Source organism: Aegilops tauschii, chromosome 5 (assembly GCF_002575655.3).
Source record: "Aegilops tauschii subsp. strangulata cultivar AL8/78 chromosome 5, Aet v6.0, whole genome shotgun sequence".
NCBI lineage: Eukaryota > Viridiplantae > Streptophyta > Magnoliopsida > Poales > Poaceae > Aegilops > Aegilops tauschii.
This window is the reverse complement of record NC_053039.3, coordinates 561,098,855-561,161,857: the sequence shown is the minus strand read 5'-3', so window position 1 is coordinate 561,161,857 and position 63,003 is coordinate 561,098,855. Positions and strand designations below refer to the sequence as shown.

The following is a 63,003-nucleotide window of genomic DNA, read 5'->3' as shown; positions in this document are numbered from 1 at the left end:
CTTTGTAAGGGGCTGATTTGGATCCATATGTTTCATGCTATGGTTAGGTTTACCTTAATACTTCTTCTGTAGTTGCGGATGCTTGCAATAGGGGTTAATCATAAGTGGGATGCTTGTCCAAGTAAGGACAGCACCCAAGCACCGGTCCACCCACATATCAAATTATCAAAGTACCGAACACGAATCATATGAACGTGATGAAAACTAGCTTGACGATAATTCCCATGTGTCCTCGGGAGCGCTTTTCTCTATATAAGAGTTTGTCCAGGCTTGTCCTTTGCTACAAAAGGATTGGGCCACCTTGCTGCACTTTATTTACCTTTGTTACTTGTTACCCGTTACAAATTACCTTATCACAAAACTATCTGTTACCGATAATTTCAGTGCTTGCAGAGAATACCTTGCTGCAAACCGCTTATCATTTCCTTCTGCTCCTCGTTGGGTTCGACACTCTTACTTATAGAAAGGACTACGATAGATCCCCTATACTTGTGGGTCATCAGGCTGGCAAGTTAAATGTTGAGAACAAGGAAAAGGGATCACAAAGCGAGGACGAAGACGAAGAGCCCTGGCAGCCGAACACTGGGGGGCAGAAGAAATTTCCCCCTCAAGTCAAAACGGTGAACATGATATACGCTACACACATCCCCAAAAGGGAGCGCAAGCGAGCACTCAGGGACGTCTACGCGGTAGAGCCAGTCGCCCCAAAATTCAACCCGTGGTCGTCATTCCTGATCACCTTCGATCGTCGAGATCATCCAACTAGTATCCGCCATGGCGGTTCGGCCGCACTGGTCCTCGACCCAATCATCGACGGATTACACCTAACATGAGTCCTAATGGACGGTTTAGCAGCCTCAACCTGCTCTATCAGGATACAGTGCGTAAAATGGGCATTAATCCCTCACGAATCAAGCCCACAAAGACTACCTTTAAAGGAGTCATACCAGGCATAGAGGCCCGTTGTACGGTTTCAATCACGCTGGAAGTAGTCTTCGGTTCTCCGGACAACTTCCGAAGCGAAGAGTTAATCTTCGATATCGTCCCCTTCCGCAGTGGCTACCACACACTGCTTGGACGAACTGCGTTTGCTAGATTCAACGCAGTGCCACACTATGCTTATCTCAAGCTCAAGATGCCCGGTCCACGCGGCGTCATAACAGTCAATGGATACACTGAACGCTCCCTCCGAACAGAGGAGCACACAGCCGCCCTAGCAGCAGAGGTACAGAGCGGCCTTCTCAAGCAGAACCGTAATCCGGCTGCCGAGCCCTGGACATCACTAAGAGAGTCCGGACCACACTGCAGCAGGACGGTTCGGCTCGTCAAGAGCTCGATTATCAATTCGGCCTCCGTCCCAGTCCCGATGAGGTAGCGGCATCCGCACCACGCATACATAATTACGCACTCAAAATCCCATGGGCATCGACGGAGGCACAGTTAGCTTGTAGTTTGGCTACACCAATGCCAGACTCACTGGTACCCTTACTATTTTGTCTTTTTTTCCTTTTTTCAGGTACCTTTCATACAGGCCCCCTTCGACGGCCTGATTATCAGTCCTGTCAGAGGACAAGTACACCAGATTGGCGCAGAGCATAGGCATACAGGGGAAGCCCTAGAGGACAATCCAACAACTACTCTACCTGTCTTTCAGTACCCAAATGCAGCTCTCCTCTGGTTATGGCATGTTAAATAGCCGGTTTCTTATCGCATTATTTGTATGAATGCGCTTTGACGCATTAACCCAACCATAATGGAAGCAGTTTACGACCCAAGTCAAGGGGCCCCAGATACTACCTCTGCTCTTTTTCTGTTTCCCGTTGCTATTAATTACTTATATCCTCGCACCTGTGCACTTTGGCACGTTTCATATTCGTCAGGGGCTCCCTATCGCCCCATAATACGGCAACAAAGCCCGAACACTTCTTATAGTTAAGTTCGGCACCCCGAATTTAGCATTATATGCATTGGCTCCGAATCATATCTTTGGTCAATAGTTGGGTTGCCCGGCTCCTGTGCTTGCAACCCTACGTTCCGCTACATCGGCTAGGGTAGTAAAGGGAGAACTACTGCGATTGTGCCCTGATCTAAACCGGATGAGCACCTCAGTAGAGAAAGCCGAAAACTGACAGTCATGATGCGGCGAGAGCCGGTCAGATGCTCGGATGTCACAAATCGTTGGAGATTTTTTTTCCGCATTTCGCGAAGGATCGGTACTTCCCGATCAGACGCTGACAGCACTCTGGTTCATATACCAGGGGCTGCGCCTATGTTTTATTATAAAACTCCTATGGCTAAGTGAGGGTGTTTAAGCCGCATAGCCTGAATGCCTGGTTCGTTGCGCTAAACAACTCCTTCAAGGACCATATAATTGGATCAAGATTGTTTTGATTCCATCCCAAACACCTCCGTACTACCTACGTGAGGGCAGAAGACGACGACTGGTCAACCCTCAGATTCCATACAACACGTCCGCACAGGAGGAAACATTCAAAACATAACAAACATTATATTACAAACCGGATTTGTTTCCATCATACAAGGCAAAAAAATGAATGTCTTCATTCGAAAATAATATCCTGCCCGCACTGCGCTGCTGCAAGTCGAGACCCCTCCAGGACATCCGCAAAATATTGCTCGGGTGTGCGGTGCTCCTTGCCCTCCGACGGCCCCTTGGCCACCTCGACGGCGTCCATCTTCGCCCACCACATTTTGCAACGAGCGAAGGCCATGCGGGCACCTTCGATGCAGACTGATCGCTCGACGATATCTAGCCGCGGACAAGCTTCCATCACCCGCTTCACGAGGCCAAAATAACTGCTAGGTATAGCTTCGGCTGGCCAAAGCCGGATTATTAAATCCTTCATGGCCAGTTCGGCCATCCTATGCAGCTCGACCAACTGTTTCAGCTGATCGGCAATGGGCACCGGATGTTCTGGCACAACATACTGCGACCAGAACAGCTTCTCCATGGAATTCCCTTCTCCGGCTCGGAAGAACTCCGCAGCATCGGACACGCTGCATGGCAGATCCGCAAAGGCCCCTGGGCAACTCCGAACCCGGGTTAGTAAAAGGTACTTCTTCTCCGCATACTTGCTTTGCATGTTAAAAGCCTTACCCGCTGCGATCTTCTTGGCCTCCTGGATCTCCTAGAGAGCGCCCCGGGCTTCATTCTGTGCGGCCTCCGCGCTCTGGCGAGATTTGGCAAGTTCGGTCTCTCGAACTGACGCTTCGCGCTCCAAAGCCTCGCACTTCTTCACCGCGTCTTGGAGCTCCTGCTGGATCTCGCCGACCCGGGCCTTGAGCTTCTTACTGGCGGCTTGCTGCTGGACAGCCTTCCCCTCGACTTCGGCCAGGGCATTTTTCAGGGCCTCGACCTCGGTTGCCGCCCCTACACATATTATGACACTCCGGTCAATACTCACCGCTTACTCTTTCCGAATACACAACAAGTCGTTACTCACCTTGCTTCTTGTGGAGCTGAATTTTCACCTCGCCGAGCTCGTTCTCGGTCCGCTCCAATCTCTGCTTCAGTTCGGAGACTTCAGCAGCATGCGAGGTCGCGGCCAATAGTGACGCCTGTTTAATCACAAAATTAGTCTCCTACAAAGGGTTGATCCTCTGTCCGGCCTTTCTTTCCAAACACCGGACAGTGTCTCAGGGGCTACTGTCAGCACGGGGTGTTCTCTTTCTACGTGACTTGCCTCGAAACCTGTCAACAGGTTGTTGCAGGCCTCGTTTAGTCTGCTCTTGATGGACTGAACCTTCTCGATCACTGTACCCATAAGGATACGGTGCTCGTCCACAATGGAGGCGCCTCGTGGTGCCTCCATCAGGTTATCTGGTGCCCCAGTTGGACAGGGGCCATCGGTGGAATTGGCGCACCCCCGTCCTTCGAAGGAAGGCGCGCGCCGGATTTCGGGGCCGTATCGGTCCCCCGGATCGTATTCGGCTGAGGGCCAAACTGAATACGTCCCTCTTCGCCAGTCTCCATGGGGATCTACTCCCCATGTGTCCGGCAGCGGAGGCCTCGCCTTGCGGCGCCTCCTGGACAGTGTCCTGGGCCCCTTCCCGGCTCGGAGCGGTCCTCCGGGACAACACTTCGGTGTCGTCCTTGGCCTCAGGGGAATAAGCGGGCGGGGGCGACATACTGGCCATTTCTGCCGGATCCAACGAACCCCCAGATGAGGATCGCTGGATGCTACCACGGGCCGGACTGCAATGGCACAATTAATCACGTCAAAACAATAAAACAGAGAGGCCGGGTACACTTGTATACGTGAGTCATAGTACTTACGATGCAGCCCGAGGCTTAGTGAGGAGGCGTCGCTCCGGACTGCTGTCAACGTCCCACGCGGTGTTGACCGCAAGGGCGCCCTTCCCCTTCTTGGCGTTCCCGCCTCCGAACTCGTGGAAGCCGCCATGTTCTTCTTTCCCTCCTCAGGGGGAGGTTGTTGGGGAATGTAGTAATTTCAAAAAATTTCCTACGCACACACATGATCATGGTGATGCATAGCAACGAGAGGGGAGAGTGTGTCCACGTACCCTCGTAGACCGAAAGCGGAAGCGTTAGCACAACGCGGTTGATGTAGTCGTACGTCTTCACGATCCGACCGATCAAGTACCGAACGCACGACACCTCCGAGTTCTGCACACGTTCAACTCGATGACGTCCCTCGAACTCCGATCCAGCCGAGCTTTGAGGGAGAGTTCCGTCAGCACGACGGCGTGGTGACGATGATGATGTTCTATCGACGCAGGGCTTCGCCTAAGCACCGCTACGATATTATCGAGGTGGACTATAGTGGAGGGGGGCACCGCACACGGCTAAAAGATCCAAGAGATCAATTGTTGTGTCTATGGGGTGCCCCTCTCCTCCGTATATAAAGGGGGGAGGAGAGGGCCGGCCAAGGGGAGGAGGCGCGCCCAAGGGGGGAGTCCTACTCCCACCGGGAGTAGGACTCCTCCTTTTCCTATTTGGAGAGGGAGAGGGAAGGAAGAGGAAGGAGGGAGGAAGGAAAGGGGGCGCCGGTGACTCCATCCCGTCCGCCGCGTACACGGTCGACCGGAGAGCAGGTCTCTGAAACCACGCCGTTCTGGTTCCTGTATGGGGTGAGGGGCGAATAGGTTTTTGGGCAGCGATTACGCGACTGCTCACTTCCGATCGTCTACTTCCTCTACGTCCGCGCCGCCTTCATCATCACCATGTCCACCGCCGCCGAGAAAGCTGAAGCCGACAAGAAGGCCGCCGAGGACACCGCTGCTGCCACCAAAGCCGTGGCCTCTGCATGGCCTACTGGAGGGTATAACTCATTTATCCCGCTCCTACTGTTTTCTGTTTTAGCCATGCTAGCGTTATACGTAGATCTTTCTGCAAATAGCGTAGTATGTGCTAGCTTGACTGAATATCAGTATGCGTTTATTTGTGTCAATGCCATGCTAGTGATTTACTCGTGGATTAATTTAATCGAGAAATTGCCTATTTAGTCAACAATCCAAAAACCTATTATGTGTAGGAATTTTTCGGCAAGTGGCTTTGCCGCTGCACTGAAACCGGATAAGTTTACCGGCACATACTTTAAGCGTTGGCAGACTAAGACCACGTTATGGTTCACGGCTATGAACGTGTTCTGGGTCACCAGTGTCTCCACGGGAACGATTGCTCCTGAACAGGAGAAGGCGTTCAAGGAGGCTACCGTTGTGTTTCTCGGAGCAGTTCTTAGCGTGATCGGAGATAAACTGGTCGACGCATATTTACATGTGCATGTCGCCAAGGACTTGTGGGAGGCGCTCGAATCAAAATTCGGGGCCGCCGATGCAGGGAGCGAGATGTATGTTATAGAGCAGTTCCACGATTACAAGATGGTTGAAAACCGTCCTGTATTGGAGCAGGCTCATGAGATAATATGCATTGTTAAGGAGCTTGAGCTTCTTAAGTATGAGTTACCGGGCAAGTTTGTCGCGGGCTGCATAATCGCTAAGCTCCCTAAATCCTGGAGGAACTTTGCCACCACTCTGAAACATCAGAGGCGTGAATTCTCTGTAGAGGATGTCATTGGCCATCTGAGTGTTGTGCAGAATTCAAGGCAAAGGACTCGCACGGACTTCTGTTGCCAACATGGTGAACCAGAGGAACTATAACTCCCACAAGCCCAAGGGAAAGAACGGTGTCCAACACAATACCGACTTTAAGAAGAAGGGTAAGAAGACCTTCAAGAAGAACAAGAAGGACGAGGGCTGCTTTACTTGTGGTTCGGTTGAACATTGGGCCAACAAGTGCCCAAACAAGTACAAGAAGTCAGGACGGGACTCCAAGTCTGTCAACATGATTGTGGGCAACAATGAGAATGGTGCATCTGGGTACGGTAATTTATTTACTATTTTTTCAGTGTTTCAGCCTACCGATTGGTGGGTGGACACAGGTGCAGGTGTTCATGTGTGTGCTGACATTTCATTGTTCACTTCTTACCAGGTCACAGGTCACGGCCTCACGGGTCCGTATTGATGGGGAATGGCGCGAGTGCTTCTGTTCATGGTGTTGGCACTGTCGATCTGAAGTTTACTTCGGGAAGGATCGTGCAGCTGAAGAACGTGCAGCATGTCCCCGCCATCAAGAAGAACCTCGTTAGTGTCTCCCTTCTATGTAGAGAAGGGTTTAAGTTGGTTTTCAAGTCTAATAAATTAGTTGTTACGAAATATGGACTCTTTGTTGGAAAAGGTTATGAGAGAGGAGGGATGTTCCGCCTTTCCCTCGCAGATTTTTGTAATAAAGTCGTGAACCATATTCATTTGAATGTTAATGAATCTAAAGTTTGGCATTCACGTCTTTGTCACATTAGTTTTGGTGTTATGACGCGGCTAGCCAAGTTGGATTTAACGCGTTGACTGCGGGCTGCCGCGTTGATCGCGGGCAGGTGGGAGCGACCACGTCTGCATGCGCGCCACGACTGTAGGTGCGCGCAGGTGGACGGGCGGAATGGTTGGACGCTGAAAAAAATCTGCGGGCGGGCTTGACGATTGGACGAAAAAACCCGCATATTTGTATATGTATAGGCTTTTGGGCGGGCGGGCGGGAGGCCTTTTTTTCAAAATATAGCCATCGTGCCCTTCGTTACGAAGAGGTATCAAACAATTCCGGCCGTCCTTGTGTTAGGGGAGGTCTACCGAAGCAAAAGTGATGTTATTATTATTATTTTTCTTTCTTAGTGCGGCCGCGAAAAGAGAGGTGGAGGGGAGCAGTATATACCTGCACCAGTCGTTTTTGCAGCATGTAGCCTGAAATAAGGAAGAGAAGCCGGCCCCGCCTCGATGTAGATCACCATCGCCGATCCACGGTTTGCAAGATGCCTTGCAGCCTGTCGACACAAATACACACAAGAATTAAGACTGGCAGAGAATAGGATGGTACTCAACGGTGGCAACAGCAATCATGGTGGTAGGGAAGGAACTGGCAACCCATAAATTACTTGGCATCGATAAGTAAGCATCAATTTTGCTCAACAAAAAGAAAAGATAAGTAAGCATCAAGTCAGGTGCATAAGCAAAAGCCTTGTGTTCCTTTGGACTGTGACAGACTGCTTAACGCCATGATATGAATGGCAAAGCAATTAATAAGATTATAAGAAGAGAGCAATTAGAGAGTCCTTAACCCCAAGATTCGAATGACAGGGACATCAAAATCGTGCTCGGGAAAAACAGGCAAGGAAAGAAATATATACCCTGGAGAGGGCGAGGCGGCTAGGGCTAGCCATGGAGGGGTATTCTAGCCCCAGAAAAAAATCGCTCGAATCTTCTGTCTGCGACTGCCTCGGAGATTTTGTGTCTGCTTTCCACCGTCTCGTACTATTGTTGCTAATCATGGCCAGAATTTATAGATAGACGGACGCACGGTGTGTCTATCTCTAGTCAGGGCCGAGCCAACAAAATCGAAGGCCCTGTGCAAAACTCTAAAATGGGCCTTATCTCACTAAAAATACTACTCCCTCCAATCCAAACTAATTGTCACAGCTTTAGTACAACTATGCACTAAACCAATGACGATTAATTTGGATTCATGGGAGTACATAAATTTATGCATATCTTCTTATGAGAGTTAAATACTCTTTTTTTTTTCTTCAAATGCTTTTGGTTACCAGATTCATGCTTTCTAAACGAAGACATGACTTGGATCTTGAAATACTAGATGCCTAATAATAGATGAAAAGAACAAAAATTAGCTACCAAGATTATAGCAGAACTAAATAGCACGTGGGAATCGAAACTCAAAGGCAAGGGTTCACGGGATCACTGGTTATTGAAGCGACGACGCTTAAGAAATCAGAGATCCGTACATGGCCTGAACTTTCCTTTGCTTGAGATGAATCAGATCCTTCTTACTGGTTGCCGGCTGCCGATCGCCGTTCATGCCTTCGTTCCTGGTCCTGCCCTCCTGTTCCTTACTCGTGAAAAGGAGCTGCAGCGTTGGAACGGAACCGCTTGACCGGAGTCCAGAGATTGGTGAGAAGGAGGACTGGAGGAGCCCTAACCTGCCGCATCGATGGCCGCCAGCGCCTGATGAAAAGAGGAACGGACGCTTCGTCTCTTCGCTCGTATTGATCTCGATCGATCGCTGGGTTTTGTTTGAGGGGACGATCGATCGTTGGATGAGGAAGTACGTCTCGATCAATGGCTTCTTCAGGTGCGCCAGAGTCCAGACGCCAGGCAACAATGGCCCAGATCATAGACTGAAGAGGCCCATCTATAGATCGCTGCGTATAAAATTTGGGGCCCCTGGTCCACAGGTTGCACCCCTTTGGGCTCGGGCCTGGCTGGGTATGTGGCCGTGGGCCACGTGAGCCATGGAAAGCCGGCAGAGCTTGGCCTCCATGGCCATTGAGCGGAAGTGTTTTCCTAAAAATAATAGTAGTTCACGTTACTGTTATTACTCCACTCAACTCAATTTTTTTTATTTTGGAGTTTGAGTACCATCGAGAGCGGATGACTTGGTCATATGGATGCCTACTATTAAGATCGTTGCCGCAGAAAGACTTCAAGATTCAAAAAGGAGTTAGGGTATATGAATCTGTTTCGATGCGCTCGCTTAAATTCGCTTCATGCCCTGTCCACAATTACGGCGGGGCCATGTATAAACCAATGAATGTTGCTACACGTACAGTTTTTGGACGACAATCGAACACCGCCACCGATCACGTCCATTGAGTGGAGCAGTATCGTTGGATTTCCCGTAGTATGAAAATCAGATCTTAGAGACTACAGTGATGAATCAATCTACAGTGTGTAAGGTTTCGTGGAAGCGTTCCTACTCCCTCCAGGGGAGCCGCGTGAGTTTATATTGATGAGGCCGATGGCCTTGCCTTGGCGTACAAGGAGAGGTACAAGAGTTTGGTTATAATACGAGATAAAGGAAGAAGTTGAGGTTACAACGCTAGTTCTAACACCCTCCCTTAATTTCAACTATCCCAAATTAAGACTACTCTTGAACTCTTTAAATGGTCTTGCTGGTAACGCCTTTGTAAAGCCATCAGCCACTTGATCCTTGGAGGAAATAAACCGTATCTCGAGTTTCTTAGTTGCAACTCTTTCTCGCACAAAGTGAAAATTAATTTCTATGTGATTTGTCCGTGCATGAAATACAGGATTTGCAGACAAATATGTTGCTCCCAAGTTATCACACCATAGACATGAGATACGATTTTTCTTGATCCCCAATTCCTCAAGAAGTGATTCAACCCAAATGATTTCAGCAGTTGCATTTACCAGAGACTTGTATTCAACTTTTGTGCTTGACCTTGACACAATGGCTTGCTTTCTAGCACTCCAAGAAATAAGATTAGAGCCAAAGAATACTGCAAAGCCTCCAGTTGATCTTCTGTCATCACTACATCCTGCCCAGTCAGCATCAGAGAATGCACTCACAAGAGAGGAATTAGACCGTTTGAAATGAAGTCCTATTCCCGTAGTATGTTTCACATATCTTACAATCCCCTCTTGACAGCTGACCACTGTGCAGAAGTAGGTGCATGTAGATATTGACAAACCTTGTTGACAGCAAATGAAATATCTGGACGTGTGAGAGTTAGATACTGTAATGCTCCCATAGTACTCCTATACCTTGTGCTTTCCTCCTCTTGAAGTGGCTCACCTTCATATGCTGAGAGTTTTTCTGAGCAAGACAAAGGTGTAGGCACTGGCTTGCAATTCTTCATTCCCATGCGAGACAGAAGCTCAACAATGTATTTCTCCTGATTCAACACAATGCCATCTTGAGTTTTCTTGACCTCAATATCTAGGAAGAAATGCAAATCACCTAGGTCCTTCAAGGCAAATTCTGAGCTTAAATCATGTAGGAGAGCATTAGTAGCATTCTGTGAAGAACTTGCAACTATGATATCATCAACATATATAAGCACAAAAATGACCACCCTGTTTTGTTATAAATGAACAAGGATGTATCAGCCTTGGAAGCAAAGAAGCCAAGATATTTCAACTGTAAGCTCAATCTGGAGTACCATGCTCTGGGTGCTTGTTTTAGACCATAGAGTGCCTTGTCAAGCTTGCAAACACAATGTGGTAGCTTCTTATTCTCATACCCAGGTGGTTCTCTCATCAACACTTCCTCTTCCATAACGCCATGCAAAAACGCATTCTGTACATCTAGCTGTCTTAAACTCCATCCCTTGAATACAGCAATGGCCAACACAAGTCTAATAGTTGCAGCTTTCACAACAGGACTGAAGGTGTCCTCATAATCAATGCCATAACGTTGTTTAAAGCCCTTTGCAATTAGACGTGCCTTATACCTGTCAATGGAGCCATCTGCCTTCTTTTTAATTCTATATACCCATTTGCAATCAATGATATTTTTACCTTTCTGATCTGGTACAAGATGGCAGGTTTTGTTCCTCATGAGTGCTGAATATTCCTCATCCATTGCTTTCTTCCATTTAGGATCATCAAGTGCACTGCTCAACGTTGTTGGCTCTCCTGAAATACACAACATCCCATATGGTATAGTCCCATCTTTTCTTATTTTAGGATTTCGTATACCTTTCTGTAGTCGTGTCATAACCCGTGAAGAAGCCGCTGGCTGGACTGCTGGGATACACGCCACAGAAGATCCACCAGAATCTGCATGTGACACAGCAGGCGAATCTGTCATCTCATGCACAAGAGATCATGTAGTCGCTGGTGTGGTTGCCTCCTCTGTGCACACACGGGTGCCAACCAACCGAGCCGGCGTAGCAGATCCGCTGCCCGACCGTGGCTGCACCCGCACGCGGGGCGAGGGGGATCCGGCTCCGCTGCTGGTCCCACCTGGCGCTGACGTGGAGGCGCGGGAGTGGCCCGACCGCGGGTCTGCGCTGGAGCTGGCAGGAGCGCGATCCGAGGGAGATTTGCTCGCGCGATCCGAGGACTGAACGCGCACAGGAGTTCCAGGCACTGCCGGATCGTCTTCGTTATTTGCGCTAGGTTCGTCTTCTTCTCCAGCATGCAATATAGGATCAAATTGAGCTATATTTTCGAGATTTTGATCATTTTGAGCACCGTTTTCTTCAGGGACCTGCACAGGCAATAGAGAAGAACCAGTACCAGCAGAAATATCATCACATTGATTAGTACAATCATCGCCCCCATGATCAAAAGACCGAAGATGTGAGGGGAGAAGAAGAATTTCTTTGCGGAGAAGTGCACTAGCATTGGGATGAAGAGAGGCAAAGGGAAACACGGACTCATCAAAAACAACATCTCTGGAGATGTAGACCCTACCAGTAGGAACATCAAGACATTTAACCCCTTTATGCATGGGGCTATAGCCTAAAAAGACACACTTGTTGGAGCGGAAAGTGAGTTTGCGTGTGTTGTAGGGTCTAAGATTTGGCCAACATGCACAGCCAAAAATACGAAGAGATGTGTAATTGGGTGTGACACCAAGGAGTCTTGTAATGGGTGTTTCAAATTTGATAACTTTACTTGGAAGCAAATTGATAAGGTATGTGGTAGTTAAAAACGCTTCATCCCAGAATTTAAGTGGCATGGATGCATTGGCTAGTAGTGCTAGCCCCATATCCCTTTCTTTCAGCAGATCCATTTTGTTGATGAGCGTGAGGACACGAGACATGATGGGATATACCAAGTTTTTGGAAGAAAGAGTTTAGTTTTTCATACTCACCACCCCAGTCAGTTTGCATAACAATGATCTTGGAGTTCAGTTTGCGTTCAACAAGATTTTGAAAATAGATAAAGACTTGGAATACATCAGACCTTTTCTTCAGTAAGTAAATCCAAGTAAATTTACTAAAATCGTCAATAAAGCTTACATAGTATGAAAAATCTACCAACTGAAGTTGGAGCTGGCCCCCATACATCTGAAAATATAAGTTGAAGGGGAGCAGTAGACACACTAGTAGAGATGGGGTAAGGTAATTGATGACGTTTTGCTTGTTGACACGGATCACAAACTGACTCAATACTATTCTCATAAGAGAGTTTATTTTTGCTAAGAACATATTTAACTATGACTGAAGATGGATGACCTAAACGACTATACCACCTTGATGATGATGGCTTGGTGACAATGTTTGCTTGCTTATTGGACCAGGAAGATGATGATGATGATGATGATGATATGAGTGGGTAGAGGCCTCCCACGCACCGTCCTTTAAGAATGATTCTCCTTGTTCTCGAGTCCTTGACCAAGAAAAAATAGGGATAGAATTCTATAAGAACATTGTTATCAAGAGTGAATCTATGAACGGAAACAAGATTTTTGGATATTTGAGGAACATGCAAGACATCTTTCAAGTGCAATTTTTTCATGGGGTTTTTAACAATTGAACTACCACTATGAGTGATATTCATACCAGAACCGCTTGCCGTGCGAATTTGGTCACCTCCGTTGTATTTCTCCCTCATTGTTAACTTGTCAAGTTCTCCTGTAATGTGATTTGTTGCTGCACTGTCGGCATACCAGTTGGTATCCATGCCATAGGAGACAGCATGCGCCTTCTTCTCTTCTTGATCGTTCTCTTCATAGCGCCACCAGCAAACACGTGCACCTCCTGGATGATGTTTATAGCAAATCTGACATTCAGGATAGTCGTGTTGCTGCTCGCGCACCTGCGGTTGTTGCTGATGTCGAGGTCGTCCCCTGAAGCCGCCGCCTCCATTGGCACGAGAGGGCTGGCGGTCACCGCGATCACCACGGCCGCGCCCCCTGACTCCTCGCCCGCGAGACCTGCCACGGGACTGACCGCGGCCTCTGTAGACCGCGTTTGCAGATGAATGAAAACCGCCTGAGGAGGAATCGCCTAGCATCTCCATCCTTTGATCGAAGGCAGATATTTGAGCGAAGAGATCGTCCGCCGTGATAGTGCCCTTGACAGCGCCGATCGCCGCCACCACAGAATCGTAGTCGCGGTCCAGCCCTGCAAGGATATAATCCACCATCTCTGGATCAGATACGGGACGCCCAGCAGCAGCTAGTTCATCCCCAAGACTCTTCATCTTTGCCATGTACGCCGAGCTTGACATGGTGCCCTTCTTGGTATTTGTGATTGCAATTCTCAGATTGATGATCCGGGACTGCGATTGTGAGGCGAAGAGGTTTGTGACTGTTGTCCAGAGCTTGAAGGTGGAATCCTTCCCGACGACCTGCGCGAGAATCTCTGGAGACATGGAGTTGAGGAGGTATGACAGGACCTACTGGTCTTTGGCGATCCAGGGCCCGTACAGGGGATTCGGCTCTAGGGCCGTGGTCTTGTCCGCCTTCGTGACCTCCACCATCCTGGGCGGAGCAGCGTCAGAATTGTCCGGAGCCCCGTGACCTGCGCACCTCGCAAGGCCGGGAGAACCTGCGTCTTCCAGAGGATATAGTTCCCTCTTGTAAGCTTCTCAGATGGCGACGAACCGAGGTTGAGGGCGACGCCGGCTGAGGAAGACATGGAGACGATGATGTGTGATCTAGGGTTTCGATATGTGGCTAGATGTATTGGGAAGAGGTGGCTCTGATGACCATGTAAGGTTTCGTGGAAGCGTTCCTACTCCCTCGAGGGGAGCTGTGTGAGTTTATATTGATGAGACCGATGGCCTTGCCTTGGCGTACAAGGAGAGGTACAAGAGTTTGGTTGCAATACGAGATAAAGGAAGAAGTTGAGGTTACAATGCTAGTTCTAACAATGAGAGTGGCTTCTTAATGAAACTAGATAACCTCCCATGCGTTGTTGTGAATATTCATAGCAATGAAACTAGATAACGGCAGCCTCCAGTATGTCGGATTCAGCCCCTCCGGGATTATCTAGACCAAATCTAAACCTGAAAACCTAAGTTTGAGGAGCCAATTGAACATTCTGATTACTTTGTGGATTATACATTGTACCATCGCGCCAAGTATGTTGAGCCATATTGTAATTTTCTACCAGTGTAGAAGATAAATGGACTTGTTATGGGATGCGAAAGGAGAATACATGGCCAGGTCAGTTTATGTTGCACATTTTGTGCTGCGATTAAGTGCAACACAGCCTGCAGCATATGGAAGTCTTGTGCACCACTGAAAATTAAACTCTTCTTATGGCTCATCCTCAGAGGTCATGTTTGGATCGATGACCGCCTCGCGAAACGTGGCTTGACTCATAAGGATGCATGTTGTTTTTGCCATAATTCTGAAGAAAATGTTCAACATCTTTTCACAGGATGCACGGTCGTGCGGATAATTTGAACACGGTGCTCCAATGGGCAAGACTGAGCGAGGTTGCGCCCCAAGATATCCAGTCGCACAAGGATTGATGGCTGAGTGCAAGGTCGACAATTCAAGGATATAAGAGGAAGTCCCTAAACTCGTTAGTGCATCTGATCGTATGGAGAATTTGGCGTGAGAGAAACGGAAGGGTGTTTCACAATCGATTCACGGCTTTGCAAAGTGTCATCGATCAGATCAAGGCGGAGGCTAGGCAGTGGGAGGTGGCAAGCTCAGGACGACTGATTCTTCTTTAGTTGATAGTAGTGTTGATCGTCTTGTTGAGTTTGGGAGTCGTATCTTGTTCTGTTTTTTCGGTTGCTTGTTGCTTTGATTTGCTGGACTTGCGTATTGTTGTACTGGCCGTGTTGTATTTCATCTCTATCTTTAATAGTATAATACATGCAGCTCTCCTCATGGTTCGAAAAAAAAAGTGTGAGACACAACACATGCGGTCAGCAATTTACAAGACTGCAATCTGTCTATAAAATGCACACATCTCTATTATTTGCCTTACATTTCTTCTTTCTACTCCCATGGATAACTGTTCTTACGGACAATTTAATGTGCTAATATCATAAAGTCTAGCCAGCTATATATGTGGAGGGATAATCCACATGCCAGGAAATGCAGCACCCTTATTGAGGTACCCTACCGACCTGATCCTCTTTACCGAAAAAGGCTTTCGTACCGCTTTATAAATAAAGCAAACCGCCAAGAGCACATACAAGGACTAGTTCAGAACACACACACCCAAATCTCACAATAAATCCAGAGGTACTGCTGAGGGCACAACTCAACAAGCCCAAAACACACACGAAATAAGAGACAAGGCTCAGCCGGGGCCAAGGCCGGAGAGCAACAGACGACTAATCAGGCTCTGGTGGAGGCGGCGGTGGGGGCGGCGACAGGCGGACGGCCATCAAGCGGAGGTCGGCGATGAAGGCGGAGATGGCGTCCCGGTCCCGAGGACGGCTAAGCGGCCGCCAGAGCTGCAAGTAACCAGACAGATTGAAGAGGGCATCAGTAGATCGTCGAAGAGGGGAGCGCTGAATCACAAGCTTATTGTGAATCGTCCAGAGCGTCCACGCGAGGACCCCAATCTCAAGCCACCTAATGTGTCGAGAGGACAGCGGGGAGGCCTGTAGTTCGGCGAAGAGGTCGGGGAAGTTGGAGTGGCACCAATCCCCACCAACCGCCTCTCTAAAGCAGCTCCACACGAACTGAGCAGACACGCAGGAGAAGAATATGTGGTTCGAGTCTTCGGGGGTATCACAAAGGGGGCAAAGGCCAGAGCCCGGGCCATTGCGCCTGCGAACCTCAACTCCAGACGGGAGCCGACCGCGGATCCATTGCCACATGAAGACCTGATCCTCTTTAAGCCACTCCCGGCGACGTCTTTCTTCATGTCGTCCTCCTTGTAGTACGTCTGGTCACCGATGTCATTTGGGCTTGTCAAGAATACCTTGTCACTAGGGACGGCATCATTTGGACCTAAACGACAATGTCGTGAGCAGTAGATGCAATTCCTCTCCACTCCTCTGTGCATGTTTACTTGCACGTGAACCGCCTTAGAGAATTTGTTTCCCAAAAACAAGGCGTGCTCACCCAAGCTTGTCACCTCCATCCACTTGTACTTGTAATGTGCGTCCGATTCACCGTTGCAGGTGTCAATGAGCTTGAAAACCTTGAAGAAAGGCTCAAGGTTTGGCAACCACGTGCGAAGGGATGCCATTGCAAGCTTGCCCTGCAGATCGAAGAAGTAATCGGCATAATCTATGTGGTAGTCCCATGACGGGTGCGGTAGATCCTTTGCATGGCTTAGCTGATGTTCCGCGATGATCATGGGCGCACCGTCCTCATTCGCGCCAATGTCGTATTTGACGAGTGTCCCTCCATCGCGTAGGCCATAGAGCTTGACGTTGCTGAAGGTGACGTCGACAAGCTTTACACTTGGGCATCCTTGTACCGTCCACCCACGGCCTGTGCAACCGAGTTTGCACAGCGCGACACCGCAATTACGTGTCATGGCGGTGAGGATACAAGTGTCTGAGGTTGGCGGCTCCGAGAATACAATTTTGAAGGCAACCACCTTGTCGCCATGGGCCGGGCCCTCGCAGACTATCGTCGTCTGTTTCTTGGCAAGCATCCCCTCGGCACCAGAGAAGAGGGTTGTGATCCTGATGGAGGCCAGCGTGAAGGAGACGACCCAGCCGCCATCGTACCCGCCGACGAGCCATCTCCCCAAAAACCACGGGCTTGCTCAAGGTCACGACGGTGCCGTCCTCGGGGCAGTGGAGGCGCTTTAACCTGCTGCCGTGGTGCGGCCACAGGAGTAGCCACGGGAGCGGCGCGCCACAACCGGCAGACGATCGTCTGGGAACTCCGAGGACCAGCACCGCCAGCGCGCCGCCGTAGTAGCCATGGCTGCGCCCGTGATTACGCGCTTCGTTTCCTGTTCATCGTTAGCCGCCGTCGACATCGTTTGACGCCCGCGGGATCGATGGTCCGTGTCTCCTTTGCCTGCACGGCTCCTGCAGGTCTGCGTGGTAGAGCCGGACTGCACGGATAGACACACGCCACATTATGTGATCGGGCCATATAAATATAGCCTAGAGATTCACCACAAGTACACGAGGCAGCGGAAACCAGGCCCAAAATCGGCAGCAACATGGCCTGCCGCCTCGCCCTCACCAGGGTAGGTACTTCTTCCTTATTATCTCCAGCAAGCATGAATTTCGCCTTGTTCGTCCAATTTTATCAGGCTTTCGTTTCCTTTGATAATATGCACCTGATGGCTTACCAATGCTGCCTGAAACCGCAACGCACTGTCCTCCGGTGTTTCTTTCAGAGTGATTTTGGGGCTGGCAGCCATAAGATTATGTTCTCCAGTCTTCTTGATTTCTGCACGTGTTTCTGTCGCAGGCTGCGAGGCGGGTTTACGGTGCGGCGGCTGCTGTTCCTTCCTCCAGGGTACCGGCTGCAAAAACCACAGGCTCAGGTATGTAGACCTAGAGCTTCAAATCAATATACTTGCGTGGCAATTGCCAAACTACCCGACAGACAGCGAGAAGATTAGCATAGCCCCTGCGAAAGTATGACACAAAAGAAAAAAGGAACAAGTATTGTTTTCAGTTAACTGAATCCTGTTGGTTGGCTGCTGCCATTGCCATGTAGGAGCTGATTATATAGGTTTCCTTCTGTAAAACTTATGTTTCCTTCTGTAAAACTTATGATACACTTACTTGGTGCGTGCTTGATGCAGGCGGAAACCTACAGAGGAGATACGGAACAAGGCCTGCTCTTTGGAGAGCACAGGGGGTCGTGCAGGACTTCGAAGCCAAGAATCCGTCGCAGTCTCCAGCTCTCTCCGACTACGTAAAAGCCCTCGTCACCCTTCAGCTGCACACTGGAGGTTTCCTTCGCTGCCATTCTTCTTTTTGATTGATTCCACCGACGCGCAATTTGTTCCACATCTTGCATTTTTTGCACGCAGGCGAGTCGTCATCGTTCGACACGGCGTTCAAAGGCCAGTTGATCAAGGAGCTTTGGCCTACCCTGCGCACCATTGCGGCCACCGGCCTTGTGATCTATTACGGTAATGGTCTGGCTGACAGACTGGCTAAGCAGGGCACATTCGACCGATTGGATGACTCGAATGACGTGTCCACGAAACCAACCACGAGATTCAGTCATGTCAAGGGAGTCGACGAAGCCAAGGCTGAGCTCGAGGACATTGTTCAGTACCTGAAAAATCCCAAGGTGAGAGCGACACGTCGCCATCATCAGCTAGCAAACCCCTGCATGCAGGCAGCCTCGCTGGTGTTGTCAACTCAACTTTCCTTCTTTTCTTTCTTGATGTTGATTCTATCATTGCTTCATTTCGCAGTATTTCACGCGCCTTGGTGGCAAGCTTCCAAAGGGTGTTCTGCTTTCTGGCCCACCAGGCACAGGGAAGACCATGTTGGCGAGGGCTGTGGCCGGCGTCCCGTTCTTCGCGTGCAGCGGCAGCGAATTCGACGAGAAGTATGTGGGTGTTGGGGCTCAAAGAGTGAGAGATCTCTTCAGTGCAGCAAAAAGGCGATCCCCTTGCATATTATTCATCGATGAAATCGACGCCATTGCTGGTAGCTGGAACTCAGACATTTCAGAGTCGCGGAGCCAGACCCTGAACCAGCTGCTTGTTGAGATGGATGGCTTCAAGCAGAATGACGGGATCATTGTTCTCGGGGCGACCAACTTCCCCCAATCGCTGGATAAGGCTGCTACTAGACCTGGGCGTTTTGACCGTCATGTTCAGGTTCCTAGTCCAGATGTCGAGGGTTGACGACAGATCCTCAAGGCTTGTATGGCAAAGGTACATACTCTTTCCAAAAAGATAAGGCGTCTTCGTAGTTGCAAGACTTTGACCTTTCTCTATATATGATGCTTCTTTTCAGGTCAAAGCCAAGGGTGTGAATCTGATGACCATTGCAAGGGGGACACCGGGATTCTCAGGTTCAGACCTTACAAATTTGGTGAATGACGCTGCCCTGAAGGCTGCCAAGGATAAGGCAGAAGCTGTTACAATGGATCACATTGAATACGCCAAGGACACGATCATGATGGGCAGCGAGCGAAAATCGGCAGTGTTACCTGATAATTGCAGGAAGATGGCTGCGTACCACGAGGGCGGGAGGGCCCTTGTTGCTATCCACACGGGCGGTGCTCGCACCATCCACAAGGCTACCATTGTCCCGAGGGGGAACACTCTCGGCATGGTGACGCAGCTGCCGGAGGAAGAAGATGTGTACAAAGTCTCAAGGAAGAAGATGCTGGCCAAATTGGACATACTCATGGGAGGCAGGGTGGCTGAGGAGCTTATATTTGGAGAGAGCGAGGTGAGCTCTGGCGCCGTGTCTGATCTAAGCGAGGCGACTAAACTGGCCAAAGATATGGTCACCAAGTATGGTATGAGCGAGCTGGTCGGCCTTGTTTCCTACGGCAACGACAGTGATGGTGGCGGCGGGAAGAAGGCAGCGACTGTAAGTGGGCATACGATGGCTCTGGCCGATGAGGAGGTGAGAGAATTGCTTGGCAAGGCTTACAAGAACGCCAAGAAGATAGTCACGGCGCACAGCAAGGAGCTTCATGTGCTAGCCAATGCCCTTCTCGAGCACGGAACTCTCACCGGAGACCAGATAAATGAACTTGTATCGTCAACTAATTAAATGAGAAAACAACAGAGAAGCAAAACAGTTTTGTCCTAACAAGTATTTATTTTCTTTTGATCCTTTAGCTGCATGCCAACAAATGCAAAGGCGATGTACGGTCTGGATGGCTCCGACTTTTTGTTTCACACAAGTCGGAAGTGTTTGCACTTTTGCATATTGTGTGTTTGAAACTTTTGAATCATAGAAAAACTGCTGCTATGGATCTCCCCACACACACACCCACCCTCCCCTTCGCCCCCTGAGATTTCTATTTCAGAGTTGAATAGGATTTCTGTGACTGAGCATAAGGATAAACAATTGAAATTTCAGTCCTACCTACATACATTTTCCCAGCTGCAAAAGCCTGTATAAAGATATCATTACATGCTTTGAATAAATGTATGATGTGTTTGTAACTGTACCTGCTAACCTATGTATGCTTGTGCAAAATAATTCTTACCGAGTTATTCAGCTTGGTGGGAGCGAGGTGACTGCTGGTGCATTGGCTGATCTAAGCTAGGCGACACAGCTGGCAATAGACATGATCACCAGGTATGCTATGAGTGGGTGGGTCGGCCTTGTTTCCACGACGACGATGACGATTGTGGTGGCGGCAGGGGAGGATCTAGTGGGCCTGTGGGGGCGCCATGTGTATTATAGATGCAAAAAAATAATTACCTACTGGTATTTTAGTACAATCCCCCCCCCCCCCCCCGGTTTGTCTACACGCACGGAGGGAAACAACGGACTCTTACGGACCCCCCACCCCCCGGCGTGCCCTCCACTAATTGGGCCCCCTGATTTTCACTGGTGGGGCCCGCCTCATTAAACCAAATCTCAGCCAATCACTGCTAACCACTCCGTTAAACCCCCATAAACAGCCCATGAGTGTAGCATCTCTCGGTTGTGAAAGTCACGGTGGGAAGAGGATGAACATGAGGGGGCAGAAGACTGCCCAGATCGATGAGCAGGTGAATCAGCTGTTGGACAAGGCTTACAAGAATGCGAAAACGATTCTCACACCGCACAGTAAGGAGCTTCATGTGCTGGCCAGCGACCTCCTTGAGCATGAAACTCTCACTGGAGACCAGATTGTTACGAAATGAGCTTCTTGTATTGAACGGGGCCAACAGCCAGTACATACACACAAGAGGGAAATAAGCAAAGAAGCCCCTATACAATATGGTAACTACACACACAGCACAGCCCTGTTCTAACACAGATCACCAAACTAGTATACAGGCAAGTAAACGGTTTTAACAATTGTCGGCAGAATCATGAAACGCCTCCTTCACCCTAAAAGGTGAGAGGCTAAATAGTTCTGACCTAAGGAGATTATTTTCCTTTTATTATGTATGAATTTTGTTTCTTAAGTCTGAAGAGAATGATGTGTTTTGAATCAGTAAAAACTCCTGCATTTGGATCTAAAACACGAATGTACACGAAGGATTTTATTATTAGAATTTCTATGATTGAGCACGAGGGTATAATTTCAGCTCAACAGCTATGTAAAAATATCATAAGTTACTTGCATAAACGTAGCATGTGTTTGCAACTGTACCTGTAACCTACGTCAGCCTGTGCAAAAAAAATCCCAGCGAATTCTTTCATCTTGGTGAGAGTGTAGCACCTCATTCGTTTCGCAAGGAGCTTTTCTCCCCATCAGGAACTTCTCAATATTAACACTTCTGACCACAGCTTCTACAGCAGTGTGACTACAGAGTACGTGCTGCAGATGGGCATCAGATTCGACCATGGCGCAAAAACAGCAGCTGCCGGCTGTTCAGGTCAGCACATTTTGCCCACAAAATGCCCCAAGTGTATACGATTGAGCCACAGTTCTAGCTGAGATGCAGGGAAGCAGCTCTGCCTTCACATCTCCAGCAATCCCACGGTTTCAGCAGAGATGAACAGCTCGAGACGTGTGACGCTTAATCGCAAAGTGATGCGTGGCTGGAGTTGGACATCATCAAGCGCAATCGTATGCTACATGTTCACAGCTTCTGTTCAGTGGAATGGCACAGCTTTTGTTAAGTGGAATGCCACTGTACACTTTACTGTAATCCTCTCATTCCTCCGATCCCAACTGCCAGACACCAGTTTCAACCTCAGCTGCAAGAATGGCCAAGGTTATACTCCCAAGGTTATACACCAGTTTCCTCCGCTGACCCTTCTAAGGTTTGTACTCCCAAGGTTATATATCACTTATGTCTACCAGTAGTCTCTGCAAGAGCACGAACCTTGATCAAAACGATGAAAATGAGTCGGATCTCTGACGATTATTCCCCTGTTTTCCCTTGCTGATAGCAACTTCAGTGTTTCATGGCTTTCCCAGGATATCCTCTGGTTCTTCATGACTGTTACAGGAGCAGCAGATGGCAAAGTGCACAGCCCAAGAGCCACACCCAGTAGTTCACCATGTCTGGCGAGTGAGATCTCGCCATCCTTTCTGCTCTGGAATCCTAATTCCCAAATGTCCGTTCCACCACGCTCGGTCTTCTGTTTCACACTGACCAACAATTCTTCTAATCTGGCGTGAATTGCATTATTGTGTGGGCAGGAGTTATTTCCGTCAGTAAAATGATGGATGGATCCCCCAAACTCGGCCCAACTAATCCCGGCTTCCTTACTCATGCCTCGCTCTCTCATTAGGCCTCTCGTCTTCATAGCCAATGAGATTTTGCCTGCATCCATGTAGAGGTTGTACAGCACCACATATGAAGTAACAGCAAAGGGCTCGAGTTCCATTAATTTCTCTCCGGTTTTTATACCCCTCTCTTTGTCTCCATGGATTCTGCATGCACGCAACAGTGCATGCCAAAGTATTGGGTCATTTTCTGATCCAGACCCCATTATGAAATCTTCAGCCTCAGACATCTTACCAACACGGCCAAGGAGGTCAACCACGCAAGCTTTGTGCTTCGTATTTGGTGAACAGCCATAATCTGATACCATGCTCTCATAGTGCCTGCATTACAAAAAGAAAGATACTTGATGAATTGTCAACATTGTTGAAAAGTTGGATAGAAGTGCCAGAAATAGAGGAGACTGCCTTATTTATAACGTTCCTTTATAGCACATTCTTCAATTAGCATCATACACTTTAGTTCTGAGCGTACATAATTGTGTTCAGGAAAGGTATGTCAAACTTGAACCCTCCACCTTTTGCATCCGGGCTTGGGACCGGCATTGGCGGTGTTACTTCAAATCTGATGATCTTACCAGTCCCTGTACATTGGTAATTAGGAAAGGTATAAATATAGTTCACATGAGAAACTGAATGCAAGCTACATTTCCAATCTGGAGGGTAGGTATGATATCACAATATAGGTAACCCCTTGGTTTGACGCAAGTAAATAGCTAATTTAACATGTCTTTTTGGAGCAAGAATGTGGGGCATTTGGCAAATCGATTTTTGGAGCTACACTTAGCTATGTTGCATTGCACAACACAATTCCCAGACTATCATACCTCCCTTGCTATGGCATATACTTTCTGTGTAGAATGACTTGACTATTGAACATTTAATGCAAATTAGAAAGGTCCTCATAAATTGCTACTAGCAGCATATATAATACACATGAGGATACTAAAAATTCACAGGAGGAAGCCAAAGCACTTCTTGAGAAACAACAAAACGGGCAGGTCAATCATTATACTTTGAAAGAGTATGTACCTGAAACCTTCGTCTGCCAGCCCCTGCTGGCTGCAAGCAATGAGAACGGCAAGAAAAGCAATATCATTTATCACGACACCACAATCCTTCATCTTCTCCAGGAGCACTAGAGCCTCGCCTTCATGGCCATGGACTGCGTAGCTCAAAACCATTGCAGACCATGAGAATATATCCAGACATGTAATCTGCTCGAATGTCTTCTTTGAAGCTTCAACATCACCTATATTCCTATACATAGAAATCTGAGAATTGCCGCACACAGTGAACTGACCGAGTCCAGATTTGACCGTATAACAGTGTATCTGCTTACAGGTTGCTGGTAGACTCAGAGCAGCACAGGCAGTCATCACACTCGATAAAGTGAACTGGTCTGGCTCTTTTCCAACAGAAAGAAACTCTAGGAACAGGCCTAGTGCCTTGTCAAAATTCTCATCATGCGCGAATGCTGTAATCATGGATGTCCATGTGACGACATCTTGCCTGGGAGTCATCTGGAAGCATCTCAGACTGTCACTTACTGACCGTGCTTGGGAGTACAAGTTGATCAGCGCATTTGCTATGAACTCGTCGTCCTGAAACCCATTGAATATAACATGAGCGTGTATCAGCCTCCCACAGTGCACCGCATTGGTCAAATTGCAGACTTCGAGCACACTCTTGAAAGTAAACCTGGACGGTTTTACACCCATCCGGAGCAATTCCGAGAAAAGCCTGACAGCTTCGATCCTAACCTCAGGGCAAGGGTCATTACCTAAGCGAGCGAACCCTGCGATCATGGCACCGTAAACCACCGCATTCTGATTCGGGATGCAGTCAAACACCTTGATCGCCTCCTCAAGTCCACCGTTCTTAGCATACATGTCCACCATGGCACTCCCGACAAACATATCCAAGTCCAAACCAACCTTAACAACACACCCGTGCAGCATCCTCCGGACATCCTCGGAGCCCTGGAGCTCGGAGCAAGCCTTGAGGATCCCACCCAAGGCAAAGCTATCCAGCTTCACCCCTGACCGGTGCATCCAGACGAGCACGTGCACGGCGACCTCCGGCCACCCCATGCGCACGTACGCCGACAGCAGCAGGTTCCACGACGCCTCGTCCCGCTCCTCAGCCCGGTCGAACACCAGCCTCACCTCGTCAATCATCCCGCACTTGGCATACATGTCAATGGTGGAGTTGGTCAGGAACACGTCCTGCGCAAGCCCACTCACCACGGCCAGCCCGTGCGCCGCCCGGCCATGCCTCCAGTCCCCGGCCCTGCCGCACGCCGCCAGCACCGCGGCGTAGGTGAACCTGTCTGCCCGGACGCCGCCGCCCCGCGCGTCACGGAAGGCGGCGAGCGCGAGGCGCGCGCCGGACCCGCCCTGGCTGGAGTAGCCGGCGATGAGGGTGTTCCAGGACACGGCGTCCCGGTGCGGCATTCCGTCGAACAGGAGGCGGGCATGGCGCATGTCGCCGGCGCGGCAGTAGGCGGCGAGGTGGTTGTTGCGGAGGAAGAGGCCCGGGTGGAAGCCGGCGCGGAGCATGTGGGAGTGGATCAGCCTGGCCAGCGGCAGCGACCGCCCCCTCGACGCGGCCCGGAGGAGGCCCGCGTAGGCCGACGGGTCGAGGGGAGGGGCCCGGCGGCGAGGTGGTGGCGGAGCCTCCGCGGGAGGGCCGAGCCGTCGGGGCGGCGGCGGCGGCGTTTGGGATGGGGGCGGGGGCGGGGGCGGCTGCTGCCGGAGAAGACGGTGGCTGGGTCTCCGGTGCGGGAGCAGCATCGGTCGTCGGAACGACCGGACGGACGAGGTTTAAGCGAGGTTTATTGATTTCCCCATTTTTATTTTCCTTTGCTTGGAGATCACACTTGGACTACGAAGGATGTGGGTGTGAACGAAGTTCCATGTGACGCTGACAGCTGGGCCCCCATCTCACTCCCTCGAAGGACATTTTATTAACGCGCGGCGCTGTGAGAAATTGGACGGGGCACTCTCGAGCTGGTTGGGATTGAGGCGACGAAACGTAAAGAGAAGGCCGGACTTCGCCGGAGCCCTCTGGTATGGACGGCGGCGCGCGTGGAGAGCCGAGAATTCCGGCCAATTTGTGGCATGTATACTGCCCTCCAAACAGTATAAATATAGGTATGAGGCTCACATTTTCGGTGGCATGTAAAATGTTTACGTTTCGGCGAACTTTTACAGGGTCTGTTCTAGACACAAAATTGATCCAAAACCATAAATCCATTGGAATTTCACAGGTTTGGCATTTTTAAAGGGTCTGCTAGAGATGTTCTAACTTATGTTACACATGGCAACTATAACATTTTTGTCACACATGGCAACTTTTGATTATTTTTCTTACGGTCAATTTCAAAGCACTATTCTACCAAAACATGGCAATATTTTGAATTTTGTTATGTTGGTATGCATCTCTATGAGTTTCAATACACATTAGTAGAAAAACGATCTAATATTCACCTCATTAGTCCTGGTTCAATTATGGCCCGGTACTAATGGTACCGTTAGTCCCGGTTCAAACAGCTACGCATTAGTCCCGGTTCATTTATGACACAAACCGGGACTAAAGGGGTGCTGGCAGGCTGGCGTCAGGCCGGGGCCCCACGAGCCCCTTTAGTCCCAGTTTATGACACAAACCGGGACTATAGGTTAGACCTTTAGTCCGGGTTGGAGCCACCAACCGGGACTTAGGTTAGACCTTTAGTCCGGGTTGGAGCTACCAACTGGGACTAAAAGGTTAGCTCCAACCTAGACTAAAGGGGTTCTGCAATTTTCAAACTGTACCCCCTCGCCCCGTATCGCCTTTTCAGTCTTGAAAAAAAACAAAAAAATGATAAAAACTTCAAAAATTAAAATCCTTCGAGATGGTTATGTTACTACATCTACAAGTTAGGGAAATTTAAAAACATAAATTTCGACATGTTTTGCAAAAAACTGTTACGAAAAAGTAAAACGACTATATCTTTTGCATACAATGTAAAAAAATGTATAATATATCAAAATGTTCAGCACGAAAATCCGGATCCGATTTTGATGGCCGTAGGTCATTTTGCAAATTTTTATAATCCTCAAATTCTGGAAGGAAAAAAAGTTATGCTCAAATTTCATTTTTTTAAAATTTTGGTTAAATCTGGTCAAACTATGGTCAAACTACTTATTCAAGAAATATTAGTGTTACTAAATAATTATTCAAGAATATTAGTGTTACTAAATAATTAATTCGGTTTTTTTTAATTTTGGTCAAATCTGGTCAAACTGTGGTCAAACTATTTATTCAAGAAATATTAGTGTTTCTAAATAATTATTGTTTTTTAGAATAATAGTTCCAAACTCAAACGGCGAAACGTGTGACTTCATGCTCAAGCTAAACTCCTCAGGGTTAATAAGATTGACAGCTTACTATTGTGAGGAAAACAACACGTGCAGACTTGGAAACTTGGGCGAATAGAACTCGGAAGTTAAGCGTGTTCAGGCTGGAGTGAGAGGATGGGTGACCGGTCGAGAAGATAGATGATTTGGAATGAGTGCTCCACACTTGAGCAGTGATGAAGGGTGATTAGAGATTAATTCGTCAAATAATTCAAAATTTTGATAATCGAAAAAAAATTCAATTTTTTTTCAAAAAAATCAAAATAAAAATTTCAAAAAGAATCCTTTAGTCCCGGTTGAGCCCCCGGCGCGGGCTCGTGCCAATTGGTGGGCCTTTGGTCCCGGGTCGTGTTGAACCAGGACTAAAGGGGGGACCTTTAGTCCCCACCCTTTAGTGCCGGTTGCAGAACCGGGACTAAGAGCAACTCTAGCAGACCCCGCATCCCGCTGGCCCGCAAAACGCGTTTGCAGTTCGCGCAAAATGGACTTTGCGGGCTGGTGTGGACGGCCACAGATGCAGACCCCTCAAACGGACCCGCATAAAAGTATACTCGCGGAATATGCTTTTTTACGGGTCGGCTTTGCGGGGTCTGCTCTTTGTGCCGCTGCATCCCGCATCTCATCGGCCCGCAAATATCAAATCCAATATATTACAACAAACGTAAGCAAAACTAAATTATTCAAATCTAACATAATACAATAATCATCCACATTACAAATAATTATTCAAGTCACCGTAGCAAACTTAAATAATGCAATACAAAACTTGTCATCAATACAAATACAAATGAATACAAAAATTAGTCACTGTCCAGCCCTTTGCCAATGGTGCTCAATGAGATCCTCCTGAAGTTGAAAGTGTGTGTTTGCATTTTCAATCTCCTTGTATGTCTGAAGAAAAGCTCTAATGCGGTTAGCGTCTCTAGCTGGTTTGACACGGCTACCCACATTGTCGTAGAAGAATTCCAAGTTCATTCATCTCTCATGTTCAAGAATCATATTGTGCAGGATAACACAACATGTCATGATATTTTTCAAGGTTTTCTTATCCCAAAAATGAGCAGGACCATGGACAATGGCAAACCTAGATTGCAAAACACCGAATGCTCTTTCAATGTATTTTCGGGCTGCCTCTTGCACCCTTGCAAATTCACATTGTTTTTTAGTTTTGGATTCTTTGATGCTCTTGACAAATGTGCACCAAGGAGGGTATATACCATCTGCAAGATAGCATCCCTTTGTGTATTCATGCCCATTGATAGTGTAGTTGCAAGCAGAAGCATCACCACTAGCAAGCCTAGCAAACAAATGAGACCGTTCGCAAGCATGGTCTCAACATCCGAGTCGTCCAAATTGGAAGAATCGGAGAGCAAGAACTTCTCGCACGGGTTCAACTCCATCTACATGCGTACCGGCGCGTCAATCAACTATACAACTCGCAAAAATCACAAAAAAAACGGACTAACTGGTGGCGGGTGATCCCGGGCGGCGACGAGGGGGCGGGCTCGACGGTGGTCGATCCCCGGCGGCGGCAGCGACGAGGGGCGGCTCTTCTCGCCGGATCAGGGGGGGTCGGTGCAGAGGCTCAGCGCGGGAGGGTGTGGGGGCGGCCCCGCAGCGCGATTCCGCCCGCAGATATGGCCGGAATCGCCGGCGGCGGATGGGCGGAAGCAAGGGAGGTCGGCGGCGGAAGGAGGGGAAAGGCGCGCGGGCTGAAATGTCCCTCCCGCCAACTGCTTCTCTGTGATGCCGGGCACCGTAGCCGCGAGGGGGAAACCCGCGTTTTCCCGGGTTGGGGTCGGGATTTTGCCGCGCCCCTCAAAATTTTTTGCGGGCCGGGGTGGGGTGCGGGGTCTGATCGGGCAGGTTTTTCCGCCCCTACCCGCATTTTGGCGGTTATTTTGCGGGTCGGGGGCAGATGCGGGGTCTGCTAGAGTTGCTCTAAAGGTCCTTACAAACCGGGACTAAAGCCCTGAAAGGATCGATATAGTTGACTAGAGGGGGGGGTGAATAGGCAACTAACAATTTTTAGCTTTTCTTTACCAATTTAAACTTTGCATCAAAGTAGGTTGTCTAGATATGCAACTAGGTGAGCAACCTATATGATGCAACAACAATAAGCACACACGCAAGCAAGAGATAAAGCACAAATAAGCTTGCACAAGTAAAGGCACGAGATAACCAAGAGTGGAGCCGGTGAAGACGAGGATGTGTTACCGAAGTTCCTTCCCTTTGAGAGGAAGTACATCTCCGTTGGAGCGGTGTGGAGGCACAATGCTCCCCAAGAAGCCACTAGGGCCACCGTATTCTCCTCACGCCCTCACACAATGCGAGATGCCATGATTCCACTATTGGTGCCCTTGGAGGCGGCGACCGAACCTTTACAAACAAGGTTGGGGCAATCTCCACAACTTAATTGGAGGCTCCCAACGATACCACGAAGCTTCACCACAATGGACTATGGCTCCGCGGTGACCTCAACCGTCTAGGGTGCTCAAACACCCAAGAGTAACAAGATCCACAAGGGATTAGTGGGGGGATTCAAATTTCTCTTGCTGGAAGTGTAGATCGGGGCCTTCTCAACCAATCCCTAGAGAATCAACAAGTTTGATTGGCTAGGGAAGGAGATCGGGCGAAAATGGAGCTTGGAGCAACAATGGAGCTTGGAGGTGAAAGAGGTAGTCAACTAGAGGAGGAAGACACCCCTTATATAGTGGAAGAACAAATCCAACCGTTATCCACCAACTCAGCCTGCGCAGCGCGGTACTAACGTACTTGAGGCACGGTACTACCGCAGGGGCACTACTACCGCAGGGCCCCGCGGTACTACCGCCCACGCAGCAGAGACCAGAACAGCCAAAAATGCACTAAAGCATAGGGCGGTAGTATTGCTGGCGCGGTATTACCGCTCCCCCTTGCGGTACTACCGCAAGGCAGGGGCTGTCCAGGGATGGGAAGGCACGGATATAAAAATTACATCCGTGGCTACTTCCGCAGAGTTGGAGTCGATGCAAAAACCCGACGCGGTAGTACCGTAAGCCAGCAGCGGTACTACCGCGCGAGGCGCGGATGTAAAAAATTATATCCGCCCCTTACTGCCGCGTACTTGCCGAACTATGTCAGAGACCATGGTACTACCGCTTACTAGAAGCGGTACTACCGTGGGTCCTTGCGGTACTACCGCACCAGCGGGCGGTACTACCGCAAGGTCCTGCGGTACTACCGCTCTAAGGAGCAGTACTACCGCACGCCCTAGTTCGGCAAGCAAGAGCAATATTTGCATAGACAAGGAAAACATAGAATGCTCCAAAGGCTAGAGGAAAGGAGGTGCAAAGAAAGATGTGTACGTGATGAATCCACCCAACCTTTCCAACGCGGACCCCCTCTTAATAGTACGGCTTCCCTACGACTCAATACCACCGAAGAGAAACGCCGTCTTCTATAGCCTTCGAGGGGAACCAAATCATCTTGTGCCTAGTCAATATATCTGAAATATTCGATGCACATGATTAGTCCGCAAAAGCATTGTCATCAATCACCAAAACCAACTAAGGGATAAAAATGCCCTTACAATCTCCCCATTTTTGGTGGATTGATGACAACACGGGATTTGCACGAGGGTATAACGCAAAGAGCAAGGGCAAACCCCAAGTCTCTAAAATATAGACGTGCTCCCCCTAGATGTGTGCTATCTCGATGAGTGCTTTGGACTGCACGTCACACATACTAGGATCAACACTCCCCCTATATTTTATAGACATGGCAAATCTTGCAATAAGGCTAAAGCTAAGCAAGATAGATAGGAGCATAGTGTAATAAGCATAATATAGAATAAGCTCACTACGGTACGATAGAGTGCATATGTCTTACACCATATGATCGAAGGTCTCAAGAGCAGAAACCAAAGCAAACGAAATAAACAAAGTTCAACTGACCCAAACACGACACAACTCGCAAATCCCACACTCTCTCCCCCTTTGGCATCGAGACGCCAAAAAGGCAGAGAGGACACCTACAGCAATAGTGGTGGCTCAAGCGGAGTAGTCACTTGCACGCTCCCCGTCAGACTCTGCAGCTGGGACGGACTCCTCCTCAGACTCGGTCCACCGATAACCCTGCTTGTGCATCCATTCTGCCTCTGGGGTGATGTTCACCTCTGACCCGCTAGATATGTTCTCGCCAAAGGTCCTGAAAATCCGCTTGTCGCGGCGGCGAGTCTCCTTGGAAGCCACATGGGTCTGGTACTGCCCCTTTGCCTGCATACAGAACAACATCTTCATCTTGTTCTTCAGTCGCTTAGCCCAAGAGGTGGGAGGGATCTAACCCTCAGAGCTGTCCTCGTCTGCTGCCTCCTCCTCATCCTCATCTGCATCCACGTCCATGGCAGCCGCAGTATCAGCACGAGAGGTAGTGTTGGCCCACTGAGGCTTGATACGGAGGTTGATGGGCTCATTCCGGATCCAACCAGGGGCCTCAAACTCATCCTGAGGGTAGACCCGCTCCCAAGTAGCCGAGATCAACTGAAACAAATAAGGTCCATAGATGGGGACCTTGCGGTTGTAGACCGCAAACCGAAGCTCATGCCACATGATATGTGAGACATCAAGTGGTAGTGTCTGAGAGTTGCGAGCATCTTCACACAGGAGCATCATATCCACCAGATAGGCATGCACCTTGTACTTGTCCCCAATGTGTGGGAAGAGAGTGTTGCGGAAGATCCGGTGCATGATGTCAAGAATGGAGTTGAGAACCCAAGATGACTTGCCATTGGAGAGCCTCTTCTCCACATAGTAGGGCATAAGCTTGTTCTTGTTGGCAGACTCGGGATTGGCATGAGGGCGAACACCTTGGGGTGTGGCGAGCCCCTCATCCGGAACCTCAAGCAAAGTCATGAATTCCTTCCAAGTAGCAGTCAGCTGCCGACCATTGGTCATCCAAGTCATGGTCCTTTCCTCATTGGGATGAAAATGCACTGAGGCAAAGAACTGAGTAAGGATCTCAGGATCATAGTCTTTGTGGAATGAGATGATATGCTCAATGCCAAATTGCTCCACTAGGTCTAAAGCCTCACCAAAGTATTCCTGGTGCGCCTCTTTTCGCATGTGATGCATGTTGATCCACTTCACCTCCACATAGGTGTTTTGCTTGGCCTTGATGACATCCAGATAGATGAGATTCTGCTGCTTGGTCCAGAATAGCTCATTCCCTTGAAAGTTGGCACGGGGGTTTCCATATGGATTGATCTTCCTCCGAGAGATGAACTCAGCAAGCGGTATCTCATCCATACGCATGGCGGGTTCCTTCTCTTTGGTGGCGGTGGTCTTGGTTCTATGTTGGGGGGCATTGGAGCCCTCTGCTGCCTCTGTGTTGCGCATACGCTTGGATCCCGTGTCACGGCTTGGATTGGAGCGGCGAGCCGGAGCACCTGAGCCCCCACCTAAAACACACACCACAAAACAAACACACACGAAACGCGAGAAGGATCAATGCAAAGACCACAGCAAAGCAGGTGAAACAAGTAGACATGGCACGTGAGAAGTGCCACAAGAGGGATTTGAGACAACGGTAGTATCGTGTGTTGCGCCACGTGCGGTAGTACAGCTCCAACGAGCGGTAGTACCGTAGACGCGGTAGTACCGCACCAGCAGGGCGGTAGTACCGGACCTGCGGTAGTACCGCACCTAAAGAGCGGTAGTACCGCACGGTGCAAATCTGAAACAGCCATGGAGATCTGAGCACAACCGTGTCAACACGCGGTACTATGGTCGATCAAATCCATCACGGGACAACTATAGCAAGTACCATCACTACACAAAACTACTCTCCTACATCCTACTCTTGCATAGATTTGGCCTAAAATCTCAAGAACAACTTGCATCTCCCCAAAACCTAAAAACAACAAGACGAACAAGAAAAAGGGAGGGATTGGGGAGAAACCTTGTGAAAGAACATGCGGTGCCCCCATGTTTGGTTTTGGTAATTGATGACAATCTCTATGGACTAATGGTTGCCTTGAGTTATATTTGAAGGATTTGTCCATATGCATTTCTTGAAGTCCATGTGTTGGTTTCAAGGAGTTTATGTGGTGACCAAGGTGTTATTAAGGAATTATCCAAAGATTGGTCATGTGAGAGTTGAGCTTATTGCAAGCATGTCTTGGAGAAGAAGATTGTGTGATCATTCATGTATATCTTCAAGACATCATCCAAATGAAGAGAGTTGAAAAGATTCATGGTTGATCAAGACTAAGTCAAGAGTGAATCAACTTGATCAACTCACAAAGCGTAGAAGATGTACCGAGAGGGATCAAGGGATCCCATGGTGTGGTAAGCATTGTCAATTACGCTTTGTGTACTAACCCATGATCTTTGTGAGAGTTCTTTGTGGGGTTAGGTTGCGGTGTGCAAGTTTAAGTGAAGCATCATGAAGAGATCAAATGCTTGAAGCTTGCCGTCCATTGTGGTGACAATGGACTTGTGAAGATGTTGCGGTGTGCAAGTTCAAGTGAAGCATCATGAAGAGATCAAATGCTTGAAGCTTGCCGTCCATTGTGGTGACAATGGACTTGTGAAGATGTGCGGAAGAGTGGCTCACCCATAGTGGAGCATGGGGGAGCAATCAACTAGTCTTCATCGAGCCAACGCAACCAAGAAAGGTGGTCCAACTTGAGGGAGTCAAGATCGTCATCATCTAGCTCAAGTGGACCATGTGCAAGGCAAAGGTTTGCTCTTGATAGGTTTTCTATTTTACCGGTCTCATGATGGTAGTTGGGAGACCGGGTTATAGGATCGATTGCCGTACTATCAAGGGGGGCTCTCGATGAGTAGCTTGATCGTATCGTTCATAGAGAGCTCAAACCATTTGCATCCTTGCATCATCTTTATTGGTTCTTGTTTGGTTCTTCTCTTTGTGAGTTTTGGAGCTTATGGTCATCTTGATGACAAGCTCGAGTTCATCAAAAACGGAGTTCACTCGCATCTTCTATGATGTTTTCGATGTTGGAGGTTATGCTGGTTCTTCTCGGTTGGAGGTTTCACTCCTCTATTTGTTGGCATACCTCCCCTGCCTCTTCTTACTATAACCAGCCGCTGTTTTGATGCTACTCGTCTTCCTCTATCCAACAAGCTTGAGTTTGCTCAATTCGGAGCTCATATGTAGAAGTTATGGCAGTTTTGGTTTCCTAGCGGTAGTACCACAGGCCGGAGCGGTAGTACCGCTTTGGTGCTACAAGCGGTAGTACCGCTGGTAGCCCCCAGCCGTAGTACCGCTGCGGTCTCGTGCTAGTACCGCCTCGATTCGAGGGGTCTTTTTTCGTGTCGGGTTTTACGGTACTAGCCGCGGCAGTGGGGGCCGTATGTTGGAAATATGCCCTAGAGGCAATAATAAATTGGTTATTATTATATTTCCTTGTTCATGATAATCGTTTATTATCCATGCTAGAATTGTATTGATAGGAAACTCAGATACATGTGTGGATACATAGACAACACCATGTCCCTAGTAAGCCTTTAGTTGACTAGCTCGTTGATCAATAGATGGTTACGGTTTCCTGACCATGGACATTGGATGTCGTTGATAACGGGATCACATCATTAGGAGAATGATGTGATGGACAAGACCCAATCCTAAGCCTAGCACAAGATCGTGTAGTTCGTTTGCTAAGAGCTTTTCTAATGTCAAGTATCATTTCCTTAGACCATGAGATTGTGCAACTCCCGGATACCGTAGGAATGCTTTGGGTGTACCAAACGTCACAACGTAACTGGGTGGCTATAAAGGTGCACTACAGGTATCTCCGAAAGTGTCAGTTGGGTTGGCACGAATCGAGACTGGGATTTGTCACTCCATGTAAACGAAGAGGTATCTCTGGGCCCACTCGATAGGACATCATCATAATGTTCACAATGTGACCAAGGAGTTGATCACGGGATGATGTGTTACGGAACGAGTAAAGAGACTTGCCGGTAACGAGATTGAACAAGGTATCGGGATACCGACGATCGAATCTCGGGCAAGTAACATACCGATAGACAAAGGGAATTGTATACGGGATTGATTGAATCCTCGACATCGTGGTTCATCCGATGAGATCATCGAGGAGCATGTGGGAGCCAACATGGGTATCCAGATCCCGCTGTTGGTTATTGACCGGATAGTCGTCTCGGTCATGTCTGCATGTCTCCCGAACCCGTAGGGTCTACACACTTAAGGTTCGGTGACGCTAGGGTTATAGAGATATTAGTATGCGGTAACCCGAAAGTTGTTCGGAGTCCCAGATGAGATCCCGGACGTCACGAGGAGTTCCGGAATGGTCCGGAGGTAAAGATTTATATATGGGAAGTCTTATTTTGGTCGCCGGAAAAGTTTCGCACTTTATCGGTATTGTACCGGGAGTGCCGAAAGGGGTCCGGGGGTCCACCAAGGGGGTCCACCAGCCCCGGGGGGCCACATGGGCTGTAGGGGTGTGCGCCTTGGCCTATATGGGCCAAGGGCACCAGCCCCAAGAGGCCCATGCGCCAGGAGATAAGGGAAAGGGAGAGTCCTAAAGGGGGAAGGCACCTCCGAGGTGCCTTGGGGAGGATGGACTCCTCCCTGGCCGCACCCTTCCTTGGAGGAAGGGCCAAGGCTGCGCCCCCCTCTCCCTTGGCCCTATATATAGTGGGGGGAGGGAGGGCAGCAATACCTAAGCCCTGGCGCCTCCCTCTCCCTCCCGTGACACATCTCCCTCCTCCCGCAGCGCTTGGCGAAGCCCTGTTGGAATCCCGCTGCATCCACCACCACGCCGTCGTGCTGCTGGATCTCCATCAACCTCTCCTCCCCCCTTGCTGGATCAAGAAGGAGGAGACGTCGCTGCTCCGTATGTGTGTTGAACGCGGAGGTGCCGTCCGTTCGGCGCTAGGATCATCGGTGATTTGGATCACGACGAGTACGACTCCATCAACCCCGTTCTCTTGAACGCTTCCGCTCGCGATCTACAAGGGTATGTAGATGCACTCCTTCCCTCTCGTTGCTAGTAAACTCCATAGATTGATCTTGGTGATGCGTAGAAAATTTTGAATTTCTGCTACGTTCCCCAACACCGTGGTACCGCTTGTATGCGGTAGTACCGCCCTGACCACCGCGTTAGTACCGCTCTGGGCCCAGCGGCAGTACCGCGAGGGGGAGCGGTAGTACCGCTGGCCAAGCGGTAGTACTGCTGGCCAAGCGGTAGTACCGCTCTCTGCGGGGCTGGTGTGGGGGGTAACGGTTGGATTGTTCCCCCCACTATATAAGGAGGTCTTCTTCCCCAATGAACCTTATCTCTTGAGCTCGTGTTCTTCCCCCATTGGTGACCTTCTTCGAGCTTGCTAACTCTCAATCCCTCCATGGATTCTTGCTAGTTTTTGAGGGAAAAGAGAGAGGAGATCTAGATCCACATTTCCACCAATCACTTTCTCCTCTATGTGAGGGGAACCCCTTGGATCTAGATCTTGGAGTTCTTGGTGTTCTCCTTCTTGTTCTTCCTCTCTTTTTCCTCCCTAGCATTAGTTGCTTCGGTGGGATTTGAGAGAGAAGGACTTGGGCACTCTGTGTGCCCTTGCCATTGCATTTGGTGCATCGGTTTGAGTTCTCCACGGTGATACATGGAAGTTACAAGTTGAGAAGCTTATTACTCTTGGGTGCTTGGTACCCTTGAGCTTGTTCCTCTTGGGTGCTTGGGCGCCCTAGACGGTTGGTGGTGTTCGGAGCTCAATCATTGTGGTGTAAAGCTCCGGGCAAGCGTCGGGGTCTCCAATTAGCGTTGTGGAGATCGCCCCGAGCAATTTGACGGGTTCCGGTGACCGCCCCCAAGGGTTGCCAAAGTGTACGGGTTCGGTGACCGCCCCCAAGGGTTGCCATTTGTATGGGTTCGGTGACCGCCCTCAAGGGTCCCTTAGTGGAATCACGGCATCTTGCATTGTGCGAGGGCGTGAGGAGATTACGGTGGCCCTAGTGGCTTCTTGGGGAGCATTGTGCCTCCACAACGCTCCAAACGGAGATTAGCATCCGCAAGGGTGTGAACTTTGGGATACATCATCGTCTCCGTGTGCCTCGGTTATCTCTTACCCGAGCCCTTTACTTATGTACTTTACTTTGTGATAGCCATATTGTTTCTTGTCATATATCTTGCTATCACTTAGTTGTTTATCTTGCTTAGCATAAGTTGTTGGTGCACATAGGTGAGCCTAGTTGTTGTAGGTTTTGTGCTTGTCAAATTAACCGCTAGGTTTATTCCGCATTTGTTCAAGCCTAAACCGTAATTATTTTAAAGCGCCTATTCACCCCCCCTCTAGGTGACATCCACGATCTTTCACCTTGTTCCATGGCAAGAGGGAGTGGTGGGGAACGATCCTACCGGTCGGAATCCGAGGAGAGCGGCCGGAGACGGAGATCCGGCGAGGACCTCCGGCGCCGTTCTTGAGCGAGAGAGAGAGAGAGACGGAGTGGGGAGAGAGACGAATGGGTATGGGGGAGTTATAACTCCCCCTGCCCGTGTTTAACCCCCACGCGCCCTCGACCGCACGGTAGTACCGCATATCATCGCGGTAGTACCGCCCCGGGTGGAAGTACCGCACCGTGACTTTAGTACCGCTCCCCCAGGCGGCAGTAGAAAATTACTGCCGCGCTGGGTGCAGAAGTACCGCGCGCCCCCCTTGCGGTAGTACCGTGGCAGGCCGCGGTAGTACCGTGAGCTCAAAAAAAGATAGTTTCAACCAAAAGAGAGGACACCGAAGCACGGAACCGTCAAGCGAGAGACCACACCAAAGAGCTAATACACTGGACACCACAAGAACAAGCTCGGCACGAAGGAAAAGAGGCAAGAGACAACACAGACCAAAAACGAGACACAGACTCTCCAGGGAGAGGGCGGTGGCTGGAGCCACCTATGTTTGAGTCAATTGGTATGGCACCGCGAAGAATTATCCTTGGGCCGATGACCAAAACTCGTCTTTGAAGCACAAGTACCATCAAAAATGGCTAAAGTGAAAGAGTTGATCACTTCATGCATAATGGGGGGAGGGAGAGTTCATTGAGAGAACAACACTCCTCCTATGTCCATGCCTACACCTAGATTAGACAACAAGTTGAGTGTGGTGGGGTGTGCAAGGGTTCAAGCAACATTGCTCGAATCAATGATATTTAGCTCATGTCTTAACTCGCGAAATCTTGCTTCATCCAAAGGCTTCGTGAAAATATCTGCAACTTATCATGGGTGTTGACGTAGTTGAGCTCGATCTCCCCTCGCCTAATGTGATCTCGGATGAAGTGATACCAAATCTCAATATGCATCATCTTGAAGTGTTGCACGGGGTTGAGAGAAATCTTGATGGCACTTTCATTATCACACAAAAGAGGCACTTTGTCACAAATGACACCATAATCCTTTAAAGTTTGCCTCATCCATAAGAGTTGTGCACAACAACTACCAGCCGCCACATACTCCGCTTCGGTGGACGAGAGAGACACACAACTTTCCTTTTTAGAAGACCAACGTACCAAAGAGCAACCAAGGAATTGGCACCCTCCGGAAGTGGACTTCCTATCCACTTTGTCTCCCGCCCAATCGGAGTCCGAATACCCTACAAGCTTGAAGTTTGCTCCTCTTGGGTACCATAAGCCAAAGTTTGGGGTATGAGCCAAATATCAAAAGATTTGCTTGACCGCCACAAAGTGTCCTTCCTTAGGTGCGGCTTGAAACCGTGCACAAATTCCCACACTCAACATGATATCTGGTCTAGATGCACAAAGGTAAAGCAAGGAACCAATCATGGAGCGATATACCTTTTGATCCACCACTTTACCATTGGGATCAATGTCAAGTTGGCACTTGGTGGGCATTGGAGTGGACGCCGGCTTGACATCACTTAGCTTGAATCTCTTGAGCATGTCTTGAGTGTATTTGGCTTGGTTGATGAAGGTTCCTTCTCTTCTTTGCTTTACTTCGAAACCGAGAAAGAACTTCAACTCTCCCATGGAAGACATCTTGAACTTTGAGGTCATGAGTGCGGCAAATTCCTCATTGAAAGCTTTGTTAGGGGAACCAAAGATAATGTCATCAACATATAGTTGGCACACAAACAACTCCCCTTTGACCTTCTTAGTAAAAAGAGTGGGGTCGATTGGCCCAACTTCAAACCCACGATCTTGTAACAACTCGGTAAGGTGGTCATACCATGCACGTGGGGCTTGTTTAAGGCCATAGAGTGCCTTATCGAGTTGATACACATGATCGGGAAAGTAGGGATCCTCGAACCCGGGGGATTGCTTGACATAAACCAACTCATTAATAGGACCATTAAGAAAAGTACTCTTCACATCCATTTGTTGCAACTTAAAGTTGTGATGAGAAGCATAAGCAATCAACAAACAAATAGATTCAAGGCGAGCAACGGGAGCAAAGGTTTCACCGTAGTCGATACCCTCGACTTAGGAGTAGCCTTGTGCCACCAATCGTGCCTTGTTGCGGATGATGGTCCGATGAGCATCTTGCTTGTTCTTGAATATCCACTTGGTTCCAATGACATTGTGGTTCCCAGTTGGCCTTGGCACTAATCTCCACACCTTGTTGTACTCGAAGTTGTTGAGTTCTTCATGCATGGCATTAAGCCAATCCGGATCTTCGAGTGCTTCATATACCTTTTGCGGTTCAACACAAGAGACAAACGCGTGATGTTCACAATAGTTTGCCAATTGTCTACGAGTACTTACCCCCTTTTGAATGCTTCCAAGCACATTCTTCATGAGATGACCCTTGGTGGAGAGCTTGGATGCAATCTTGGCGGCACGACGCTCCAATTCCTCCTCGGTGGTGAGTTGAGGAGCAGTCACTTGATCATCTTGAGCGCCGTCTTGAGCATGTTCTTGATCTTGAACTTGCTCGGAGGAGAGAACTTGACCTTGGGCATCACTTGGAGTGTCAGCACCGTCTTGTGCATGATCTTGCCCTTGGTCTTGTTCATGAGGTTGAGGGCCTTCACTTTGTTCTTCGGAAGCGTGTGGGCCTTGGGTTGGTGATGGCTCCACTTGAGTGGAGCATTGTCCTTCTCCTTCGGCCACAAGGGGTTCCTCAATGGGTAGGATAAAACCAACACCCATTCTTCTTATGGCTTGAGGAGGAATTTCATCACCTACATCACAAGTGCCACTTTGCTCCACTTGGGAGCTGTTATTCTCATCAAACTCCACGTTACACGTCTCCTCAATAAGTCCCGTGGATTTATTGAGGACACGGTAAGCATGAGAGTTTGTAGCATAACCAACAAATATGCCCTCATAAGCTCTAGCCTCAAATTTTGACAACCGAACACCTTTCTTGAGAATGAAACACTTACACCCGAACACCCGAAAGTACTTGAGGTTGGGCTTGTTACCGGTGAGTATCTCATATGGAGTCTTGCTCAAGCCCTTGCGGAGGTAGAGCCGATTGGATGCATGACATGTGGTGTTGATGGCTTCGGCCCAAAAGTTGTATGGAGACTTGAACTCCGCCATCATGGTCCTTGCCGCATCCATCAACGTCCGGTTCTTCCTCTCCGCAACACCGTTTTGTTGAGGGGTGTAAGGTGCGGAATATTGATGCTTGATCCCCTCATCACTAAGAAACTCATCCAAGGTGTAGTTCTTGAACTCGGTGCCTTTGTCACTTCTTATTGTCAAGATCTTTGCATCGTGTTGACGTTGGGCTTCATTTGCAAAGTCAATGACGGTTTGTTGGGTCTCGCTCTTCCTCTTGAAGAAATACACCCAAGTGTACCTTGAATAGTCATCCACAATCACCAAGCAATACTTCCTACCCCCAAGACTATCAAAGGATGGAGGCCCAAAGAGATCCAAGTGAAGGAGCTCCAAAGGCCTCTTCGAGTAAATGATAGTCGTGGGAGAGGGTGAGCCTTCTCATGTAGCTTTCCTTCGATACAAGCACTGCAAGCACGATCTTTAGCAAAACTAACATTCGTTAGTCCACGGACATGGTCCCCCTTGAGAAGACTTTGCAAAGATCTCATATTGACATGGGCTAAACGGCGATGCCAAAGCCATCCCACGTCAACTTTAGCCATTAGGCATGTCGCGTTCTTAGTGGGTCGCTTCGAAAATTTAATCACATAGAGACCGTTCTCGACATGCCCAACAAAGGCTACTTTAAGAGTCTTGCTCCACAAGAGGGCCACGGTATCAATATCAAAGAAAGTGGCAAAGCCCATGATTGCAAGTTGACGAACGGAAAGTAAATTGTATGCAAGGGACTCAACAAGCATGACCTTCTCGATCGTGAGATCATGAGAAATGACTACTTTGCCGAGTCCCAATACCTTAGAAGACGAGGCATCACCCCACTCGACATTGGTGGGCATAGATGGAATCTTGTGCACGTCCACCACCAAGTCCTTGCTTCCGGTCATATGATTTGTAGCTCCACTATCGAGCAACCATGATCCCCCCCGGAAGCAAACACCTACAAGAGATCAATGCTTGGTTTTAGGTACCCATTTTGTAATGGGTCCTTTGATGTTAGTAACAAGGGTCTTAGGAACCCAAATAGACCATTCAATATACTCATGAGGAGAACCAACGAATTTGGCATAAACATGCCCATCACTAGCACGGCATAACACATAAGAAGGATTAAAGTCGCCGTCTTTGTTGGAAGGGGTGGCATTGCCCTTCTTGACACCGCCACCCTTCGCATTGTTCTTCTTCTCCTTGGAAGCACCCTCTCCCTCCTTCACAAAAGTTTGCTTGAGAGGAGGAGGTCGTTTGGTCTTGTCATTCTTCTTCTTGTTCTTGGGCTTGGGTGCGAACACAATCCCCTCCTTGGCCACAACTTCCTTTTCATTGCTCAAAAGGTCATTGAGGTTCTTCTCACCTTGTATGCATGACACAAGGCCTTTCTCAAGTTGCTCCTTCAACTTAGCATTTTCCTCAACAAGATGCACATGCTCACAACAAGGGTTAGTATCATTTGCATTATCAATTAACACCATATGAGGAAAGGTGGCTTTCTCCTTGGTTAGCTTCACTTGGAGTTGATCATGAGACTCCTTGAGGCTAGCATGAAAACCCTTCAAGACTTTGTGAGCCTTGTCGAGAATGTCAAACTCCTCTTTGAGTCTAGCAAGATCAACCCCAAGCTTTGCCTTCTCGGAGCTTAGCACACGAGAAACAACAAGAGCATGATCAAGATCTTTCTTTAACTTAGCATGATCATCGTTGTGTGACTCCTCAAGAGCCAAACGAAGACCACGCTCTTCGTCAAGAGCATTGGAAAGATCCGAAATCTCATCGGCATAGTCACGACTATGCCCCTCCATCTTAGAGATGGTATCTTCGTGAGCCTCGATCATGTCATTGGCTTCACCAAGTTGTTCCAAGAGAGCAACAAAGTGCTTCTTGGATTTACCCTTGAGTTTACCCATAAAGGTCTCAAACTCATTCTCCTCCACATTTGTCCCCTCATGTTCATCAATGCTATCCGAAGAAGGATGATTAATGATGGTAGTTTTGATGTTGGGGGTTACCTTGTTGGTGGCTTTAGCCATGAGGCACTTGGCGGTGATGTTCTCATTGGGTGAGTCAAAGAGAGACACCCGTGGAGTCGTCGGAATGGCAACGGAGGCCATGGCAACCGACTCACCATCTTCCTCATCGTCATCATTCTCATTGTACTTTTCTTGTACCACCAATGCCTTGGGAGGAGTCTTCTTGGAGAAGTTGCTCTTGTTGGGGAACGACTTGGCCTTGTCCTTTCGGATGAGCTTGCCACCATTGTCTTCCCTCTTCTCATAAGGGCACTCCGCAACAAAGTGGCTCACATTGCCACAATTGAAGCAAGTCCTCACTCATTGCTTGCCCTTTGCGCCACTTGAATTGTTCTTGTTGAAGTTGGGCCTTGAGTTCTTCTTGCTCCAAAATTGCCTTGAAGCAAGCGCCATGTGTTCATGATAGGCATACTTCGTATCTTCGAGGTTGCTCTCCTCTTCTTCCTCTTCATCCTCTTCCTCCATACTAACCTTGGCCTTTAGAGCAAGGTTGGGCTTCTTTACTCTTTGAGAGCGAAGAACCGCATTGTCGGCGGTCTTGTCCAAGATGCTCATAGAAACAAACTCATCCAACACTTCACTTGAGGACAAGGTGTGGAAGTCCGGCCTTCGACGAATGACGGAGGACATGGCTTTGTGGTAGGGCATCATTGCCTTGAGGAATTTGCGCTTGATCCAATTGTCATCCGTGTCCTTACTTCCATGATCTCGGAGAGAGACCGCGAGTTTAGTTACTCTCCGATAAAGCTCGCGAGGTTCTTCATCTTCTTTCATTGCAAACACATCGGCTTCATCTTGCACCACTTCATAGTTGGAGCGTTGAATGATTGCACTTCCCCGATAGAGGGAAACCACTTGGTGCCAAGCATCTTTGGCCACGGTGTAGGGCCGGAGATGAGGAAGATCTTCGGGTGGGATTGCTTCTTGGATGATGAAGAGAGCATTCTCATTGAATCGATCATCCACGACTTCTCTAGGAGTGAGGTTCCTTCGGTCATGCGGATAGAAACCTTCTTCAATGATTCTCCAAATTTTAGTGTTCACATGATTGAAATGACGCTTAAAACGATAGACCCAAGAATCAAATTCTACATTCTTCTCAATCTTAGGGGCCGGTCCGGCATGATTCAAATGAGTGGAAGGAAGCGGTCCACCATACACAAGTGGAGGTTCCACATGGGCAAAGATGCCGGTGCCATTTTTACCACTAGAAGAAGGAGCTTTCTCGCTAGTAGCTTCCCCCTTGTCGGAGGTATCATCCGTCACCTTGTTAGCGGGATCACCCACTTTCAATGGTGCGGTGGAAAGTTTAGGCCCTTCTAAGAATTTATTAAACATGCTTTCGACCTCGGTCGTCATGAAGGTTTTCAATGTGTCCAACACCACATTGAATTCCTCACAAGAGACCGCGGTTCCCCATCTCCCGTAGACGAGACCGGATTCACACCGGAGTGCTCCTCCACACCGTCTACGATGTCAACCATACTCTTTGGACGGTAAAGTCCTTAATAAAGAGACGAGGCTCTGATACCAATTGAAAGGATCGATATAGTTGACTAGAGGGGGGGGGGTGAATACGCAACTAACAATTTTTAGCTTTTCTATACCAATTTAAACTTTGCATCAAAGTAGGTTGTCTAGATATGCAACTAGGTGAGCAACCTATATGATGCAACAACAATAAGCACACACGCAAGCAAGAGATAAAGCACAAATAAGCTTGCACAAGTAAAGGCATGAGATAACCAAGAGTGGAGCCGGTGAAGACGAGGATGTGTTACCGAAGTTCCTTCCCTTTGAGAGGAAGTACGTCTCCGTTGGAGCGGTGTGGAGGCACAATGCTCCCCAAGAAGCCACTAGGGCCACTGTATTCTCCTCACGCCCTCACACAATGCGAGATGCCGTGATTCCACTATTGGTGCCCTTGGAGGCGGCGACCGAACCTTTACAAACAAGGTTGGGGCAATCTCCACAACTTAATTGGAGGCTCCCAACGATACCACGAAGCTTCACCACAATGGACTATGGCTCCGCGGTGACCTCAACCATCTACGGTGCTCAAACACCCAAGAGTAATAAGATCCACAAGGGATTAGTGGGGGATTCAAATTTCTCTTGGTGGAAGTGTAGATCGGGGCCTTCTCAACCAATCCCTACAGAATCAACAAGTTTGATTGGCTAGGGAAGGAGATCGGGCGAAAATGGAGTTTGGAGCAACAATGGAGCTTGGAGGTGAAAGAGGTAGTCAACTAGAGGAGGAAGACACCCCTTATATAGTGGAAGAACAAATCCAACCGTTATCCACCAACTCAGCCTGCGCAGCGCGGGTACTACCGCACCTGAGGCGCGGTACTACCGCAGGGGCACGCGGTACTACTGCAGGGCCCCGCGGTACTACCGCCCACGCAGCAGAGACCAGAACAGCCAAAAATGCACTAAAGCATAGGGCGGTAGTACTGCTGGCGCGGTACTACCGCTCCCCCTTGCGGTACTACCGCAAGGCAGGGGCTGTCCAGGGATGGGAAGGCACGGATATAAAAATTACATCCGTGGCTACTTCCGCAGAGTTGGAGTCGATGCAAAACCCCGACGCGGTAGTACCGTAAGCCAGCAGCGGTACTACCGCGCGAGGCGCGGATGTAAAAAATTACATCCGCCCCTTACTGCCGCGTACTTGTGGAACTAAATCAGAGACCACGGTACTACCGCTTACTAGAAGCGGTACTACCGTGGGTCCTTGCGGTACTACCGCACCAGCGGGCGGTACTACCGCAAGGTCCTGTGGTACTACCGCTCTAAGGAGCAGTACTACCGCACGCCCTAGTTCGGCAAGCAAGAGCAATATTTGCATAGACAAGGAAAACATAGAATGCTCCAAAGGCTAGAGGAAAGGAGGTGCAAAGGAAGATGTGTACATGATGAATCCACCCAACCTTTCCAACGCGGACCCCCTCTTAATAGTACGGCTTCCCTACGACTCAATACCACCGAAAAGAAACGAAGAGAAACGCCGTCTTCTATAGACTTCGAGGGGAACCAAATCATCTTGTGCCTAGTCAATATATCTGAAATATTCGATGCACATGATTAGTCCGCAAAAGCATTGTCATCAATCACCAAAACCAACTAAAGGATAAAAATGCCCTTACAAGCCCGATTCTGCACTAGTGACATGTGGCAAAAAAATAAACCATTGAAATATATTTTTAACACGACAAATTCAGAAATTTAATTTTGGTTACTTTGTAAAATTTATTTTTTTGGACATGCAAAGTTGGTGTGAACAGAACCATTTTATGTATTTTTATGTGTTTTGTATCTTTTATCATTGTCTTTTTTTGGTTTTGGACATTTTTTGTGCAACACTAGGCTAATGGGCTGTACGTGGCCTTTTTTTAGCTTGTGCCGGTTGGGTTTGTACATAATAAGTTAGGAGAAATAGCGACAGCGAATATGATGGGCTAGAACGGGAATGGCGGGGGTGGTTAAAGTTGATTGGCTGAGATCTCTACTATTAAAGGGGATCGAACGTCGTGATGGTTCGACCTCCCCTCGTGGTTCCACCACCTCGTTCGATCCCCCCGCCTCCACCTCGTTCGATAACCCAACCCTCCACCCCTGCTCGTACGTGAAAAAAGATCTCCTCCCATGATCCGACCCATCCCCGCATGAAAGAAAAAAAAATAGAACAACCCACGTACGCACGTCCCACCGCCCACTCCCCTTTCCCAAATCCATCTCCCTAGATCCCGTTGCCCTGTCGCCGCCGATGACTTCGAGCGGCAGCACACTGCAGCCATACCATCTCTTCGAGCGGTGGATCCGCTCCCTAACATGTCTTCTTCACCGAGCCCGGGAGGATCTCCATGCGGGGAGGGCGACGAGCAGGAGCGGCGCGTCTACAGCAGCGACGAATGACGGCCCCGCGATCTTCCTATCCTCGATCCACCTGATCTTCTCCCCGTAGCCTTTACTGTAGCACACCCATGTTATCCTCTCCCATGGCAGGGGCCAGCGAGTGGCAACGGACGGCGGAACACCGGCTGGTGGTGCAATGCCATCTTCTCCCCGTAGCCTCTCCTGCCGCTCCCCCACGTTCTCCTCTCCCATGACAGGGGCCAGCCGGCCGGCAAGTGATGACCGATAGCCAGAGACCGGCTGTTGGCGCAACGGACGGCGGGAGATCGGCTGGTGGCTACGGATGGTGGGAGGCTGTGGGGCCGCGGGAGGAGCAGCTAGCCAGAGGACGTCACCGGTTGGTCATTATCTTACTGGTAAATAACAACCCCCATCTTGGAACCCTCTGTTTCATCAATTATTTTCAGATTTTCATGTGTACATCTGAAAGATCACATTTGCACTGGAGTAATGGTTGTGTTAGAAAACCAAAATTTACTTGCCCCGTTGCATTTGTGATCTAAAGCCGTTGGCAAATCAAAAGTGACAAGCCCTACAGGAGTTTTTGAGAAGGTGAAATACTCACAGCCGTAGACCACAACAACATTTTTCGCATGTGTATTTCTGTTAAAAAGAACACTGCTCGGCGAATACTTTGTATATTTTGTGGAGTAATCTTTATTGGGAAAATATATATTGACGAGATGGACCTTGGTCACTTGAAGCAATCAAAACACACATGAATTTTATTGGTCATCTATGTTGACCTGGTGGAACTTGAGTACTATCAGTACCAGGTTCATTTTCTTTCTCTCCGTTTTTAAACATGAAAGTCTAACAAGACGTAGGTGATTCTTTTGCCCTGTCTAAAGTTCTATAAAGGAAAGGAGGAAGTGTACTACTTTGGTAGCAATTTCCTGAAAGCAAAGTCAGCTGAGATTCCGTAGGGTTTGACAATGCATCAGAACACTGTGATGCCTATAAACATTATGCTCTAGCAGTATCATTGAAAACCATCACATTATGAGCAGGAAATGGAAAACGAATTTGGAGTTTGCAGTCATCCTATGTTCTTAATCCAGTCTTCTTATTTTGTGATGTTTGCCACTTTAACATTCAGTTTCGGCCAATGGCCCTTCGAATAAAAACATAATATTTATTTCTGGACAGTATGAAATCCACATCCAATTGATAGATATACTGATGGTTCTTCATCTGGTTGCCTTGCCTAAAGTTTTATAAAGGAAAAGGGGAACTATACTATTTCTTAACACTCCTTGTACCGTAGTAGCTTCAATATTGCCGCCTCTCTTTCTGCTACATGTGTAAATGCAGTTAGAGTTGAGAAAACAGGAGATGTTTTTTGAGAAAAAAGTTCAAAGATCTTTGTTGTTCGGGCTTCAAATTATTTGAGAAAAAAGTACTCCCTCTGATCCAAAATAAGTGTCATGGTTTTAGTCCAAATACACGGTACTTCTGGTAATCATCTAATTCAAGGACAATTGCAGAAGTTAGCTTGGTGATATACCCTGCAAAAGGAGTAGGGATTGAGTTCTTCCATCTCATAATTCTGGAAGCACTATGCCACTATCCCCTGCCATAGAAGAAAAGTAATATCCCCTGAAGTGCAAAGGCTAGGAGCACTGTCTCTTTCATTGTTTGGGGTTACATTAGCAGAAGTTACATTTGCAGGCCTTAGAAGAAAAGTAATATCCCCTGCAAAACAGTAGGGATTGAGTTCTTCCAGTTCATAATTATGGGTTCTGCATAGTTAACTAACATAGTAATCTCCCTTGCTTTCTGCATAGTTAACAAACAACAGGGACACTGCCATCTATGAATATTTGACCAAAACAAACCGGTGTTATAATCCCTTAGCTTGTTGTACTTCACCCTGTTAAAGGCTTTAATTCCTGGATGTCAAAGTTTGTGTAGCTAGCATGATTGGTAGGTTCGGAACTTGATAGCAGACCTGCAAATTGGCCATGTTATATCTTTTTGATTATTTATGTTACGTTTGCAAGTCCAAACCTATACACTGCAAATCTTGTTCGAAGAATTGTTGTGGCGTAAAACACATAGTTTTAAATAGCCGGCTATAGCTCCACTATCGCCGGCTATAGCACATACCGAGATCGGCCACCTGAACAAGTCCAAGAAAAAGAAAAAACCAACTGGTGCCACGGGGCCATCAGATGATGGCAACCCTCGAGGACCTCCTCCACCTCCAGGCAGCAATCAGGGGGCTCATCATCCAGGTAATTACCTACCCCAACTCCTGATCTAACTAGGTGTGTAACTTCAGTTGCACACATCATTGTGCCCAGTTGCACACAACATGGTGGCCAGTTGCATAGAACAGGCTGCCTAGTTGCGCACGCTGTGTTAGTTCAAGCATCAAGATAACACAACTAACTTGTTTTTCCTGTTCTGGATATAGGTGATGTCAACCCTCAAGGACCTCCTCCACCTCCTGGCTGTACACGGCATCCTCCGCCACCTCCTCCCCCGCGTGCTCCTCCCAATGGCCCTACAGGCAGCACTCAGGGGGCTCATCGTCCAGGTAATTACCTGCCCCAACTCCCCATCAAAGTAGGTCTGTAACTCCAGTTGCACACATCATGGTGCTCAGTTGCACAGAACAGGCTACCTAGTTGCGCATGTTGTGTTAGTTCGAGCATCAAAGATAACACAACTAACTTGTTTGTCTTGTTCTGGCTATAGGTGATGCCAACCCTCAAAGACCTCCTCCCCGCCTGGCCCAACTAGCAGTGCCCTGCGTGCTACTCCTAATGGACCTACAGGCAGGACTCAGGGGACTCATCACCCAGGTAAATACCTTCCCTGACTCCAAACAAAACTAGGGGTGTGACTTCAGTTGCACATATCATAGTGCCCAGTTGCACAGAATATGCTGCCTAGTTGCGTGGGCTGTGTTAGTTTGAGGATCAAGCTAAAAATCTAACTTCTTTTTCCTGTTCTGCCCATAGGCGATTACAATCCAAGTACCATGACGGGCCGTGCTAGTACAGGTGTTTTTTTCAACTTAACTTGCACACAGCAACCAGTTAGTTGCACAACATGGGCTGTGTGGTTGCAGAGAACATCAGTGTTAGTTGCACAACAACAAAAAAACTAATTTTTTATATGATTATTACACAGGTGATCGTGATGGTCCTACTGCCCCGTTGGAGGCTGCAACCCCTGCACAAGCTTCTGATGATTTTGTGCCCAGGGATCCTCCACTAGTGCAGAACCGGGCTTTAGCGCCGGTTCGTAAGGGCCTTTAGTGCCGGTTCTGCAACTGGCACTAAAGAGTGCAGACTAAAGCCCCCCCCCTTCACTACCGGTTCGGCACGAACCGGCGCTAAAGTGCCACCACGTGGCACGAGCCAGGCCCGGGTGCTGGTAGACCATTAGTACCGGTTGGTAGCACCAATCGGTACTAAATGTTTTGGTTTAATTTTTATTTTTCCATTTAATTCTTTTTTGTTTGTTGGTATTTTAGATACTACATATTGTACACGTTATGCATATATATAAATAGATTTTCTCGTAGAACCGATCATATATATATAGTATCTAAAAGGGTCGCGCTATTCGTCACCCTGGGTGAGGAATAGTTATTCTTCACCCCCTCTCTATTTTGACATCAATGCACCGTATTTTTACGTTTTGTAAATTTTGTCTTATTTCATACATAAAAAAAGAACGTAAGAAAATATGTACTCGCCCTAAAAAATATTTTATGTTACATAAAATTACAAATGTAAAAACATATTGTAAAACATACATAAAATGTGATTTTTCTGATCTTACAACTTTTTTTAGACCAAATTTTACATATTGAATTAACGTGCATGTAACTATTTATATTCTAAACGTAATTTATTTAGGAAGTGATCGTAAGATTACCTCGGGTGAAGAATAACTTATTCTGCATCCTGGGTGATGAATAGTAACACTAGTATCTAATATATATATATATATATATATATATATATATATATATATATATATATATATATATATATAATCGAATGTCTCACAACCATCATTAATTATTCATACATACACATGTATATATACAATTTCTCCTACATGTTGCCTTGGTGCCTTCGGAGCACGATGACAAGTGGTTCATGGGGGCGGTAGCGGGTAATAGTATTCTCCTTTGGGATCTATGACTTGGTCGAGCAAAAATCCCGCTATTTCCTCTTGAAGTGCTCGTATGCGCTCCTCTGCTAGGAGTTGGTCCCGCACCTCTTTGAACTGTTAAGAAGGAGATCAATATGCATGTGTATTAGTTGTGTGACTAGATATAAACAATCATGTAAGATTTGTGAATAGTGTTCTGGCAAACGTACCCAGTCTTGTCCATTAGATCTGCTCCTTTCGGACGCCATCATGCGAATGTTCTCGCAAACGTAGTATGCACACACTTTAGTCCCCGACGCCTGCTTCAGAGCCTTTACGAGAATAGAATTTAATCAGATAATTATTAATCAAGCATGTTAATTAATTAATGGTATTGAATCAGGAATTAAAGAGATGGTAGCTAGCTAGCTAGTACTACTTAATTACTTACCTTGGGTCGATACCAACATAGCTTTTGTCGCCATTTTCCTGGAGTCACCTTGATGTACTTTGCCCAAGCCCTGCCCGCCGGCAAAGAAAATTAATAAAGGGGTTATTAAAAATAGTTCATATCACGAAATGACGAACTAAATAGGCCGAGATATAGTTAATAATGATTGAAATAACCTGTCGACTATCCCCTTCACGATGCTGTAGTCACTATCTTTTTTAAGTAGTGAGTCCAGTACTTCAACTTTTCCTTCGTTAACTTTAATGTCTAACAAGATCCAGTGGAAGCTGCATGCGCATAAGTTTGCATGTATAAATTAAGCGGGCATGTGCATAACACCAATCAACTATAACCCTAAACCCTATACACTTATTAACATCTAGCTAGTAAGAAAAAACAGAATTTGTAGTACAAGACAGTGTGACTCACTCGAAGTTGTAAGGAAGTAGTATATCTTCATTGCTATTGAGGCGCTTCAAGAACTCTAGCATGCATTTCTCTACATCTTGTCTACACCATTCCAATTTCCATGTGTATTCATTAACGGTATTTGGGTCAATGAACCCAATGCCATAGCGTCTAGCTTTTTTCATTTCATACATCTTCATCCGGCATAATACCACAGAAAAGAATATATATAGTGAGGATATATAATTACAGGTAATTAATGATCAATCAATGAGCACTAGAGCTAGCTTGAGACTTAAATTACAGAAAGAAATCACTTACAGACAATAGCAACTGACGATAGATTTGTCGAGTGTATCTTGATTGAATAACTGAAATAGTTCTGAATACTCAACAGACGTAATGCTCCTCCTTGACATTCACCATGAGGGACCCTCGATTGGAAATCTTGGTAATGTTCATGTACCACTGATGCAATTCATATATTCTCGTTGGGAGGTTCTTGACCTCATCTGGCTCGACCAAAGGTTGGCCCCGGACATATTTCCGTTTTATTTCCTCCTCTCTAAGCGGAGACATGGGCTCGATCTCGAGGAGTTGTCCAATAGTGATCTTGAGCATTTCAGCCTGCATTATATGCTCCTCGGTTATTACCACATCGCCCAGCTCGGGAACGTAAACGGTTTGCCCACAATAATATTGGGCGCGCGTACTCTCATGTGTTGTTGGCACAACAAGCGGGGGGGGGGGGGGGGAGGGGGTCGATTGCGCCGCCTGTTCTCCCAACTGGGGAACGGTTTTCCCGCATTTTTTGACAGCTGTTTGTTGGCTCGAGCTCGAGCTCGCTTCTTTCTGTAGTCGTGCTCGATGTGCCTTCCTGATTTGGCGCTCATAGTCTGAGTCAACAGGCTTGGGAGCTGGTGGTCTAGCCATACGAATGAAGTGGTCAATCTTTTCCTCAGGCAGTTTCTCCCTCGGCGGCGTTGCCGATTTCGGTCGAAAATGAGCGTCCACTTCGGCCCGCACTATTGCATCGTTTTGCTCCTCGGTAATGTCGTAAGGCCTCTGAGGAAGAGGAGCGAGGCTGCTTGGACCATATTTATATCGCTTGTCTCTGCCTGTACTTTCTGTACTACCTCGACTCGTACCGCTACGCACCATAGCTGCGGCGTGTCTCTTCTGCGATTGCTTAGGCGGCGGAGACGGCTGACGTGGCTTAGTTGGAGCAGGAGGATTGGCCTGACGCTGTGCCGGACTTGAAACAGGAGGTGTGGCCTGACGCGGTGTCGGACTTGAAGTAGGAGGTGTGGCCTGGCACTGTGCCGGACTTGAAGCAGGAGGTGTGGCCTGACACGGTGTCAGACTTGAAACAGGAGGAGTGGCCTGACGCTGTGCCGGACTTGAAGCAGGAGTCTGCTCACGCGTTCGTGGACTTGGAGGAGCGGGAGTCTGCTGACATGGTGACGGACTTTGAGGAGGAGTCGGCAGACGCGGTGTCGGTGGACTTCGAAAGATGATGCAATCCTTTCTCCATAGGATGATACGATGTATGGCCTCTCCCAGTGTGCGCGTCGTCACCTCCAGGAATGTCAAGATCTAGCCCCGAATATGGGTCCACCACCTCATCAACCAACACACGAGCATAGCCTTCTGGAATCGGGGCGCAATGGAAGGTTGCTTCGGGGGTAATTGTAAAAGCAATGGCGTCCGCCACCTTCATGGATATGTTCTTCATTTTGAAGTGTAGCTCACAGTTAGTGTTCTCTATGATGTCATCCACAGGGTATGTATCCAGCAGTGCGTCGCCCGGGGCGGAACCAACACTGCTTCTCGGCATGGATGGGATGGTGCTATCCAATGCTGGATGATCATCCGCTTGCTGCTGCCGCTGCTGAGACCCCCTTTCCTGGCTAAGTGAGTCGATCTGCTGCTGCTGCTGCTGCTGGAATTTGAGTGCCAAGTCCGCGTGCCTTGCTTCTAGGCCTTGAAGGCGTTCCGCGTTCTGCTTCCTCTGCTCCTCCTCCAGCTTCCTCTTCTTCTCCTCCTCCATCTTCTTTCTTGCACAGGTCCTGTAGTCGTCGTTCCATTCCGAAAAGCCCTCATACCAGGGAATAACGCCCTTGCCTCGTGTTCTTCCCGGGTGTTCAGGATTTCCCAGGGCGCGCATAAGCTCGTCGTTCTCTCTGTTGGGCGTGAACACCCCCTTTCGAGCATCTTCTATTGCGTCAAGTAACTTTTGTTCTGCTCCTTTTAAACTTGCCTTCTTCGAAACCAGGCCTGTCTTCGGGTCCAACGCCCCCCATGCGCATAGAACCAAGTTCTGCACCTGGGGGGCTAGCTCCTAGTAACCGGAGTGACCCCTGCATCCTCCATCTCTTGCTCGGACTTATCCCACTTAGGCATTGCCACCGCGTAGCCACCTGGACCCAGCCTATGGAACTGCGTCTTTTTTGCGGCATTGGCCTTGTTTTTTCTCGATCGTTCCTTAGATAATTCTGATTCCTTGAATTTCACGAAAGCGGGCCAGTGTTCTCTTTGCTTCTCCAGTGTTCCCTTGAATTCTGGAGTCTTCCTTTCTGCAGCGAGGTAGTTGGCCCATACAGTTTTCTTGTGGGTGTTGAATGCAATTGCCATCTTCTTAAGAGCAGCGTCCTTGACTTTCTGCACATCTACATCAGTGAAATAATCTGGTAGGGTGAAATAATCAGCCTTTTTAGCAGGGTGCAAATGGTCTCATGTACAAATAGCTCGGTATAGCTGATTTTGAGGTCCGCCGGTATTTGGCATAGCCCGCTATTTAACATTGGTAAAACATGTAATATGCTTGCTTTTTTGAAACCAAACGCATGAACTACCACTCTACACTAGAGGGTACATACATAGCAAAGAAGATTCATGATGCTGGTTCTAACTTCTAAGTATACATTGTTGTTATCTGCGAGCGTCCAAAAATTGATGATGCAGTTACACCAGCCAGTAGAGTTGTCTCGCTCTAATTGGGTATGCTAGCTAGGGAAAACTATATAATTCTGTTTACATTGATGTTCGAGTCTTCTATTTGTGTACAAAGTGATGGCAAAGCTAATATCGCCATCGACACGGTGATGCTTCATTAACAGTTTAACACTGATAGGAAGTAGTTGAAAACGAAATGTGGGGGATGTGAGGTCTATGATTTAATTTTATTTCCTTGCAGAAATCAATGGAGTTTCATGATGAAACAAAGGGTGTGGCTAGAAGTGCAATGGAAATTATTCCACATGTCCAAGAAAATTGAAATTATTGATGCATAACAACCATGGATATATATATATAGCTACCCCTACATGTACTCTTTATGACCTAATTGACGAGGGTGAGTGTCGATGTACGATAAGTAGGCAGTCCGCCTCATGAGCCCCAGGTCGCCCCCACGGGTGATAGGGGGTGAACCTTAGCCGACCGCCACTTTCCCCTCCCCTCTCGGCCTTCCTCCCCCATCGCTGCCACGAGGCGTCGCCTTGCAAAGCCCGGCCGACGTAGGTGGCGGCGGGGATCGCGTTCCTCTCTTCTCGGGGTGGGCTGGTGCGGGACGGCCCCTCGGGCAAAGTTGGGGGGGGGGCTGTCGGGGGCTCCCCGGCACGGCGGCGGGCATCTGGCGCGGTGGCATGCTGCTGCCTGGCGGCTGCGGAGGGCCTTCTCTGGTGTGGCGTGCAGGAAGTGTCTAGGCCAGGTTCTCCAGATCTGGCGGTAGGGGCTCGAGCACGGTGCAGGTGGTGGCCGTAGGCCTGACAGGGTCTTAGCATGGACGTGTGTAGTGGTGGTCTGGGTACGCCGGGGCTCCGGTGTGGCGGCCTGGCTGGGCTCAGCCCTGCTCAGGCTAATCTGGTGCCTCGGGTGCTTCGGCGTCCGGCCATCACGTGGTGGTGGCATTGGTCATAAAGGCGGCCTTAGCGGCGGTTGTGCTCGGTGGCGGGGTGCGGGTGGTGGTTGTGCCATGCCTTCTCCTGTGTCGGTACCGGCGGCACGTGGGTTGCTCGCCCGTCGAGGATGGCAACGATCTGGGGCTCATGCTCGGACGGGCCAGCTTTGGGTCCGAGACGAGTTGGAGATTTTTCTTGAGGTAGGTGGGGTAGGCACGGTCTCGATGGTGCTCGGTGGCGGTGATCGTGTTAGCATTGTGTCAGTTGGTGCATCAACGCTATTGGCCATGGACATGTCGTCGTGTGAGCTCGCCTGGCCAAGGTCTCGGGGCTAGCTCGTCGGCGGCAGTCTCGGAGTCATGGCCCCACATTCCACTGGGTATTGGCCGAGGACGCGGGTGTGCGTGTCTCCTACAGTGGAGGTGTCTACCCAAACTCAGAGACTGATGCCGGGCTAGGAGTAGATGGAGTGCCATCGCTCTTCCTACCGTGGTTGACTACGCTGTGATGTGGGCGACACACGATTTCTTCCGACGGGAACGCCGGGGCGGCGGCCCCGGATGGTTGTCCGCATGGTTGCTCTTTGGTGGGCATCATTGCAGTGGTGGTGGCTCCCTTCCTGGGTTTTGTGGGCAACGAGAGGTATTGCATCGGGTAGCTCGGACATGCCCTCTCTTGCGGTGGGGCGGCGCCCTGATCCGGATATGGGTATCTGACATCGTCGCGTTCCTCCTGGCGGCCTTGTGGTGGCACGAGTGAGTTGCCGAGCAAAAGCTCAGTGCCTTGCCACCAACGATGGCGACACTCGAGGGTGCCGCACTCTTCTTAAAGACGTCGTTGTGGTTCTTCTCTTTGTGTGAGGGCTTTAGGTGAAGACCTTTGTATGATGTGTACTCGGTTGTGGCGACGCTATGTGTCGTTATCCCTCCTGGGGGTGTTGTCGTCAAGCTTAGGTGTGCTAGGTCATAGCGTGTGGGTGTTTAGTTCTTCCGGTGCTCGTTGCTGGTAGAAAGTCGCGTGCCCCACCATTTCGTATCATTCGGCCATGTGCTTTTTCGGTTGTTGCTTTATTTATAAAGTGGGGCGAAAGCCTGCTTCGATGTCAGTGTAGCATGCCATCTGGTGTTCATCTCATACAGGTGGAGGTTCCACAACCCCAACCTTCTATCGGAGGAGATGATAACGGATGGATGGTGGTAAACGGCGGTGACAAGAGGAGATGATGTCGGACGGTGACAAGGGGAGATGATGTCGGAGCGGTGACAAGAGGAGATGATGTCGGAGAGATGTCGGCATGATGAAACGGGCATCAGCGATAGCATGCAAGGAAGAAGACGACAAGCATAGATAGTATGTAAGGGTGAAGGGCCGGTGCGCAACCCAAGGATGTAACGACGGATTTATCACATCTGTAGAAAGGTGCAGAAAAGAAATGGGTCGGTTTGTTCACATAGAGAAAAAGTATATGTGAGTTCCGTGGCAACGCACGGGTACTCAACTAGTTTGGTTAAGTGACGGATTGTAGCCCCGAACAGAGCAATGCTAGTCGCTAGACTCATAGGCAGTTTACGAGGGATTGACGGGGTGGTTAGAGTTGATTGGCTGAGATTTGGTTAAGTGAGGCTTGCCCACCGGTGAAAATCAGGGGGGGCAATTAAAGTAGGGCACGCAGACGGCTCCGTAAAACTTTGTTGTTTCTTTCCGTGTGTGTAGTATTATCTCCGCGAACGTATTCGTTCGATCAGATCGATTGATACAACCGAACGATTCGTTCGGTGTGGGAGCTCCCAGACTGACAGTCGGGTGAATATAGCTATTGTAGCGGTCTGCCGAGAGCATGATGTCAAATTTATGGGAGCTTGAGTGATCGAGTTTAGAGGTAAGGTATAACTGATCCGATGATGTTAGAGGCACTTGCTGTCCGGGAGGCATTAGCCCTAGCCGAGGATTTTAACCAACAAAGGATTCACATTGCATGCGACTGCAAGGTGGTGGTGGACGACATCAAGTAGCAGAGTCTGGCTGGCTATAGAGCCATTATACATGAAATTATACACTACATTAGTCCTTTTACTTTATGTAATTTTGTCCATTAGTTTAGGAGTTCCAATTTTAAAGCTTACAATTTAGCGAAGTATGCTTTAAATTTAAAGGTGGGCCGCCATGTTTGGTTAGGACACCCCGGTGACCTCAGTTTCGTCCCTGTAAACATTGTGACGATTTAAATAAAGCTTCGCGAGATTGTCTCAAAAAGAAAAGAAAAAAGGTGAATATCAACATCCAAAATGAAAGTCAAGGGCTGCAGGTTGATTAAAAAACATAGGGACTTTTCTGCAAATATTAGTGACGGACTAAGAATATCTTATTCCCTTTACTAGTAAAAAAGTAAGTAAATATAAATAAATATATAAAAAATAAATAGGTAGGTCTAGGTATAGATGTAGATATTTTTTTTTCATAGGAAACAGAAAGTTTGTTATTACGGTATATAATTAGTAATTAACTTTACCCCGCAAAAAAATAGCAATAAACTTTGGTGGCGATACGATTCGTGCCCGATGTTTGTTACGACTCGTTTGCTACTTGATCGAAATCGGTAGAGGTAGCGTACGTCAACGAATTCGACGCGGATGGCCGCCGCCGAACAGGAAACGAAGCCCACCCGCACAGGCGCCGCAGCCGTGCTGGTCGTCCACACTCCCGGACGATCTCCTCATCGCCATCTACAGCCTGATCGCCTCCCCACGCGGCCGTGCACGCTTCGCCGCCGTTTGCCGGTCCTGGCGGACCGCGGCGCGCGGGGCACCACCCGTCGCAGCGCTCCCATGGCTGCTCTTGTCGCGGCAAGATGGTGACATGATAAAGCACCTCCACTGCCCCGAGGACGGCACCGTCGTGGACTTACGAAGCATGGGGGTGGGTGTGGGGACGTGGCTGGCGGGCGGGCACGACGGCGGCTGGGTCGTCTCGTCTACGATGGGCTCGTTCAGGGTGGCGAACCTCTTCTCCGGCCGGCGCCCAGGTGATGCTGGGTGAGAAGCAGGAGAGGGTCATCTGCGAGGGCTGTCGTCATGCCCCCCGCAAGGTCTATGCATGCCTTGAAAATTGTATTCTCAGAGCCACCGACCTCAGACAGTTGTATCCTGGCCGCCATGACACTTAAATGTGGCATCGCGCTGTGTAGAGTTGGATGTGCAGACGGTGGGTGGACAGTGCAAGGTTGCCCTAGGGAAAGCCTTGTCGACATCGCCTTCTGTAATGGCGAGCTCTATGGCCTACACTATGAAGGGCCACCCGTCAAGTTCGACATTGGCGTGAACAAGGACGGTGCACCAATGATCACTGGAGAGCACCGGTTAGCCATGCAAAGGGTCAACCGCACCCATCATACGGACCACTACATGGATTATGCCGGTTGTTACATCTTCGATCTGCAGGGCAAGCTTGCGATGGCAGCAATTTATAGGTGTTTGCCAAACCACAAGCCTTTCTTCAAGGTGTTCAAGCTTGTTGACATCTGCATCGGCGGATCGGAGGCACATTGCAAGCATAAGTGGCTGGAGGTGACAAGCTTGGGTGAGCACGCCTTGTTTTTGGGGTACCAATTCTCTAAGGCGATTCACATGCCAACAAACATGCAGGGAGGGGTGGAGAGAAATTACATCTACTACTCGCACCGTTGTCGTCTAGGTTCATATGACGTCATCCCTAGTGACAAGGTATTCTTGACAATCTCGAATGACATCCCTGAAAAGACGTACTACAAGGAAGAAGACACTAAGAAAGACATCGCCGTGGCTGACTTAATGAGGATCAGGTCGGTAGGATACTTCAAGAAGGGTGATTTACAGGGTGGCATGTGGATTCTCCCTCCACATATATAGCTAGTCTAGACATTATTGTATTAGCAAATTATATTATCTGTAAGAATATATAATTATCCATGAAGCGGAAGAAAAGAAGAATATAAGACGGATAACAAGGTTGTGTGTCACCCGCAAAAAAAAAAGGTTGTGTGCATTTACATTATGGTACCATGTAAATAAACTGCCGGTGTTGTGACTCGCACTCAAAATGAAAGCAGCAGAAAATTACATTACGGTGAGGGTACAGTTTATAAGTTTATAACCCACAAAGTATCAAAATGTTCAATCTGCTCCACAAACATAGGTTTGCGGGTTCAGATTTGGTCCAGATAACTCCGGTGGGGCTAAATCTGACACGCTGGCAGCTGACGTGGCCTCTGGGAGGAGTTCAGAGGTTTCTTACATGAACACGGACAAAGAAAATTACAGGTTTCTTATTACATGAATATACTCAAAGGAGCTTCAGGGTTCTTACATGAATATACAGTCTACCTCACATGGAAGGAAGTGGTAACCGTGTGTTTTTTAAAACTTTAAATTCGTTTTTTCCAAAAGAAAACACATCTTGCGACTCATTTATCGCTGAATAGAAGTTTCAATGTGGATCACTGGTTGACTTGACTTTGTAACTTTAGTTTGGGTGGTGGGGTTTCGGAACTCGTCGTCTAGGGTGACCAATTCCCCCATCTGGTTTCATCGACTTAAAGCTAAGCAGTAAAGGATGAGCCCCTATGTTTTTTTCAGCAAGGCCTGCTTATTCTTTTTGTTTGGTTTCTTTGGTCCCAGAACACACGCCTTTTTTGGCCTAATAAGGATTTCTATATTAGCAGTGGAGCGATAGTGCCAACCAAAATTGATACTCAAGATAAGAAAACACCTAGCCCTTCATGTATCTCTGAATGATGACGCGGTTTTAAGAGATGATCAGTCTTGTTTTACAGCTACACTGCTCGAGCCCAACAAAGGCAGCGAAGAAATCATAGTACAGGATGCTTTGCAAGTAAGCAATATGACAAGTTTGATTCAATTAAAAAAAAACATCAAGCGGAGAGTTCCTACATGCAGAGACAAAAATAACTTCCTCTAGAATTGTCAGACAGGAAGCAAGGAAATAACATTATTGAAGCTACTATCTAACAAATTTGCATGGCAGTACTCCATCAAGACAATTCCTAAGCAGAGCGAAATGTAAACCAAAAAAAAAACTTGAGCTCAGGAAATTAAATTCTGCAGATTCTGTATGGTTCAGGGAAGAGATGACCTGAACATAGCACATGAACTGGGCCAAATCTATCTGGGCCTTTTAGCTTACAAAAGAGAAAGAAAATATATCTATGTACGACTTCCATTTACAAACAACAAAAGCACACTCCCAGCCCTCAGAAGCTCGATAAAGTAAAACATGCCATGACATTGGGATTTTCTCTGGTAGCAATCTGAAGTTTCTCCTAAATACATGACACAACAAAGCCTTTTGATAATCATATCTTACAAGAAATCACCATTAAGGGCACATGAAAGCATGAAAGAAACAGCAAAATCAAGATGTTATGTCACAACAGACTACTATGACAGAAAGAGTTCAAAGGTGGGGATGAGTTAACATATATAGTTCTTGCAGTTTCACATCCTCTGTCTCAAGCTGCCACTAATGCAGTTTAATTAACATTCATTTTATGTAAAAAAGGGAAATCAATTAGCTCATGTTTAATGGTAATCACTCATGTTAGGGTCTGATTTCTTATGTTTTGGTCCTGATTGTTCGTGGTTAAGACCTAACTGATATGGTTAGCACTCCGAAGTCCGAACTTTTTTTTTGACGGTGCTACGGCAGGCTTACGCCAGCCTGAACCATTTTCATTATTGATAAGATTGAGATACACTAGTAGGAAAAGGGGCTTTTACCCCGGTTTGTAAGGGCCTTTTGTCCCGGTTTTTGAACCGGGACTAAAGGGTCGTTACTAAAGCCCTAACCCATTAGTCCCGGTTCTTACACGAACCGGGACAGAAGGTCCTCCACGTGGCCGCTGCTGCCAGCCCAGGCAGGGGGGCCTTTTGTCCCGGTTGGTGCCACCAACCGGGACCAATAGGCAGGGCCTTTTGTCCCGGTTGGTGTCACCAACCGGGACCAATAGGCATCCACGCGTCAGCATTTCAGGGGCTGGGGTTTTTGTTTTTTTTAAAGGGGGGGGGGGTTGGGGGGTTAATTTAGGTGTTTCATATATTGTGTTAGCTAGCTAATTAATAGAGAGAAGTGTCCTCTCTTATCTCCGTGCTTGGTCGACGCTACGTACTATATACGTATGGAGAGGACTAGACACGCTAGCTAGTAATCAAATGAAGGAAACAGAAGATCGTCATGAACATATGCATACAGAGAGAAGTGATATCGACCGCCTCTCCTTCTCCGAGAGATTGGTCGAACAACAAGTTCTCGTATATCTATCCGACACTACCGACTACATATATACAATAATTATCTCTTACAATACAATCTCCTAATTAAATTGTAAGAACACAGGGTCCACATAGTATTCTCCGTTTTCAGCGATCACGTGGTCAAGGAAGAATGCCGCCAATTCCTCTTGAATTGCTCGCATACGATCTGGTGCTAGGAGTTCATCCCGCTTCCGAAACATCTAATTTGAAGAAGGGGGTCAATACATATATATTGTGAATATTATTGCTTACGCACTTCATATTGTTCGTCAGAGTAGCCCCGCTCACAGGTCGTGTAGCGGATGGACTCACAAACATAGTATCCACAGTAATTATTTCCGGGTTCCTGCCACAACCACTTTACAAGAAATAGAGGTCAATCAAACTGATAAGCAAGCATGCTAAATGGTATTGGTGAAACTAGCGCTTGAATCACTAGGAGATGCGCGGAACATGCTACTATAGTACTTACTTTCGGGTGTTTAAATTGCAGCTTCTTCGGCAGTCCCGGAGCTTTTGTGGTGAATTTTCTCCAAACCCTGCCAGACAAAGAAAACAATTACTTGATATCAGGAAATGAACAAAGTTGCTGATATGGTGGATAATGATCGATTTAACTTACTTCTCGAGCATTTGAGTCATGTTCGCATAGTCCTGGGGATCTTTTCGTCTCGAGTCTAAAACGGTTACTACTCCCTGCTCAAGCTTAATCTTTAGGAGAATATAGTGGAAGCTGCGCATGCATGCATAAGTCATCAATTACATTACCATAACCTGGACTAATAAGGGAAACCGAATATGCACAAGACATTAACACTCACTTGAAGTTGTAAGGAAAGTGTATTATATCTTTGTTTTGATTTAATACCAACGATCGTAGCAAGTTGGCCTCGGCTTCTTTGGGATGTTTTTCAACCGTATATGCATCTATGAGATTTGTGTTAATGAACCCAATATCACCGATTTGTCTTTTCTTCAATTCGGCGATCTTCAATCTGCATAATATAGTGAGGATAATTATAAATACATGCAATGAAAGAGCTGACCTATATAGAGAGACTTAATGACAGAAGTAGTACTACTTACAGACAGTAGCAAGTGATCGTTGTTTTATCGAGGGCCTTTTGATTGTAAAACTGGAAGAAATCCTTAAACGGAACATTCAGCAGTTCAATTCCAACGAGGTCATCCTCCGGTTTAACTCTCAGCGTCAAAGTACTCGTCCCATCAGACTCTCTGCAGGTTTTCATGTACCAATCATGTAATCTTCGCATCATCGTTGTTAGAGATCTTTCATCTTTGACGAAAGGCTTCCCGTAATGGTATTTGTGTTCGTCCACCTCCATGATTTCATAATGTACATCGTCGGGCAGGTAATC

At 48.2% G+C, this 63,003-nt stretch overlaps 3 protein-coding genes across 4 annotated transcripts; 2 read left to right on the top strand and 1 right to left on the bottom strand.

Moving 5' to 3' along the window:
• Positions 1-17,202: 17,202 nt before the first annotated feature.
• LOC109780939 (pentatricopeptide repeat-containing protein At3g13880) lies at positions 17,203-25,417 on the bottom strand. Of its 2 annotated transcripts, XR_005758401.3 has the most exons (3): positions 23,600-25,411; positions 21,485-22,891; positions 17,203-17,711 (listed from the first exon to the last, which is right to left on the bottom strand). XR_005758401.3 is itself a non-coding variant. In XM_020339520.4 (2 exons), the coding sequence occupies exons 1-2, from the start codon at positions 25,360-25,362 to the stop codon at positions 22,135-22,137; spliced, it is 2,520 nt and encodes an 839-aa protein (XP_020195109.2). In that variant the 5' UTR covers positions 25,363-25,417; the 3' UTR covers positions 21,362-22,134. The 2 variants fall into 2 exon arrangements, 1 of the variants encoding a protein (XP_020195109.2); XM_020339520.4 differs by lacking the exon at positions 17,203-17,711 and having other exon boundaries at positions 21,362-22,891; positions 23,600-25,417.
• On the top strand, positions 17,403-19,959 carry LOC109780934 (ATP-dependent zinc metalloprotease FTSH 4, mitochondrial-like). Its single transcript, XM_073499504.1, has 6 exons — positions 17,403-17,429; positions 17,657-17,732; positions 17,997-18,146; positions 18,228-18,493; positions 18,621-19,025; positions 19,171-19,959. Exons 1-6 carry the CDS (start codon positions 17,403-17,405, stop codon positions 19,939-19,941), a joined length of 1,695 nt encoding a protein of 564 aa, XP_073355605.1. The 3' UTR covers positions 19,942-19,959.
• A 32,758-nt stretch (positions 25,418-58,175) lies between the features above and the next one.
• LOC109780933 (uncharacterized) lies at positions 58,176-59,203 on the top strand. Its single transcript, XM_020339517.1, has 2 exons — positions 58,176-58,341; positions 58,437-59,203. Exons 1-2 carry the CDS (start codon positions 58,176-58,178, stop codon positions 59,201-59,203), a joined length of 933 nt encoding a protein of 310 aa, XP_020195106.1.
• Positions 59,204-63,003: the final 3,800 nt, after the last annotated feature.

What these genes read in the sequence shown, in the direction of transcription:
- LOC109780934 (XM_073499504.1), top strand. Translation starts at nt 17,403, where the DNA reads ATGGCCTGCCGCCTCGCCCTCACCAGG. An exon ending in GCCGCCTCGCCCTCACCAGG is followed by an intron (nt 17,430 to 17,656) that starts GTAGGTACTTCT and finishes TTTCTGTCGCAG; the next exon opens with GCTGCGAGGCGGGTTTACGG. An exon ending in AGTACCTGAAAAATCCCAAG is followed by an intron (nt 18,494 to 18,620) that starts GTGAGAGCGACA and finishes TTCATTTCGCAG; the next exon opens with TATTTCACGCGCCTTGGTGG.
- LOC109780939 (XM_020339520.4), bottom strand. Translation starts at nt 25,362, where the DNA reads ATGCTGCTCCCGCACCGGAGACCCAGCCACCGTCTTCTCCGGCAGCAG. An exon ending in CTGGCAGACGAAGGTTTCAG is followed by an intron (nt 22,892 to 23,599) that starts GTACATACTCTT and finishes TTTGTAATGCAG; the next exon opens with GCACTATGAGAGCATGGTAT.
- LOC109780933 (XM_020339517.1), top strand. Translation starts at nt 58,176, where the DNA reads ATGATAAAGCACCTCCACTGCCCCGAGGACGGCACCGTCGTGGACTTA. An exon ending in CTTCTCCGGCCGGCGCCCAG is followed by an intron (nt 58,342 to 58,436) that starts GTGATGCTGGGT and finishes TTGTATTCTCAG; the next exon opens with AGCCACCGACCTCAGACAGT.